Source organism: Pollicipes pollicipes, unplaced genomic scaffold, assembly GCF_011947565.3.
Source record: "Pollicipes pollicipes isolate AB1234 unplaced genomic scaffold, Ppol_2.1 Scaffold_2555;HRSCAF=2994_pilon_pilon_pilon, whole genome shotgun sequence".
NCBI lineage: Eukaryota > Metazoa > Arthropoda > Thecostraca > Pollicipedomorpha > Pollicipedidae > Pollicipes > Pollicipes pollicipes.
The window spans coordinates 26,850,026-26,922,114 of record NW_023596136.1 but is presented as its reverse complement, the minus strand read 5'-3'; the positions used below and the strand labels follow the sequence as shown (position 1 = coordinate 26,922,114).

At 52.6% G+C, this 72,089-nt stretch overlaps 2 protein-coding genes across 2 annotated transcripts; one reads left to right on the top strand and one right to left on the bottom strand.

Annotated features, from left to right (window-relative positions):
- Positions 1-36,680: 36,680 nt before the first annotated feature.
- On the bottom strand, positions 36,681-43,324 carry LOC119099704 (putative glycerol kinase 5). The gene is given in 6 exon segments (XM_037222771.1): positions 36,681-39,031; positions 39,033-39,185; positions 39,946-40,051; positions 41,895-42,025; positions 42,734-42,987; positions 43,207-43,324. Coding segments are annotated over 6 exon segments (1,713 nt in total). The 3' UTR covers positions 36,681-38,080.
- Positions 43,325-52,270: 8,946 nt separating this feature from the next.
- On the top strand, positions 52,271-54,821 carry LOC119103580 (V-type proton ATPase subunit G). The gene is made up of 2 exons (XM_037227170.1): positions 52,271-52,469; positions 54,193-54,821. The coding sequence occupies exons 1-2, from the start codon at positions 52,324-52,326 to the stop codon at positions 54,410-54,412; spliced, it is 366 nt and encodes a 121-aa protein (XP_037083065.1). The 5' UTR covers positions 52,271-52,323; the 3' UTR covers positions 54,413-54,821.
- The last annotated feature ends 17,268 nt before the right edge of the window (positions 54,822-72,089 follow it).

Sequence of the window (72,089 nt, the reverse complement as noted above, 5' to 3'; positions counted from 1 at the left end):
GTCAAGTCCGTGAAGAGAGCATAATGCAATGACAGATCCAGAGGAGGGGAGGGGGCACGGAGTCACCCCCCCCCCTTGGGCCTCGAAGTGGCTCATAGGCTTCGAGGGGGCCCATAGCCGATCGAGCAGACGCAGTTTTTTTTTACACAGAACACAACAAAGTTTCACGTATTTAGGTTTCCGGGCGACCAGTTACAGTCGTAAGCGAATGCGAAGCGCCCACGAGTGGACAAAAATTGTTATTCACTGATTGAGAGGGTAGTGATCGCGAGCCCTAAAGACTGCTTACGCTGTCCAGAGGCCCTACGCTGTTTCAGGGAGCCCTATATGTCTACCTGCGCGGTCACCTGATCGTTTAGGAGCCTGCTACGTTACCCTTGATTTCTTCGCATTTTCTCGGAGGGCCCTACGCTGTTTATGTACCTACTAGCGTGCCGGAGCACTTTTTGTCAATCAAGGGCCTTCCACGGATTTTATCCATCCTCCCGAAACGCTCTATACGCTAGAGCCGGGGGGCCCACGTGTTGACATGCCGGGGTATTCTCGGTTACTCAGAGGCCCTCAAGTTGGTCACCATTAACCTACCGACACAATCACGATATGCTCATGGGCCCTCTACATTGGTCATCTGATAGGGGCTTTTTAATTTTATGTAAATCGCTTAGAACCTTACGCTCCTGTCTGGGGCCAGTCTGCTTACCTACGTCGGCTCACTCAGTACCTCGGGGTACTCAGAATTGGGTCTTGGGTACTGTATTTTTGAATGGAGGGCCCCATATACTTGTCGGGGCCCCTATCTGCTAACCTGCTTGGGTGCACTGGGTTGTTCAGGGGTCCTGCACATTGGGTTTTGGTATTTGGATGTGGGACCCCGCGCTCCTCTTGAGATCATCTGATAGCAGGCTTGGGTACAATCGATCTTTCGGGGGTCTGCACGTTGGATTTTTGGTACTTTTTATTTGAATGGAGGGACCTACGCTACTGTCGGGGCCCCATCTGATAGCCTGCTCGGGTATACTCGCTCGTTCGGGCCTTCTACGTCGTGTCGTGGGGATTTCTTATTTGAGTGGAGGGCCCTACGCTCTTGTCGAGGGCCCCTTTTGTTACCCTGCCCGAGCACACTCCATCGCTCGGAGGCCCTCCACATAAAGTCTTGAGTACTTCCTATTTGAATGGAGGCCCCTACGCACTCGTCAGGGGCCTATCTGTTCACCTCCTCGGGCACACTGGATTGTTCGGGGGCCCGCACATTGGGTCTTGGCATTTGAATTGAGGACCCTACTCGCTTGTCAGGGGCCGTCTGGTGGCCTGCACCGGTACGCTCGATCTTTCGGGGCCTTCCACACTGAGTTTTGGTACTTCCTATTTGAATCGAGGGTCCCAAGTTCTTGCCGGGGGCCTATCTGTTTACCTGTTTGGATGCACTCGATCATTTGGGCCCTCCACATTGTGTTGTGGGTGTTAGTGATTTGAATGGAGCGTCCTAAGCTTTTATCGGTCCTCCCCCTGCCCCATCTGCTAACCTGCTCCGGCACCGTTGATCATTCTTGGGCCCTCCATATCGTGTCTTGGGTACTTCTTATTTGAACGGACGGCCCTATGTTCTTGTCGGGGCTCCATCTCTCAAACTGCTCGGGTCAATGGCGGATCCAGAGGGGGGACACGAAACTGTGCGCCCCCTTATGCTCCGAGGGGACCCATAGGCTCTGAAGGGTCCCATGACCGCTCAAACGGAAGCAGTTTTCGAAAACAAAACACAGCAAAATTGGACGCCTTCGGGCATCCAGATGACCAAGAACATTTACAAGCGAAATTGAAGCCCGTGAGCAGACAAACCCATCGCGCTGTCCGGAGGCGTTACGCTGTTGCCGGGCCCTATATGTCTACTTGCCAGGTCAATCTGATCACTAAGGAGCTTTCCGCGTTGCCCTTGATCTCTGCGCATTTTCTCGCAAAGCCCTACGATGCTGTTGGGGCACTGTCCGCTTACATGCCTGGGCACTCTTGATCGATCGGGGCCCTCCACGTATTCTTACCATTGGCCCGAAACGCTCCATACGCTTTTGCCTGGACCCTATATGCCGGCTTGCGGTCAGTTACTCAGGGGCCTTTCATACTGATCTCGGGTTCTTTCCACTTGCTCGGAAGACCTTGTCACGTTGAGGCAAAAAGGTATGGCGCTGAGCCACTCAATGGTCGGGGGCTCTCTACATTGATCAAGGGCTCTTTTCCTTTGGTCTCGTTCGCGGAGGACCCTTCACTCTCATCGCAGCCCTTTTCGTTAACCTGCCCGGGCACTCTTGATCGCACAGGGGCATTCATTCACGCACACTGGTCTTGGGTGCGCACCGGCTCTTTTGCTCAAAAGGCTCTGCCCGTGGTCCTATATGTCGGCCTGCCGGGACAGTCCTGATCGTTCACGTGCTTATCACGTTGGTCTTGGGGTCTTCTCGCTGTTGTTCTGAGGATCCCATACTTGTTGACGGAAGCCTCTTTTTGGCTTGCCGCGGCACCCATGATTGCTCAGATTTCGTCGCCTCTGGTCTTGGAGCCCTAGCCTTAGCGCAGCAGTCAGGTATGCGCCGGTAAATTTATACGCGCAATTGTCGAACATAATCTTACGTGCCACCGACGTCGTATGCGATATTTCAGTTGGTTATCGAATTCGTGACACCTATCCTACTTGTGCATTACAGTCAGATCCATTTAGTAACACATTTAATGCTAGGATGTGTTGTACTCATTTATATCAAACATAAAAAACTCTGCATTAGCCATCAGCTATCAGATGACCACATTAGCCAGCCTGCTAGCAATAGATATGCTGGAGACCAAGTGCGTGCCTATTTTTAATGGTGTTTAGCAGCCAAATTTAATATATGTTGCCATTTCCCGAAAAACCTAGTCTCAGAATGACAGGATTCACGACGATCTGGAGAAAATAACTAAGCTCTATGTATGTGCATGCGTAGCACGCCTAGTCTTTGGGGATCTGCAAAGCAAGATGGGTTTCCGTACAAAAACAGCATGCTAAGAATATTAAAGTTTGGTGCCTAGACTCCGAGGATTTTTTTGCGGGGAGAAGGCCTAAATTCCATGGGGACCCCACAATGTATGTCCGTGAAGTTAGCGACTTATTCAGCGATTTTTTTCAGCGACGAGTCCGATTTCACTGGAAAATGGTCTCAAGGTCAGATGTGGCATGAGAACACCAAAAAGACCCTTATTTTGCAATATCATGCGACCTTCAAGGTCAAAAGCTGGGTCAAAGGACGGGGAACTCGGTATCACCCAAAAACTACCAACCGATTTGAAACTGTGAGCATCAAAATATTCACAAGCGCAAGAGCCAGCATCCGTTAGAAAGCTACGACTTCTCAAGGTCACCCTTCAAGATCAAATGCAGGCTCAAAGGACGGGAAACTCCATGTCACCTAAAAATTATCGGCCGATTTTAAACTTCTAAATATCAGAGTATTTTTCAAAAAAAGAACTAGTGTCCGTCAAAAAGTCTTGACCTCTCAAGTTCACCTTTTAAGGTAAAATGCGGGTTTAAAAGACAGGGAACTCCATATCGCCCAAAATTTACCGGCCGCTTTTTAACTTACAAAATTTAGAATATTTACCACAGAAAGAGCCAGCGTCCGTCAAAAAGTTCTGGCCTCTCAAGGTTATCCTTCAATGTCAAATGTTTGACCTCGAAAGATGACCTTGAGTTGACGGACGCAAGTTCTCTGTGTGGTGAATATCCTGATGTTTACAAGTTTAAAATCGGCTGCTAAGTATTGAGTGATATTGAGTTCCCTGTCTTTTAAGCTCGCCTTTGACCTTGAAGGGTGACCTTGAAAGGTCTGGACTTTTTGACGGACTGTAGTTCTGTCTATGGTGAATATTTTGATGCTTTTAAGTTAAAAATCGGCCGTTAAATTTGCGTGATATTCTGTTCCTCGTCCTCTGAGCCCGCGTGTGACCTTGAAAGGTGACCTTGAGAGTTCCGAATTTTTTTATAGACGCTTGTAATTTTATGAATGACCGCGCTTGTGAATATTTTGATGCTCACAGTTTTCAAATCGGCCGGTAGTTTTTGAGTGATATCGAGTTCCCAGTCCTTAGACTCAGCTTTTTACCTTGAAGGTCACATGATATTGCAAAAGAAGGGTCATTCTTGTTGTTCTCATGTTACAATTAACCTTGAGACCTTTTTTCAGAGAAATCGGAACTCATCGCTGAAAAACATCGCTGAATAAATCGCTAACTTCACGGACCTCCACAATGTTGCATGCCCCCCCCCCCCTTTTACGAGATCCTGGATCCGCCCCTGGCAATGTATGGCACTGAATGCGGAGCGGCAGCGGGCCGCTGCCAGTGGCCGACGGATGCGATGGGCAATGGGCGTGGCAGCCACGCACTTGAAGGTGATTGGATGGAAGGTGTTGGCGCGTGCAGCACGCGGAAGGGGGCTGGATACGAAAGCTTTGGCTCTTATTTTCTTCAATCTTTTTGTCTTAATCATAGCTATTCACCATAGCAAACAGCGGAACCATTCTCGACATATCCAGTTCAGTCGTATTTTGTTCATATCTGAAGACCCTTAGTGTTGAATATTCTCTTTAATTGGTGACAAGCAATTTGTTCGTGAAGGTGGATGGCTCACCTGTATTGAACTGCACAGTTCCACCATCTTGTAAAAATGACGCAAAAAATAAATGATGCAACATTTCACTGAGAAGTTCAAATTTACCTGATCCGCCCTCAACTTAAATCTTTTGTTCAACCTTTTGTCGCATCTACTTGTTAACTATTTTGACAAAGATGCGGATGGACGGCTGCCAAGGATGACTCTCCTCGTTAAAGCTTCCTCTCCACCCAATCTCTCAGCTCAGTTTCCTCGGGCAACTGAGAACGCTCAATACCGTATCAAGCCCCACTCGACCGCACCAAATGGCCGTCAGCGCTTACGACAGTGCTCGCTGACATCGTTTAATCAGTATATCAATCATGTGCAGGGGCGCTGCGCCTGTTAGGTCGCTGTCCGCTTGTTGATGGCCGGTCGATATGATCACGGTAAGCGCCCTGGGAAGGACACTGAACGTATGAGGTATTGATTCAGGTGGTCTGACTGACGCACAAACGTGCTGATATTTTTCGTCGACAATGAGCGCACCACGCCGAAATGTCAGTATCCGAATTAAGATGTCAAGTGGGACGTTGCATGTCAGTAAGCAGCCTGCGTGACGGAGCCAGTCGTTTCGCACAAGCTAGCCAACGATGCAGTTTCTTATTTAGTTGGGGGGGGGGGATCCCCCCGAATTGAGAAGGATGCGGGTCATATCCGGAAGGAACCTGCTCTTTTGCGTACCTTAAATGTAGGTTTAGGCGCATTTTTCACTGCTCAGTCCCCCAACATGTTTTGTGGAACTGCATACCTGGAGCCAGCAACGCACCGAAACTCTGCATCACGGAAAGCTTCAGCAGCGTCAGATTTTTTTTTTGGGGGGGGGGGAGGTGGGGAGAGGCAAAAGTGACATTTGCCTCGCCCCTCTCTCCACCCACTCTCACCTCCGCCGGTTTCGGTTTAGCTGCGCCTTCTTCATCAAAAGCTGACGTCCTCAGCTGCTGTCACGATCCCACACTTTATGGAACAGGTGACATCAATCTTTACCTTCCTTTTAGAAACGTGAACAAAGTGACCGAATTCTTTTAAATTCCCGTCTGGCGCGAACAAAAGACCCCATCCTTTCCGGAGGCGATTGGCGGATGACGTCGGCCGAACCGGCCATTCTCCCACCAATTTGCTGCGCTTCATCTGCCGCGGCACCGGCGCTGTGGATGATGCATGGTCCGGGCTGGTCCGCCTGCCGCGCGGCGGACACCTCCCGGGAGTCTCGGGATCGATGGCGGCAGAACGGTGCGCAACAGACAGCCGGCCCGCGACGGCATGGGCTGACCTCCCAGTGTCTCCGACGACGGTGAATGGAGAGGCGGCCCAGAACGGGGCGATGGACGGGCCGGGAAGGCAGTCAGCGCTCCTAAGGACAGGGCGCTGCATGGGCCGGGCGCGCGGCCAACCCTCCAAAGGCGAGTGTTCATAAATTGCGGGTGGTCGCCACAACAGGCGACGTGAAACGCTGGGAGGCAAGTGTTCTCGGACGCAAATATTCGCACCGCTTCTGCGTGTCAGCGACGGATGCGTGCGCGCGTGGTCTCAGAGACGGATATATTCGTGCTTAAGGTGTTCGTATGTGATGATGATGACAGACTGCGAAATGTGGCAGCAGGGAAGGGTTCCAGTTTGAGGAGAAAAGCGGCGAGGCAGTGTTAAGACGCCGCGGGAGAGAGAGAGAGAGAGAGAGAGAGAGAGAGAGGAGAGAGAGAGAGGAGAGAGAGAGAGAGAGAGAGAGAGAGAGAGAGAGAGAGAGAGAGAGAGAGAGAGAGAGAGAGAGAGAGAGAGAGAGAGAGAGAGAGAGAGAGAAAGACGTGTTAGGAATTAATGAGGGAGGGAGCGGAAAAATCTGGAGCAGGGTCCTAAAAAATGTCTACGAGGTGGTCGCGAAAATTGGGGAGAATTTAAGAGGATACAAAAAAACCCACTGACTTATGGAACGGATACATGAAACGTTTTCTCCAAACGTACTGAGCATTATTTTACTAAGAGCATGTACCACGAGTTGGATGTTGGTTTGCAATTCGTCTGCGTATCGACTTGACAATGGTGATGAGCTAAAAGCTACGCTTGTCAGGTAATACCAAGCTGTAAATCAAGCTGGTTAAATGATAAAATGGCAGACAGTGTATGATATGCACAGTGATGGGCTGAAAATGGTTGGCTGAAAATAAATTGAAGGAAACGGTAGTGGTGGAAGTTTTTTTAGTTGGGGCAGTTTCTTTTAAGTTGGGTCTTTCTATGCTGCGCAATGCAGTTAATGTTGAATTCTCTTTATTTGGCGGAGCTGCTCACACGGACACCCAACTCATCTATCTTTGACTCAAAATGCATGACTCAGTCGACCGTAATGGTTCGGAAAACGTGCAGGCAGATGTTGGACCACCAGTGCAATTGTACCATCCCACTGTCGGAACGAGCTTCTTGACTTGTCACCTGTCGTACAAGGCTATTAGGTATAAACATTTCCCAAAAAGAAAAGGTAGGCAGACAAAAAAAGTACCGATATCCCTCAACTTTGAATATGCTTGGCAGTGCTGAGAATTTGACCATGATCCGCAGCATCTATGCATGTATATAGCGTGGTTTGGCACCGCAACATTGCAGCATTGTGGACCATATTCCACTCTGAATTTTACGATTTGTAGCACAATATGGTCTACTGGAATATAAGCGGCCGATAGAGGATTTTGAGATGACAAATGTTAAAGCAGCTATACCTGAAGCTTACATCCTATGCGCATGAACAGTGCACGGTCACCTTGCTCCCCGTTATGTAGTTTTGAAACGCATGCTTCTCTAATGCTAACAAACTGCTGGTGTGCCTAAATAATACCCAAAAACGACATTCTCTTATATCCGCTATCAGGTACAAATGTGTGGCACAGAGAGACAACATTGCCACGCCCGTTTCAGCAACGTGCCAACCTCTCACCCCGACAACCAAGATCTGTCACCCTCTTCTGTCGCACTCCCACATCGGGGAGGCGCTCGCGTGTCGGTCGGACCATCCCCTCTTTTTGTGTGCGATTTTACGAGAGACTCTTCGTCGATGACTCCATGACGCGGCCTGTTCGACAGCGGAAGCAACAGGCGCCGACCCGTGGGAAAGTATCGACGGTCGTGAGAACCAGTCAAACGAGTCCCTCACAACAGTCAGCAGCCGGCTCAGCACAGCCGTCGGGCCTCACCATCATCGACCCGCGCCGGACAGACTCGGCATCTCCTCAATACTGCGCGACGACCTCAGAACACAAAAAATGGTTTGCGCTTGTGATCCGGTGTATCGGCCATTTCTTTACGTTTGCATTCGCAATGGCAATCAGGTATCCCCAGGCGGTGGCGGCGTGTCTGCCGCGTGCGTTGCTGTCCAGGTCAGCCGCCACGTCAGCGTTCATGGCGAGGCCGTCTGTCAACGCCGGCGGCGGCAGGCGGTCATCGGGGCCGCCGCGTCGGCTCGCGCCCCGCGCGTGTCGATCGGCGGGAGCCGGCGGCAAACCGCATCGATTCCGACGCACGTCCGGCGGAACGCTGGCCGACGGTGGCGGAACTGTGGCAGGCGTTGTCGGAACTGTAACCGACGTTAACGGAGCTGTGGCTGGCGTGGGCGGAACTGTGGCCGACGGTGGCGGAACCGTGGCAGGCGCTGTCGGAACTGTAACCGACGTTAACGGAACTGTGGCCAGCGTTAACGGAGCTGTGGCCAGCGTTAACGTAACTGCGGCCGACGGGGGCGGAACTGTGGCCGACGGTGACGGAACTGTGACCCACGGTGACGGAACTATAACCGGCGTTGACGGAACTATAACCGGCGTTGACGGAACTGTGACCGGCGTTGACGGAACGGTGACCGACGTTGACGGAACTGTGACCCGCAATGACGGGACGGCGACCAGCGGCGGCGGACCTGCGACCTTGCGAGGCGGGACTGTGGTAAGGCGGGAGACTGTTCACTGTAAAGTGGAACTGTGAGGGGGTGGGCAAGTCGGCTGTGTGGGGAACTCATAGCCCATGCATAGGCATGCGTGTGGGAATCGGTGACAGCTGTGCGGTCTACCGTCTGGTGAGCTGTGGCGGAGTGAGTGAAGCAGAGATGCAAGACTTTCAACATCAAAAACTGGGGCGCCGACACCAGCACCAGCACCAGCCTAGATGCATAAAAACCGACCTAGAACTGGCAGCTGTCAGTGGCATGACCAGTAGGCGTGATATACTGACATTGACACGAGATTTGATAGCATACAAGACAAACACCATCGCCTGATAACGGCAATGTTCTGGTGTTTGCCCGAACACGACCCCAGTGTTCCAGCTGAGGGAACGTTTGCAGTCTGCGGTATGGAGGACGAACGTGTGGTTCAGGTGGCTTGTAAAGTGACCTATATATATATATATATATATATATATATATATATATATATATATATATATATATCTCTCTCTCTCTCTCTCTCTCTCTCTCCCTATATATATATATATATATATATATATATATATATATAAATGTGTGTGTGTGTGTGTGTGTGTGTGTGTGTGTGTGTGTGTGTGTGTGTGTGTGTGTGTGTGTGTGCGTGCGGGCGAGGCGACCCACTACATGCTTGCCGGACTCCCATCAGGTTCATGGTGATGACAAAACCGTAAAAAACATGTTATGGCACAACAATTGAACTATTATTTGGTTTTGTTGTCGCCGTTTCGTTTTGTTTGGTTTCGTTGCAAGCGGCCCTTTGCCCCGCAGATCCCTTGGATCTCTTCAAATAAGGACAGTGGTGGGAGCTTAGGTAATGCTGCAGCCATCCTGCCCTTATCGCAGAGCCAGGGGCTTGCTACGTCCCTCCTCCGCCGCGTTTAAGGTGAGATGCTGCCGGCGGGAGCTCGGGTAGGGCAGGAAGCCGGGAAGGCTCAGGTCCGTTTGAACGCTGGCAATAGCTGTCACGGCGCCTGATCGCCGACGACCGCCCGGAGGACGCCCCGGGGCGTCGGGACGTGTGACGTCACAGGATTGAGTGACGTCACAGGGTTGCGTGACGTCCATGACCCGGGGGGCGGGGATTGCCGTAAGTATTTGACGTTCGCGATGGACGGATGCATTAAAAGCCTGTTAATAATATCGTGATCATTACAGCTGCATTGAAATTTCAATTTATCCCCGCACGAAAGAGTGAAGACCTAAGGAGACCGTTTTCGTTTACTTACCAGACCATATGCGACCAGCGTCGGAGCCGACTACCGAAGCCAACCCCCCTCCCTCCCCTCCCCTCTACGCCCGTCCTGAGGACGCTAGGCGGAGGCAGGACCATCTCGCTAACAAAAAGCCGCGCCCGAGAGCGTTTCGCATTTCGCTGTTGGTATTCTCCGCCCGTCCACCATTCGGAAGCCCTGGGGACCATTAGGGCGGGAGGGGAGGGGGGGGGGGGATGGGAGCTCACGCGCACGCGAGCAGCCACTATCCACCTGCCCGAGGATACCTTCGGGTCGGAAAGCCACCAGCGTCGGTGGTGCCATCTGTCGTGCAAACACCGGCCGTGTTTACCCAACCAATCACGTCGCTCGGTGGGGTGGCCCGTGTCAAGGGTGGCTAAATCGAGCGGGTATGTGGCCACCGAGTGGGAGGGCGCCGGGTCAAGGCTGTTTACAGTCGGAGGTGGTCTTTACGGAGGTCGAGCGCCCTCTGGGGGCGGTGGAGGCTACCGCGCTCACGCTAAAGCGGTCAGCTGCTTTGCGGGATGACTACGCACATTCAGGCGACGTCTGAAAAGTTGTTGGTATTGAATAAAAAGTGATCCCGCTGGAGATTGGCTCTGATTGTTCATGTAGATCTAGAGAGGATAATGTCATCGAAATGTTTACGCTTGAGCTGCGTTATAACTCGAACTTGAGCAATGCAGAGATAAACAAAGCAAACGCATGGAACAGGATATCACTGGGTAAATGTATGTTGACACGCTTGGCGTTGGTGACACGAATCACCTCAACCAACACCAAAAGGCACCATATGGCTCTCCCGAGCCGTCAATGAACTATTCAACTGAACAGGTTAACAGTTATGGCATAAACATAGAAGTGGAGTGCTACTGGAATGAGCGCAATCTAGTAAAATATGTGTAGGATTCACCTTTCGCTATTGTCTTCAGCATCCGGTCCCTATGCGGCTCCTGCTTGTGTCCCAAAGTCTAACGCGATTCACATTCACTGGTGGCAGCGCCACCAGTGTTCACTGGGCAGCCCAAAGCAGCCCAACGAGTTACGATAAGAGTGGGATTCCTTGTCCCCCTGTGAGACTCGTTTCGTTAAGGCTCAAAAGATGCACCTGTCAAAAGCGCTGTGTAGCTCAATCTTCGTCGACTGAGTGGTCCAATGCACCTCATCAGGGCCACATTTGTCACCATAGGTGAATAATTCGGTGCTATTCGAGTGCAACGCGGCGTGGCAGCCCGGTAATAAGGACATACCCAAGGCTGGTATTGAACGGCGGCCGCCCCGGGACGGCTGTTTTTCTCTCTTGGCAGTGTTGACTGGGAATCACCAGCTGTTTTCTGTGATGGTTTCTCAGTCGCGTCTTTGTGAGCCACTTCGGTTGGTGTGCTTCTTAAACAATCTATGTCGGTCCCATCTACAATTGTGTCACACCAGGAGTTACTTGGTGATGGATGGCCTTTATGTCCTGATGCATGAACTTCAGCGCGCCGATGAAATAAATACAGGCGTGAAATCTCGGTCCTTTTCTCAAGATTCCTACCAATCAATAAAAAGCGTAGCTCATTTTTCACTTCAAGCAGCTGTCTATAAGTTGAAATTTGTAGGTCCGAATAAGATAATGTACTCGGATACACCTAACCACATAAGATTATGCTCTTAGTTAGACCTTTCTACTAGGAAGACCAAATCAATATGGAGAATGTGAAGAAAAGCGTGAGTCAATTAATATGAAATCCCATTTTTCAGAAGCCACCAATGATTTGACTGCTTGGATTAGCTGTTCCCTTCCTGGTAGATTCCCACGCGAACATGGTGCACTAAGGTGCACGTTCTGAGGTAAGAGAGACGTATGACTACGAAAGTTCATCAGCATACGCCACCAATCCAACAGCCCGTCGCTCTTTTAGGTCTCTCCTGAGATAAACATAACAGGCACGATTTGATCAGATAGCGACGTCCGGTGAAAATTTCGCTACAAACATACAGAATTTCACGATCCGATGGTGGGATTTCCACTCACTCAATACATACTGCTTAGCGTAAGTACCGATCCCAGAAATCCATACGGTCAAGAAATTTGGACCAACTCCCATAAAAAATGCAAATATATCGTTTCGTACGAACGCACTCCTACCTTCAAACAAAGAGCCTTAACGTGGCATGCTCATCCCCGCCAATGAATCGAGCCAGCCTCGGACGCTGCGCAGTTTTTCACTCTCCGCCACTCTCGCAACAGCCTACTGGCACACCCACCGCAGCGGCACCGTCCGCCGCCCCTCCGAGCGCAGCGGCCGGCCCTGATCGTCGGTCTCGACGGGCCGTCGGTGCCGTCGACGGGGCAGTCATCGGCAGCGACAATTCAATCAGCGCTGCGGGCGTCACCGTGTAATCACTCCCCAATCCATTTCGCGCGCCGGTCCGAGCGGACGGTCGGCGCCTTGCGTAACGCTCGCGCCGGAGCCGCGCCGGGCCGGGGCGGGCGGGGGGCGACGGCGGGCGGCGTGTCGGAGCGGCCGCCGGGGCCGGGAGCCCACCGGAGATGAGGCGGAGATGGCGGTGGGAAGAGCGTCTGCGGGCCGCAGCCGGGAATAACGCTTCTGGATGAGCTCCGGTCCGCTTGATTTAAGGTGGAAGAGAATAGAAAATGCATGTGTAATAAATAAAAATGAAATACCCCTGTTCTCATTTCCTCGAATTTGTTGATATACCTTCGAAAGGTCCGGGCACGGCATGGTTAGGCTTGCGTCTTTTTCAGTGGCGACAGCGATTCCAGCCCCCAAAACTGTCAGATATCTATGTATAGTATGTATATATGATATAGATCAGATATGATCATATATATATATATATATATATATATATATATATATATATATATATATATATATATATATATATCTCGCAGTGTATTGCCCCAGGGGCGGACAAACTCTGTCCTAGCTGCCGGGCAGGTTCGCACTGGACCGTCACATCGAACTGATATCTACCATAAGGATTGCGAGTTGTCCAGGAAACCGTTCAACGAGCACAGCGCAGCGGCTCAAAAAGAAAATTGGCAATCCGTTCGGCTTGTGGCAGGACATCGGCTCGCATCGGTACACGCTAATCGGCAAACGTAAGCTTGCTTATTTGTAGATGTGACTAGGAATCTGTCTAAATGATGAGTAGAATCGGTACATTTGTTCTCCGTGCCTGTTAGCCAAGTACCCCAGAATTCGCATGAGAAAAATTGCCTTTATGTGTGATGGTGCGCGGTACTCAACATGTACGTAAGCGCTGGTGTATGTTGACATTATGTGTGTTTGTCGACAGTTTGGATGTTGTTCAAATGTTTGTGGAAGGTCTATGGGCTAATAGATGGATTTCAGTCGAGCAATGGATTTTTGCATAAGCGTGTTCTGCGTAGCTGTTTGCAGAGTGTTCTGAAATTCTTAACTCTGAACTGTAACGTAAAAATGCCTGGAGTTGTTTTTATCCGTCAGTTACGAGCCAACTTTGTTTCAACTTGAATTGTCAAAAGGAAACCATGTCAGCCTTCTTGACAGCGATGGTGCCTGTACTTCGTGGTGACCTATGCTAAAATATCCTACCTTTAATAATATTCCAGGAGGTGCTGGTTAAACAAAGTCATCAAACATTTATTCAGATAAACAGGTATATATATATATATATATATATATATATATATATATATATATATATGTGTGTGTGTGTGTGTGTGTGTGTGTGTGTGTGTGTGTGTGTGTGCGTGTGTGTGTGTTAGCATGATAATACCGTTTAACCGGAACCTTCTATCATATCAAAGGCCAGCTTTTTTAAACATACGAATTAATGGCAGCTATGAACTGGAAGCTGAGGACATTTATTCTCAGATTACGTACAGCGTAACACGAGATTGTTCCATTTTCTAAGCAATAGCGTAATAATCTGGAATCACCGTCACAGCTGAACCGGGCTCAAGTCAAATGAGGTGTGCTTACCCTTGTGGATTTATAACCACAGACAACTTCGGCAGACAGCAGTATAAATGCCAATGGATCAAACAGAGCGAAAAGGAATCAAATGGGAATTGATAGTCAACGGACTTTGCATTTACATATGATTAAATGAAAGCATAGCCAGGGAATCTTGTATGAGCATTTAAAAATAACTTTGATTTTTGAGCGTAAGACTTTTTGGTCGGTTATTTCACATAGGCGCATTCAGAATCAAGCCAACTCCAGTCGGGTCGCGTCCGGTTCAGCCTCCCTGATCTCTAACGTCAGGTGATGCCGGATCAGCGGCCGGTGGGGATGTTCAGCGTCCTTGATCTCTTTCGTCAGGGGTATCAGACCAGCGGCCGGTGGGATGTTCAGCGTCTCTGATCTCTATCGTCAGGTGATATCAGATCAGCGGCCGGTGGGATGCTCAGCGTCCTTGATCTCTTTCGTCAGGGGATATCAGACCAGCGGCCGGTGGGGATGTTCAGCGTCTCTGATCTCTATCGTCAGGTGATGACGGCTTACCGTCCAGTGAGATGTTCAGCGTCTCTGATCTCTGTCGTCCAGTGACGTCGAATCAGCGTCCGGTGGGATATTCAGCGTCTCTGATCTCTCACGTCAGGGGATGTCGGATCAGCGTCCGGTGAGATGTTTAGATTCTCTGATATCTGCCAAGTGACGTCGGACCAGCGGCCGGTGGGACGTTTAGCTCCTCTGATCTCAGGCGAGAGACGCTGAACATCCCACAGCGTCCCATCGTCAGATGATGGCGGATCAGTGTCCGGTGGGATGCTCGGCGTCTCTGATCTCTGTCGTCAGCTGATGGTGGACCAGCATACAGCGGGATGTTCAGCTTCTCTGATCTCAGTCTTCAGGTGATGACGGATCAAGGTCCCGTAGGGATTCAACGCCCCTCATCCCTTTATCCGTGTCGTGATATGTCGGCACAGCGTGGCAGCATACATAGCTTTAAGAAGATAATTGAATGGTCTTCCATGCTCACAAAACGAGAGTAAACGGGCTGACGAAACCCTGTCTGGAGTATTTACCTACTGGTGCAGGTGCGTACGAAAAGATGGCATACAGTGTCAGGGTCGTCTCATCAACATCGACTCAGTGAACCCGAATGATGCCAGGCCAGCAAACGGACGTTGACAGATGAGGGTGAAAAATATAACCCGCACCTCAGCAAATCCGACCATGCCTGGGCGGGCCTCTGCTGGAGAGCGATGGGGAGGATTCAACCCATTGCGCTGGGCGACGACCCAGCTCACCGATTGGATGGCACAAAGCATGAGCTGAGTTATTTAGTTTAGTTATTCAGTTAATATGTCAGTGATCTGTTGTATGTCTTTTTCATGCATTAGTTTACTTAGATGTTAATGGGTTGTATCATCGGTCTGTGTGCTTTCTCTCCTCTGGTGAGGCTTGCAGCACACGTCCACGATCGAACCATTTACCGGGAAGGTAAATCAAATGATGGCAATGTGCTGTGCATTATTACATGCAACGCATATAGATTCGACGATATCCTGGATGTGCATGATGCGTTGCAGGTAGCCCATATTTATGATATGCGTATGTGGAAATGTGGAAATTGCAGCCTAGTTTCAAAATGAAAGTCTCGACATAAGAACATAAAGGATAGAAATGCTTATGCAGCTCATGTAGGTAAAACAACTGTGAATAGTTCAGTACACTGAATGACAGGCAATCGCTAAGACGTGCAAGTATTTTTACATTGCCACGTCCATAACTTCGAACTCAAGTACGAAGAGATGGTCACGATGCCGCGGCAAAATTCTGGACGAGGCTACCCAGTGTATGAAATAAGCTTGAAAATATTTCCGGGCTGGAAACGTAAGGAACGGTGCATTTATAACCAGTCAGATGAGGCAAATATTAACACATTTCAATGGTACTTTAACAGCAGCGGGAGCCGAAACAAGGTGCCGGAGGGCTGTCCGAGTTCGACACTAATCCGTCAAGGCCCCAGCGGTAGTCGTCGCGCGCACAGCGGCACCACATACTCACAGATGAGCAGGAACCTCCCCGACGCCTCCTCCTCCACCGGTGACGGCGACCGGTGACCGGGCGCCGGTGACCCGCCGTAGGTCAGCGACCTCTGTCCGTGCGGGTCACGGCGCGCAGCGGCGCGTCCAGGCCAGGCGCGGAGGGGGCGCGGGTCAGGCCGGGCCGGGCGCGGCGCCGCCGACCGACCGGACGCCCACAGGTGCACTGGAGCTATTGACCGGCCGGCGTGGTGGGCGCACGCCGACGCCGCCGCCGCCGCCTCCGACGACCCGGCGCCGCCGGCATCGATACCGCCAGGTGCGGCGGCGACCTGTGGCGTCTGGGGCGGCGCCGGCTGGTGGGGCTTCCCGCTGAGAGGGGCAGCGGGCCGCGCTGGCTGACTCGGTAGACTGGGCGGGCCGCAGTCCCCCCGATGATACCCCTGGGAGGGACCGCACGGTTCGACTCGGTCCACCGTACGGTCTGCGGTCCCGTCCACGATCTTGCTGAGGGGCCGACGTACCATGTCGTCCGATTCTGCCGACCCAGCGGTCTGTGGTACCCTCTACGGTCCTGCTGAGGGGACCGCGGAATCATACGGTTCGGCTCGCTAAGCCTCGGAGCCGACTCGAGTTGAGCACGACCGACCTTTCGGCTTCGTTGTTTGTCTCGTGTCTCGAAACCTGTTGGCTACACGCGGCGAACGAGGCCTACAGACTATGTAGACGGCGAGTTTGCAGTGCAACAAAGTAGAAGTCGACAGAATTCAGTTGTCAGAATCAGTATAAAAACACGGCGGCGAAGTGGGCAGTGCGGTTTCATTTGTTTCAACCTGTCGGCACAATTTGTGTGAGATAGTGTTTCCTTGGCATTACTACATATACCGAATGATATTATACATTGACAGCTACATCAGCCTCTCAGCTGAACCTTCTGCTGTGGGCTGGCTGCTGAGTCTTAGCCTTAATTGGAGCTTAAAATTAGCAACGTGCCTGGAGATACCACGGCGAACAGCGACGGATTTTTGAGGAGCTTGGGAAGTCGGGATCATGAAGGGATGTTTGCCCGTGGGTAATTTTGCCTAATCCGCTTCTGCGACTGTGCATCACGTTGAAAATTAGGATTTGGCTTTTTAATAGCACGGCCCTGAGGACCTGGAGTGCCGACCCACGGTCGATGGCGATGGTTATCGGTGCTCGTTTCGAAGTACCAATCATGTGGGCAGTGGGTATCGAACACTGGCCAATTGGTCTAGTCGCAGGCGGAATCTGATATGAGTAAGCTAGTTTAGAGTTCCTGGTTTTTCGGCATTATGAGTTGAGAGCTCGTATTCCGGTAATGATTGACCTACAGTATACCAATATTTGCTGGGTACACGATGTTATCAGGCAAGCATTATTTAACCATTGCTTCCTGGTGTATGAAAGGTCATTCATTGCCGGAACGAGAACTCTTAATCCATAATGTCAAATGAGACATTGTTTCTTGCTACTGCTGGTGTTTCTTTTTTAATGTCTACATCCATCGTAGCAACGTTTCCGATAGCATCGGATCTGGTTTAAATCAGCGTTCGTAATTATACGAAGTAGACCGTATTGAGTAACCTACATTTTGAACTACAACATATTTCCATGCCGAGAAAGCGTGTAAATATTTTATCTCACTCTTCCCCGATGGTTAACACACAGGTATCTCTTATGAGGTCAACAACCGATGACACTAAAAGGTCAATAGCCGACATAACAACGAACATCCCCCGAGAATGCAGTGGCCCTAGCTCGAAACCGTCAGGTTTGACCGGCTTGGAACCGGACGGGCTTGCGCACCTCCCGGCTACCCTTGTGAACATCTTGGCGGGGTCGGGTGGCGACGGGTGGCTTAGAGCTTGCTCTTCATGGTCCTTTGAGGGTTCATTCTCCCCCTTTTCATCCCTGTATTCACTCCATTCCGGGGTGTTTGGATATCCACCAGTTGACGTTTCACCACTGACTTCACATGTTGTTGGCTTGCCATCTTCTACTGACCCACTACCGCTGGTCGCTTGTGACACTTGTCCTGTGGATCGGAACCTTTCCATCCTAGCCGATGGGGATATGTGCCACTGCGTGGCTGACTGTGGCACACATTTGCATTTTGCTTTCTCGTCGGTTCTTTTATTACGTTTTTGCCGTTTTCAGGCCTCGCCACAGGCAGATTTAACTCCGTTTTCTTACCAGTATTTTATTCTCATCAAGCTGGTTTGTGAGACTGGCCAGGAGGAAGCAGCTGTCCTGCATGACGTGACCATATTGTTGCTTGGTAGGAAACAGGTCCAACGCGGCCAATAATGTGTCTTTTCTTTCATTTTGCTCCGCCAGCGTAGTTACGCACGACTGCTGGATCACCAGTCGTGCTGTAGTCCGGAAATCTTTGGCTGGCATTCTCTATCTACTCGCCTTGAGCATTCAGTACATTTTCGGCGAGTCTTGGCTTCAGTAGGCCTAGACTGGTCCTCATGACTCTTCCCACCATGACTTCCGCCGGTGCCACTCCCGTGGTGCTGTGCTGGATATTTCGATATTCATCGAAAACGATGACAGCTTTAGCTCGAGCGGACGGTCGTCTCCACTCATCAGGCACGCTTTTAGGTTCTGCTTGTCCCGAGCTTGATCATGAAATCTTCGGGTTCTTCGGACGTCAGCTGAGCTCCGTTATCCGTCGCTACTTGCACCGGAATTCCGTGAATATCTTTGACAGCTCACCGATTGTCACTTCTGTGGTGATGCTCTTCATTGTGACGATTTCTGACCGCTTGTAATGGCTGTTCACCACTACTAGATAGTAGAAGCCTCTAAAAGGTCCAGCGAAATCCAGATGGATACGCTCCTATTGGCTCTCCGTGTGTTTCCAGGGTGTAAAAACGCAGCCAATTTCTCTTTCTGTCCGGCCTGGCACCCTGGGCAGCTGCTCACCACATTTTGTATGTCTTCATCAATCTTTGGCCACCACACATAGCTGCGTGCTGAATCTTCGCCTTCGTAATACCTGGCTGGCTGTCGTGCAGCTCACTCGGGACTGCTCTCCGCGGGCGCTCGGGTACGAGCATTCTGTTTCCCTGCAGTATACAGTCAAAGGCGAGAGGCAACACGCTTTTCTTTTGTTCAAACAGCTGTAGCTCCGGCGGTCCCGCTCCGGCCAGCCGCTGGGGACATTCTGAGCGACTCTTGATAGCACTTTATCACGGCCGGTGGCTTGTCTTCCATCTTCACAGGTCAGCGGCTCCCTCCCGTCACCCTGCTCCAGCAGGCAAACTGAAGCCTCATCTGGAATGTCAGCCAGATTCTCCTCCCTATGAACTGGGAGACTTGGCAGGAAGTTCGCTATCGGAATTTTTTCTGTCCTTCTGTATTCAACACCGTACGTATAGGCTGCCAGAGTCAACGCCCATCTCCGCATTTGGGATGCCACCAGCCCAGAAGCCTGCGTCTTTGGTCCCAACAGCGCGGTAAGTGGCTTGTTATCAGTCACCAGGGTGACTGAGGCAGATCCTTCCCCAGAGGCAGCATCTGAAATTTGGTTTTGGCTGTTGGGGGAGAGGACAAAGATAATAAAATCACGGTTTGTAGTGAGAGACAAAATAACCCAAGTGAATTTGCATTGCATTCACAGATGGCACTAAAAGACATTCTTTGGCAGCAGATGACAGTGAACACCATGCTCTAGCTGGTCTCAGTGACTGCCAAAGACCATTAGAAATTGGCTGCTTGCAGTTTTTAAACTTTCTAGCTTCCTAAGTAAGTGCTTCCTTCCTAAGTCTATGCTTGCATCTACTGTATTTTGTAAGCTATGGAGCTGATAGAAAGTTGTTGATATTGATCATTCTATTGTAAAGGCGTCAGTCCCAATAAAGGATGATAGAACCAGATCCTTAAAATGCTGTACACATGTTGTGCCATTCCCCATATAGCACATAGTGCTAAGAAATGTCATGCAAGCCACAACATTAATAGGAGCATCTGGGGCATTGAAGCTAGTGCAGTTACATCCTGGCCCAGGCACAATCTTTCTCACCTAGAGAAAAAAAATTGGGGGCAATGTGATACCCGCCTATGCTTTTACTGACCTAGATGTACTTAACTCAGGAACAAGTGTGTAGTTCCCTACTTAGTTGGATAGGATGGCAACCCCCTCCCAACTTTTTCAACAATTTTATTATAAAAATTTTCTCTGCTCAGCCCGCTCCATCAAGTTAGGTACGAAGCTACACCACCTGGGACGCCAGGCTGCTGCGTGATCGGGGCTCGGAGGCCAACGCAGCAGGGGCGGAGGAATTATTTGATCCTCACAGAGCAATCCAGTCGCATTAGGTCAGCATCACTACATCTACGCACCGGCGTTGAGTTTGATACAATACTTTTCTCAGTGTGTGACACTGAGCTAAATTTATATATTGCCTTTATCTACACTACCAGCCAGTCGCGCTATCACCGCTCCTCGTGCGGCTCCTCCAAGACAAGTTCGGTAGGCTGCATAAATGACGCGCACGCAATAGCGGCCTTTAACGACAGAGCCGCTGTATGTTATTTATTGGTTTTGATATTACTTTTCAGGACCGTATTGATTTTGCAATAAATATTGATTGGCAAAGCCCGGCTAAAACAAACGGTAGATCTCAAAAAACATAAATAAACATATAAATACACCAGGAAAAGTTCTCCTCAACAGAGGAAAAGAAACCCTGCTTTAGCTTTATACTCAGATCATGATTCTGTGGCGACGCTCCGTAGATCGATAGATGTAAGTGTGACATCATATACGTTCGTATCAATTTTTCTTGTGTTACTATGATTTCTAAATGCGATCCAGAAGCGTTGAATCGTGCCGTATACGAGATATTCTCTGCGCTTCCCCCTGGTCCGTCAAGAGACGCTGTTGCTATTTTGGGTGTGGGCTCGGGCCCGGTGTATGGGTGCGTTGATGTCGTTGGTGGACGGTAGGTGAGTTAAACATGTGCTGGTGAGCAGCAACAGACCTGGGCACTGAATGCATTGCAAGGAAAGATTATGTGTGATATGGTAGAGAGATTCGGCTGTAGCCCGCAAGCAGTGTCCCTCGTGCAGTCGTGAGTGTGGCGCACGATGCTGTCGAAGCTGCAGGACAGCTTTCCTCCATCTGACGTTCACAGAGGACAATTTTTTACATTCTTTCCAGTATATATTTGTGAAGAACAAAATGTATTGGGGCTGAAAACACCCAGAAACACCCAAGTTTCAGACACTGCCCGGAGATAATGCATGAATGGGGTGGCGCCGAAGGTGACGGCCAGTCCCTCCCGTTCTGTTTGAGCGTAGATTTTCTCAGCTTTAAAGTAAGATTTCTTCAAGCGAATCTCACGGGTCGCTTGGCCCAATTTTGATTCATTAATTGAATAAGAACGGCACCCTGACCATGCGGACTTGCTTCAGCGACCAATCGCACCGACTTTTGTCCGTCATAATGAGCGAACACGGGAGCCTGAGCGAGTCTCTCCTGCAGAGCCTGGAAGCTGCCTTCTTCGGCTGCCGTTCATTGTCATTTTGCCCTTTTTTAGTAATCGATGCAGCGGAGCTGCCACCTTGTACATGTCTGCCATAAATCTGGCATAGAAGGTTGTTGCCCACAGGAAGTTTCTCATCTCGCCGGCGTTCTCAGGTCTTGGCGCCTTTAACACGGGGACCACCTTTTCCTTCACTGGTTTGACACATTCATCGCCCAGCTTTACTACCAGATACTGGACTGACGTTATCAAGAACTCCCACTTCTTCTCCTTTAAGACGAGCTTCCAGTTTTTCAGTCTCTTCGGAGTTTCACTCAGCCGCTCCAGAGTTTCGGCATCGGTTGAGCCTGCTACCAAGACGTCTCTAAGAAGCAGGTTACATCAGAAAGGTCTTTCAGCACCCTCTTCAATCGTGTTCTGGAATATGGTATACGATGCTGAGATACCGTATGGCAAGCGTTTTATTCTTAGAGGTCCTCTCGGGGTATTAAAAACAGTCAGCTGTTGACTGCTCTAATCTGTTCTCATCTGCAGATACGCCATGGTGAGATCCAGTCTGCAAAATGTCTTCATACCGTCCAGTTTCGTCAAAATATCTTCCAAGCTCCACGTGGAATGTTACGGAACTTTAAGCTGGGGGATAACCGTGCATTTATAGTCGCCGCACAGCTTCAATCCTCCACCGGGCTTTGGCACCAACCCCACGGGTGTGCCCCAGTCAGAACGTTTGATCCTTTCAGCGATCACTGAGTTTTCCCACTTCTTCATCTCCCCGCCGACTTTGTCTTGCAGCGCATATGGCACGGGTCTCGCTCTCCTGAACACCGGCTCTGCTATTTCTTTTAATTTCAGGCTAGCCTTGATGTCGGCTGGTCGTCACAGCTTGTCATCAAAAACTTCCTTGTGCTTGTTCAGGACTTGTTCCAGCGACAACTTAGCGGGGTCCTTTTCAGTCACTTGATTTACACGTCCTCCAGTGGTCATCCGAGCAAGTAGCTCTGCCGTTATCCCACCAAGGAGCGATATTTGGCCGTGGGCTGCTATGACCCAACAGCTCTGGACTTCTCGATCGTTGGCTGCAGTCGTTGGCAATAATTGACTGTCCAATTTCAGCGGGGTTTTCGATCCATCCGGTAGCACCACCCGGTTATTCATTCCCGCTTTGATACTGGCCAGTTTTACGAGGTTCGTTCTGGCTATGATCGTCCGTTGATGCTCCAGTGTCGATCAGTACCTCCACAATCTGGCCATTCAATTTTACTGCCGTCAGCGGATCACTGTTTGCAATACCATTGCTAGACGTGAACGCAAAACCTCCGGGTGCGATTTCTTCTCTCGTTGCATTCACTCGTTGTGGTGCGACTAGGCTCGTCCGATTAGTGACTTTTGCACATTTTTGCCAAAGTGATTTGTGCCACCGCTTTCGTTGCACGTTTTCCCTTCTGTGGCCCAGCGCTCACTTGCTGTATGCGGTTGTCTACCGCAACGGTGGCGGGGGCCCTGACTGGGTCCGCTTTTCTGAACACCGAACTTGGGCTGTATCTTCCTTCTCTCGCTTACTCGTTCGCAAAATCAGCCTCCTTTTGCGGTTCCCGTTCTGGGTTCGGGTCGACTTCTTTTGTCAGGTTCATTTCCTGTAGTTTTCTTGCCTGAGCCATGACCCGCAGATATGACTCCCACATCTTAATGGCGTCATCTGCCGTTAGCTTTTAAGTTTCTAGCATTCTCACTTGCAGTGAGGGGTGCGAGCATCTTGATATTGGCATATCCCGGATAAGCTCAGTTTTCTGCTGCCGAGAAAAGTCACACCACTCTGCCCGTCTCTTTAGGTGTCCGACAAAGTCCGGGATATTTTCCTCCTTATCCATCATCGACATGTTGTGGAAAGTGCTTCTTTCATGCAGTCTGTAGACTTGTGTCTTGAGAATATGCCGAAGTTTTTCCTTGGTGCTTCTCTACACATCTGTCTAGGTTGAGCTTCATTCTGTTTCATTTACATAACCCAATTTTCGTTGTATATCTGTCTCCAGCAGATAAGCAGGAGCGCTATCTTCCGAGTCTATCTAAATTTATATAGAAAAATAATATATATATATATATACATATATATATATATATATATATATAGATAGATAGATAGATAGTATATAAATAATATATATAGAGAAATAAAAACAGTTATCTAAAACAATAACACACCGTGCCTAAGGCACATAAGAACACTTCAAATTTATCCAGCCATGTCTCGAAGTCTTCACCTTCACTGAACTTCTCTGGTGTGCTGAAACTGAGCGCCATACTACTGTGGTCTGAATACCGGGTCCACAGGCTCACAAAACAACTACGTTACTCGAAATAATGAGCGTCAAATCCCTGTGGCCTTTACCGCGTCCAAAGCCCACAAATCACGAATACAATTACGCTATTTAAGGTCTGAGTGTGATATCACTGCGTCCTATACTGGGTCTACACACTCACAAACACGTTGCCCTAAAATCGTGAAATGTTACTTCTCACGTTAATCATATATTATATCACTTTAATTGCAAACATCCTATCATCATCGTCATAATATCATAAATCAGGGCTCGCGGATATTCAGATTTGATCGTGCTCAAGTAACTGAAATTTTCGACTGCAGCATCTTTCTCTGCCGAGAACGCGTACAAATATTTCATATTGTTCTCAGTACGATGGTTGATACACGGGTACCCCTCATGAGATCAATAACCAATAACACTAAAAGATCAATGACGGACATCGCAGGAACGCTGGTTGGCTTCCACGAGAAAGAGCCCTTGAGTGAAAACTGACATTTGTTAACAAGACCTGGATGGTGACCTGGTGACCAAGACCTGGATCTGGATGTTTATGAAGTTGATTGGACATTTGGCGTGTCATCAACAGGTGGCACATCACCGATCATGTAAAGAACACACCTTCATTTTACCGCAGGGCTTAGCAAGGAAGGAGGCAAGATAGTTGAGAACATTGATTCTCGACCTTAGGAAGTCTAAAAACTCCGTTTCAATTCACATCTACCTTTTCATGTGCGAACAACTGGGGTTAAGTCCAACAGAGACAAGCGATTCGTAATACCTGGGATTCGAAATACAGTAAAAGGGAGTTGAAAGTTATCAAGAATCTCCTCGGTTTACACTTCTCGCCCACCTTGTTTTACTATTTAGCTCTTACCGACTGATAGATCTAGTGACATCGCTTGCTTTATCTGATAAGCTCTTAAAAGACAACTGCTCAGATTATTTATATTTTGTAAGCATCTTAGCACAATGGAATCGCACTCCTGCTTTTCTTATGCGTTGCTCATAACAACACGATCGTAACCATTGGTGCAGGTGAAGAACTTGATCATTAAACCCAACAAAAGAGAAAACAATAAGGCCAACTTGAGTGTGATCGGCAATGATTATATGTTCCAAGGTAAAAACGCACGGTTGAAATGAAGCCATTGTCATCTGGTTAAACGCGCCAGCGAATGAGTTTCCGTAATAACTATCGCTCTATAGACGTGTTTTACATTTTCATGCCGTCCCATTCAATTGTGCTATATAATGCGTTATACGATGCAGAATGGTTATAATATTTCAATGTCGATATGGTGGTCCGTTTGCTTAACCACGGGTCCAAGTCGAACAAAACTTGAGTGGGATCTTTCTCTCTGCGGCGTCAGCACACAAGTTTGGTCCCCCACAAGCCGTCAGGCCTTGACAAGGCGGTTTACTCAGCATATGATCTTAACTTACAATGCCATCAGAACATAAAACAATCAAACAAAGAAACACCCCAGGAGCTTGCGATGGTGAATGCAAGGAACGCACAGCTGAATCTCTACCGAACTTTAGCGTTCCCGCCTCTGCCACAGTGAAATGCGCATAAGATATCTTTGCGTCCTGGAAACCGTCGGTGGCGTTCCCCAGCATTCTTGCAACGCCGGCCGAGGCTCCCGGATATGATATCACCGAATGACGCCAGTCCCAATTAGCCAAAAGCAGCATCAGCCTGTGGTGTTGTAGCCCTCAGTTAAGCACACTCAGTCAGCCTGCTGCTCCAAAATTTGCGAACCCATCTGGTCCCGCGCCGTAATTAAACCCAGCTCGGCGGCAGTCAACAGCGAGATGACGTTAGCTGGCGTGCTGAGAGGCGCGCCGAGGTCAGGTCGGGGTCAGGGGGCGGTAGGGGTGACGTCAGATCAGGGTGCCGCTGCCGCGTGCCTCTGACACAACGCTGACGGCACGCGACCCCCGCACACGGCACGCAGACGCGGCAGAGGTTCCGCCACGGAGTCGAGACCGCCACCGGCTCCGTGCGCGCGGCTTTGGCTTTGGGTTGAGTTACGGATATTCGTCGGCACTGGGTGGACGGCCGGCATGGGGAGGCGTCGGCATGTCTCTGGTTGGTTATTATTTTTAAAGAAAAGTATCGCAAATTAGTCCTGCATATTGAATAATAGCAAAAACCGGGTTGCATCGCTCTCATTGCTGAGTGCAGGGTTATATCCTGCGGGATAATATACCGCGTCCAATACGATACGGTTGTACACTGAAGGATGATAGTGTTATAGTAAAATTCTGCCAATGCGATACTATTTCTTAAGCATTTTTATTGCGATATTTGGAAGAAAACGACAAACTTAACATAGCTATTTTTGTCAAATAATTGTGGTTCAAGTATTGCACCGCAATTGATCACAGCAAACACATTTCTTGACGTGCGAAGCTGGTAACGCTAAAATACCACCAATACAGCTTAAAAAAGGCGTGATGGGCGCTAGTTTTTGTAGTTTATCAGTGGGCGCGATGGCCATAGTATTGTTCAGTTAACGTGATAGTCTGATACTCTACAGCATCCTATAGTTTGAGAAGATTCCAGCAATGCACGTGCCGCTTAAAATAAAGATTTCCTGCTTATCCCTCACATCCTGCACTTGCAGGAAACGTTTTGTCGATGGACGCTATCCTAATATCAAAAGCAGCATCGCCTTCGACGATTCATTGAAAACAATTGCTTTAGAACCACGGCCGACCGCCGCACGTTAAGGAAATTCTCAGATCTGACCAAATTAAATAATCAAGTTCAATTAAGGCCTAATTAAGCTTGCCTTACTCGGCCCTCTGGCCGTGCATTCGCACAAACTGCTCTGTCAATGGCCTGCCATTCTAGCCTCAGCAGCGTCATGACTTCCCTCCCTCCTTTAGCCACCCATTACAACAAATGCTCTAGACTCGCGGCCGCCCACCGCATCTCAGGGCTATATCCATCCCTGCACTGCCAGATTCCTCGCACAGCGCCCACTGATCGGACCGAGAAGGATGTTCTCGAGCCGGGCGGACCGGCGAGGGTGGGTGACACGACCCAGCCCGTCTGATGAGCTTGCTCGCTGGGGCTGGACGGCACTGCAGGCACGCGCCGCCCGGCCCGGCCGACCACTCCAGAGTCTAGTCACGGCGCACGAGTGGCGGTGTTAACGAGATGCCGGCGGCTCGCCGGATTCCCGGAAAGGAGCGATAATTGCGTTGATTAGACATTGAGCTTGTTCTCTCGGCAGCGCCCCGGCTGAGGAAAGTCGGTGGGCACATTTTCAGGGTCGCTTGGAGAGCTCGTGTTCAGAGATGAAAGCAAGTTGAGGACTAAAGGGCGTATAGGCTAAGCCATTGCATAGCTTTCTTTCAAACGCGTGGACGCAGTCATGCAATCTTTCACTTGGCTTTTTACTCTCGCTAACGGTCTTTTGCCCGAGGCTTGTTGTGGGGTTATCTGAGATTCCGTCGTGCAGTTTCCAGATGTGTTTTTTATCTGAATATTAACCTGCCTCCACTTAGAAGCGATGCCCTCCATTGCACTGCAGCGCGATCTAACAAGTTAGGGGTGCTTCCAGATGAGACTTTCAACTCCTGGGGTAAACGACTGGATCAACATAGTCCGCGTACAAGGACGAGGACTGGAAGCATTAACGAAGGCTTATATGGGATATGTGACGTGTGGTTAAGACCACACAAAGAAGACTTACCATTTCTCGTAGCGCAAACCTGTATTGCTTCTCTGGTGGCCATCGACTGGTCAGTCAACTGGCTTCATGGCTCGTCAACATTGTGGACATAGTTGTGTTGTTCCATTAACTGCTGTAAAAACCGTGTAAAAGCTCAAGTCCATGTGCAAACTTCTGATATAACCTATACATCCCACGGCGCATGATTTCGATGGAATGCTTGTAAGGTTTACCATAATATGCAACCTGGAGAAGTGAGTAAGGAACTTCGAACCCTTAGATTGACACTTTCTACCGCTGCAAGCAAAACTCGCTGCGTCTGTCAGGCCGCGTTTCCGCGAATGCGCGGGTTCGGTGTGTGTCTGGATGGGCCTGGCACGCTTTGTTTGGGACAACCATGCGCTGCGCATGTTATTACAATCATTCTAAGATGATAGCAGTTTTGTTGGTCTTTTTAATGTGTGTGTGTGCATGTGTCAAAAAGATTCGATGATGATGAAGTTAGTGCCCAATTCTGGAAGAAGTTCTCAAGACTAGCACCCGCCTCCCGTTTGACATTTTAAAGGCCCTTAGCAATGAACGAGTCATGGGGGGGGCGTTCAAAAACTGACGGCGCTGCACATACGGGGTTTGCAGCAGGTCCACTATGCTTGGGTAAAACGTGTATTGGACGACTCGGCTCCATTTGGAACAACAATGCAAACTGTAGACACCACACACTGGAGCCAGAATCAAGCCACAAACATGTACATGTAACCATCATATCATCAACCAAATCGCGCACAACCGATCAAAAATCAGGTGTAAAGTACTGGACATCGTATGGAGTGGATTCAAGTCATCAAACAGAGTAAAGCCGACAACAGTATACAATACTGCATGTTTTAAATAGCATTGCCTATGGTTGATGTAAACACAGGAGTATGTTCGGCGCGTAGCCATAGGGCCCCTCCCTTCGGCCACCTATGAGGTTTCAGGACCCCGAAGAAGCCCCAAAATCTCGTCGTCAAGGCGCACAAATATACTTATTTAGGGCCGCATAACCTTAACTTCAGAGTCCTTAGCCTTTGCATTTGGGGATATGGCAGTTACAAGGATAACTGAAAATGGGCGGCCGAAATTGGATGGCTCTTTTGGGTGGGCGGGAGGTAATATGTTTTAAAAGGCACCACAATGCTGCATGTTTCTCAAAGTTCATAAAGGAGATTTCGCCATCTCTTATTTTCTAATCTCCCAGTTTCCACTGCGACCTCTCCAACCCTGAGTTGCCCCTCTCCCCAATCTCAGAGACTTGGCCGCACCCATGCCCCTCTTTGACGAAACCCTGGATCCGCCCCCGTGTAAGCATTGCGTAAGCATGCTGCACTGCGCTCCGGACGTATCTGGATTGTGACTTGGCGAATGGCCCATTTTTGCAGGAAACAACGAGTCAGAATCACCTGCAAAACGCCGAACATGTCCTGCGCATCGACAGGGCTGGCCCGCGGCGCACCTCACTGGCACCGCCGCCCCCGAGAACATTACCGTCGGAATGCAAACCACAAACCTCACATCAAAGCCGCACTGGCCCTTCCATCTTACAACACAGCTGCAATCCCAGGAGAGTGCGGGCGTGGCCTGCGACCCGCGCCAAAGCATACCCAAATCAGGCGCGCCTCGCCGTCGGAAGCGGTGCCAGCGCCGGATAGTTCACGCCCCACCCCTCAGCGGAGGGGGCGAGCTCAGCGGAATCAGCCCTCAGCGGGCGGCTCCACTCCCATCCTCCCCGCCTGCCGCTCGGCCGCGGTGCGGCAGAGCGCCGGGTCGGAAGCCGGGCGCGGCGCCCAGACCCAGACCGGCGATCGATTGAGTAACGCCAGACCGCTCGTTGGACGCAGGTCAACACCGCAGGCGGGATTGCCAATGCTGTGTGCAACGCCGCTCGGTGCTCAGGCCGGCTGCAGTGCACACAGGTGCGGCGCGGGGCTGCGCTGGTGCTCCGGCTCGCGGGGCGCTGTCCCGGAAGGGCTCACCGCCGCGTGGAGCCGCCGACGTCGGCGCGTTGGAGGACCCGGCCGCCAGCGCCATCAGATGGCGGGCGGCCTGCGCTGCGTCGCAGGAGGACGGGCCGACGAGGGCGGACAGCGCTATCAGATGGACAACGGCTTCTGACGTATCTCAAGCTCGCCGTCTGCAGGGTGAGGTAATGGGAACGGGTGTGGCGTGGTCTCGCTCCAGGCATCTGGTCCACCGCCGTCGTCAGCCCACGCCGGTGACGTCACAGTCGATCGCCACGTGCCGGCTCTCACCCGGCCACCGGCTGGCCGGGAGCCGAGAGCGGTGTTTTGGGGCGGCCGGTGCCATCCCCGAGCGCTGGTCAGCCTTGGCGCGGTGTTAGCCTCCGGTGACTCAGCCCAGCTGAGCGCGCGGCCGCCGGCGCGACCGCAGAGCGGGGGCGAGCCGTCCCACGTGCTGTGTCACGTCGGGACGGGACAGCACCGTCACGGCACGGACGGAGCGGCGTGGAGACCAAACCACGAGCAGAGCTCTGTCGGGACAGCGGCGGGATAGGATAAAGGAGGCATGGTGATGCGTTGGCGACCCCCGCACTCTCACTCATCCACCGTACCCTGTCGACTCCTTCGCTGTCTCATTTCTACACTGCACCGGCATCACCTGGTCTCAGAGCGCAAACTGCGCACCATGTGGCCGGAGCCGTCCGGGGTCAAGACAAGCCCCCGCCGCCGGGGCCGGGACCTACACCTCCTCCCCCGCCACCTCCCGAATGGGCAGCCGGATACCGCCGAAGTCAAGCAGCTTGTCATCGTCCAGTACGAGCTGGGTCACGCACACCGAGGCCGGCGGCGCCTGCAGCAGCGGCACCAGCTTGCCGCCGTCCTGTTGCAGCGCCAGCGGGTACCCGTCGTCGCCTCCGCCAGCCGCCACCACGGCGTCCACCTCCTCCACGCGCGCCGCCACCGCCTGGTCGTCGGGGAAGCCGGCATTGCCCAGCGCCAGCACCAGCGGCACGCCGTTCCCACGCAGCCTGCGCGCCTCGGTGCGCACCGCCTCCTCCGGCGCCGACACGCGCACGTGCTGCGCGGCCGCCGCCGGACGCCGCTGCAGCGCGGCCGACACGAAGCCGACGATGCCGACGCGCAAGCCGTCGCGCGTCGTCAGCACGGTGGAACGCCGGACGTGCGCGCGGCCCGGGACGCGCACGTTCGCCGCCACCAGCGGGTCCGGGACGGGCGCGACGATGTCGTCGGCCATCTGGCCGCTGACGATGTCCTCCAGGTTGGGCGCCGACGCGTCGTGCTGGATCCAGAGCCGCTTGCCGAGGCGGCCGGTCGGGTTCAACAGCAGCGCGTCCGGGAAGGCGTCTAGCGCCAGCTGCAGCGCGCTCATCAGGCCGGCCATGTCGGCGGCGCTGCCGTTGGCGTGGGCGAGGTCGTAGTGGACCAGCGTGATTGTGGTGGTGTTGGCAGCCACGGACGAGGCGAGGGCGGCAGCGGCGAGCAGCGCCAGCAGCGGCGACAACTGAGACATGACGACGGCGACTCGCAGCTGGCGAAAGCTCGTGTTGCAGATGTCGGGTTGATGTATTTCTAGCTGGCACAGGTGGGCTTGTGGCAACACGGAGATACTTCAGTGTGACACAGGAAGCTTCGTAGCTAAAACGCAGGATATAAAACAGCGAACGCAGACGTCCGAAATCCTCTAGTAGGCTTGGGAACAGCTTCGTCGAACCGCAGACCACCACGGGAAACCCTCGTCTTGCCGAGGCTCGCGAAGACCACAACCTGTCGCAAAGCCGCCCTGGTCGCAACTGACACCTCTGGCCTGTAACTGGCCTCTTCACGCCTCTTTCCTGCTTCTTCTCCCGATGCGGCCGGCGGCGCCCCGCGTGACCCCCGCGTGACCCTGCGCAGCGGCGCGGCGCCCTCTGACCCGGGCCAGCCCGTCCGCTGACGCTGCGGCGAAAGCGGCTCACGCCCGCGCCCCGACCGGCTCCGCAGACGGCACTGAGCGGCCCGACTGGTGGGCCGCACAGCCGCCCGCCGCACGCGACGCTGAGGGACGGCTGAAAGGGGGCGGGCTGACTGGCGGCGGCTCAAGGTGGGACGGTACGGGCGCGCGGATGTGTGCCGGACAGCGCAGCCTGCGTCGTGATGCTGGCGAGCAAAGACGCAAAAATGCGTGCAGATTTATCTGGCACGCCGAAATGAAAAATGCTGCGAACGTTGGTGAGAGCGGAATACGCTGCAGTTGATAACAAAGATCAGTATTTTTTGGTCGCTGCACCGGTATGAGTTCACCGTCTGTCCCATGACGTTGTGTTAGTCAGGACAGTACATGGTCACAAAGGGCGTGCTCAGAATACCGGATCTGCACAAGAAATACAAGTTGCAGTTGATGCAGGCAAGGAGGACCTTGAGCTCCTGTTTTTCGGCATCATGGGTCAAGAAATTATGCAAATGGTAAGTGATCTTAAACGTACACTCGTTATCATCAGCACAGCTTGAAACGTCGAGTTTTGACAATCAAACCGTTATCTTCTCAATAACGTTGCTTAGCCGGTATCTTATGGCATATTGAAGGTAAATGTTTGTCAGAATAGAAACTCTTTGCTGATTTTGGCTGAGAGTTCTTGTGCTGAAATCAATATGCCAAAATTAATGAACCTTCAGTGTGCCAGGAGGTACTGGTCAAACGGCGTTTGTCAAGCAAACGTTGGTTATATTTTGAAATCTCGACATTTCGAAGCGCCGTGTCATGGCCACCTGTGTCACAGTCACAACTATCTCACGCTCATAAGCATAGCTTTGAAACGTCGCGTGTTCTCGGTGTAACAAGTTCTTGCTTGATAACGTCATTTAACCATTGGCTCCTGACACACTGAAGTCGGATCATTTTCTGTATTTTCACCCCTTCCCAGAGCTCAAGAATGCAATGATGCTTTCATAAATGTCGCGATCTGAATGCAAATAATGAAATTTGGTTGTCAAGTAGCCCCAAAACTCGCGATCTGACGTCATTTACGGCCTCAGTCAACGACCATATGGGGTGGTCGAGTATCCACTGTCTGTCTCGTTATCCCGCAGCAGCCAGCGAGGGTAAGCCGCTGCTGACCGATGAGAATGCTGAGGATGCCGACGGGCCAGAGAAGAGCCCACTGCAGCTCTGCAAATCTCGTGCTCTGTCAAAAGAATATATGGGTGATAATAGAGAGCGTTGCATGCTTGGTTGTAACGGGCGAGCACCATGGCGCAAGCTCCTCCACGACGACTCAGATGCCCACGTGCCTGGACGACCTTGGTTAGCCCGGCTCCAGCGCCACTTATTTGATTATCCCAGACGCGGAGATGACGGCCTTAATGTGACGGGCGACGGGCATTAGTAAGATACTGAAGTTGTCAGGCAACTATAGCCATATGGAGCCCGATATAAGCCGGCCTAAGCTGCAAAGCGATGCAGGGTGGGCGCCGCGGAATGCGCTTGCTTTCGGTGCGCACCCTATGTCAATGCCTTTGATAACTGCGCAATGTATATTTCGGGGTTCAGGTTACTGGGTCAACAGCGCATAACACACACACGGCCAAATCTCGAATGGTGCGCAGAAGCTGAAGCACCAGCGCAGAGGTGCAATTAGCTTAACACCCGGTGCTTAGCAGCAGAGATAATGATATTGCTCGCAATCCTGGCAAGCTGATTGCATCAGCTGCGCAGCAACGGCTTGTGCGGACGGCCACACGACGAGCGATATAACCTCGTCGGAAATAGATATGGGCAAGGCATCCCAACGAGTGATATTAACTTCCGTGGCAGGGTCGTGCTTGATGTCCTGCTGGAATCTGCACCTACGCCGACTTATGGTGCATTGGGTTGATTCCGACTCCGATTCCGGGCAGCACCACGCAATTCCGAGTGGCCCCCGATTTCGGTTCAAGATGTCATTCAGTTCCGCTGTAACCTACTTCAGTAACAAGAGTAGAGGACGAACCATTCAATTGACTGAGTTAATTATGTTTGATTATATCATATGTGATGCCTGCATAGGGCATATTTGAATGGCACAGCGATGCATCTAAACCGTGTCCTATTTGCTGCACACATAAACGCTATCTGAGTAAGAATACGCCTTGTTACGTCTTACTTGTTACCAGCCCTACTTTTGTCGACTGATCGATGATTGCGATCAACTGAGTCGACTCAACCCAATAATGACTCATGTAATTGGTTTAATGAGTTTGCCCCTCCTTTCGACTCCCCAAATAAAAATCTCCCCAATTCTGAAGTGGCGCCCGACTTCTAGCATAGCTGAAGGGAGTGCCCCGTCTTTGGGGCATATTGCAAAAAAACATACTCTGGTGAAGCCGCAGGACCATTAAGTCTAGTAGTAACACTGGGAAGTACCACTGTACCGCAGTCAGGATACGATAAGAATATAAATCTTGATTATTTTCAAGTCCAAATTATGCTGTGAACACTTTGTAACAACTCTACACTTCTTCTTTTCTGGGCAGCCCTAGAGTGTATCCCAAATCCGTGACAACTGCACGTGCTGTGACCGCCGTCGTCATGACAACGGCGGAATCCACTGAGAGTCGTTGTCAGGTGTTACGGACTGGAGATGTCACTTTTGAGCTGCTTTAACTCGCACATAGCGGGCCCGCGGGCTTCAAATGGCACGTCTTCTGACAAAAAGTGTCAGCACAAAGGCACGTTTGTGATTGGAACAGTGAGCGGCAAGGGCTAGTTACCGAGAAGCGCATTGAATCAGAGGCGGATCCGGCCTGGAGTTGTTGTTTTTTTTTGGGGGGGGGGGGCAAACCGTTCGTCGCCAGCTGGCTGGTGTGGGATCCGAAGTTCAGTGCATGGTGCCTCTCGCGAGTACCTAGCAGAGACACCATTCAAAACAGAAAAAAACGAAGTGCTTTTGAATCTTAAACAGAAGTTAAAACAAAACAGTTGAAGTTCAAACAGACGGTAAGTAGACGGAACTTTTATGAAGTTCTGGGAATGTTTTGTGGGGGCAAAACATACTCTCAGAGGTTTTCGGGGGGGGGGGGGGAGCATGGCCCCGTGCCCTCCCCCCAGGATCCGCCTATGCGTTGAATGAAGTTGAAACCAGTGCATTACTGTAGACCATGTCATACTGCGTCTCCCAAAAACAAACTGCGCTTCGGAAAGAGCCACCGCGGTAAACGCCATAGGGTAGAAATCACCTGTGTGCTCTGTGTACGCCACAGTATAACGTTTCGTTGAATTCCCGGGATGATAGCCCCATGTTTGCGTACATTTTTCTCTTGTTAGAAAGTTTCAAGCTTTTGTAGCACTCATTAGACAAACGTTTTGACGACCAAAGTGTTGCAAACATTGCAGAGCACATACGTTCGAAAAGCCAGAAATATTAAATGTATCGCCGTCATAGCAATTAGCAGGAAAGTCAATGAATTTTCTCCCGCAGGAACGGTTACTACAAACCAAAATTCTGAGCTAGTTGATGGGTTTCAAGAGATCTGGCATTACCGACTAAATCGAACGCGTCTTATCTATTAATAGATGAAAAATACAAAAAGGTAGCATGCTCCCCTAACGCACGGGACCGATCCAGAGCATCACAAATCGGGATCTCAGCTCTGCCGTTCTGAGACGATCCGCTGAAGATGTGTGACCGAGCAAAATTCAAAAACCCTTATGCAGATGTGGCTGATGATGGTGTCTTGATGAAACCATCGCAGTATTTCTAACTAATAAAAGCTGCCTCGGTCGGTCAGCAAAATGGTCGGCAAAACAAAAACGGGTCATGCATGATATGAATCACTATCTCTCTATAGGTACAAACGTGAGAACAGTGAATACGCAGGATTCCAAGCATAATCCGTAAAGCTTCGAACACCCACGAATAGACACAGGGATCCGGTTTCTCGGCCATTATTTCTGAAGCCATTGAGCATGTGATTGCTTTGCTATCCAAACGACCCACAAACAACGCTGGAAATGTCCCGTTTGAAATCGAGTGACAACAAATCAAACGAAGCACATCTCTGTTACGTGTTGTGATTGCTGGTGGCCTTCCACCCCGCCAGCAGCCGGCGGGCTTCACTGAGAACGCGACTCGTCAGCGCAGGATTAGCCGCGGTCACCTTAAGCCGGGACGCGTCAGTGCACGGGCCGCCAACAACATCCTGTTCTGTCGCAAAACACTGCCCGGCCGCGCCAGAATTACCACCGGCGCGTAGATGGCGCTGGTGGCGGGGTCGGCTCGTTTTCCTCCGGCGAAGCTCTGCTCAACGACAGCTGGGCCTCGGGTGTTTTCCCGGCCGGGGTGGGAGGCCGACTCCCCGAGAACCGGGTGTTAGCGAACTGCAAAAACTAAGCAGATTGCACTGCCGACGTCAGGGCCGGCCCTGAGCCCCGATTAGCTGACCCCGTGACCTTGTCAGGGGCGTGGTGACTCGCCCCGGTCGCCGGTACGGACCGGCCGCTGAGCTCTTGCGAGCCCGTCCGAGCGGTCAGAGTTTGCCGCGCAGCCTTCTGCGTTCCCAGCGAGTTGCGATATTATCGCGCGCGCGACCGAAACACAACATCGCGGCTGATGACGCAATAGCAGTAATCAGCGAACGGACTCATCAGAGGATGTAAACAAAGCCTGGAAACAAGACGGTAGACAACGGCAACCAGCAGCGATCCCAAGGAGGTAAAGAGGTGACCTTAGGTCTTGCGCCCCGCCCTGAGTACCTCAAAGCATTACCCTATCCTTCCCGCCACTGTCAGCTGTGCTGGCACCGTAAGTCCAAGGAAGGGCGGCATTAACAGCAAGCAGAACGGCCCCCAAATCCATGCGAAATGGGGCCTTAATTCGAGGCCCACGTAAGAAGCAGAATGCGCGGTTTCAGACGGGACTTTGAATGACACCCCTGAAAATCCATGGTATCTCACTCCCAGATTTGGGACCCTCTGCTCACGATGCCATTGGTTGGGCAAGTAACACAGCAGGTTGACGGCAGGGTAGTCTCAACACAACCTGCACCAGTCAGACCTCGGAAGCAACCGCTCCACTGAGAAAACAAGGCCACATTGATTTCATGCTGAGTATATTATGCCAATAGTGGGCGGATAGCCATGAGCAAGTACTGCAAAAGCGTACGCATTTGGTCTGACCCCATGCACCGGGCCCATTTCTGACAAGCGCAAATAGCATCACGATTCATGGGCTGCCAAGTCACAATTCATGCATACGAACGATACCATTAACACTGATAAAACGCGCAGGTTCTGCTGTTCAGGGAGAATGGTAGGTCGCCACATAGTGACGAGCACATCAATATGGAGCAACATGGAAGACGAGTAGGCCGATGTGGGTCAGTATGGGACGCCGAGTTCGTCCCCTGCGGCATCATCATGGACGACGGATTACAGTTGTACTGCCACAGTACATGCAACGATTACTTCCTTGTTGTCCCTTTATCTAGCGGAAGCCACCACGCTGTATAAAGACAATGCACGATGCTATAAAAATATCAGGTTAGGCTAGACCCTCATTTCAGCACAATCTTCGATACGAGAGCACAACTGTCGGCTCAACAGTCATTTGGATCACACACTACGCCACCGGTAACGAATCGAATCGTGGCCAATCCGGAAAGGCAAAACACTCCTCATCACGCGACGCCCCTAGCATTGACACAAATGTGCAGATTGCAGTGTAACTTGACGCTTTATGTGCTGCCATCTCAGCTGCAAGAGTACGAACTAGCGGACTATGGTGCAATGCGCGTCATGGTTTGTTCCGTATTTTGATGCGCATTTGTTTGCACTTCTATTTGTTTAAAACAATTTTGCACTTCTTGATCAATATGCTGCAGTTCTGCGATTAGCAATGGCGCAGCCCGTATCAATATGCATACATGCTAAAAAATATTCACCCTAACCCTTCTCACACAAAATCTATCGAAAACAATGGACCAGCACCCGTCATGACAGGAAAACATCACCCCATTCTCCCATGCATGGCCGAACACATGCTAAAGACCAATTGTTTTCAATGCATTAACACTACCCCATCACCACGTGGCAAGAATCAAGTCAAGCACAGCCCGCCGAGCCGTGGGCAATCACCGTGCGGTACCGCCATCTATCGGGAGCAAAAACAGTGGAAGTCTGCCTGGCTGCAACGCGAGGGTGCCACACGCAAAGGTTCGGACGCGTGGCGCACACGGGAACTGTTGGAGAGGCGTTGTAGAACACTGGCCGGGTTGGGACTTGTACATACCTTGAAACATGAGCCTCAGTGATTTGTTCAGACGCGTCCGGGAAACGCCTTGATAACAGATAACACGGGGCTTCGTGGGCGGCGTAATTCCATGAGCTTCATTTGCACTCTGCTTACCATTTCTACCAGACCCCGTTCTTACCATTAGCGGGCTTGCCAGCAGCCTCGCGTAAGAACGCAACGGAAATAACTCCTGTGTCCTCGCGTCAGTTGCTAATCTCAAATAATCTTCCCATCCTTTGCCACTTTTCCGTCTCCGAACCATCGCCGGAATATGCCGCAATGAGCACTCAACAGCGCTCAGTCACGGCTGAAGAAAGCCCTTCTTGCCATCGCCGTGGATACACAGACTTCCCAACCGATGTCTGATCCCATCATCTCGTCCACGACATCGATACCGGGGCAGAAGCTCCTCTCGCGCCGTCCACCGCCCGCCGTCTGCCGCTCACTTGACATCGTCGGCGTACCATTGGCCGAAGCGCTGGACAGCGCGCCCCCACTCGACCATCTCGGCGCGCAGCCTGTCTCCGGACGCCTTGTCGGGCGTGAACACGCGGCCCACGCGCCGGAGCGCGTCCACCTCGGCCTCGTCGCGCCACACGCCGGCGGCCAGGCCGGCCAGCGCCGCCGCGCCGCGCACCGACGTCTCCACGTCGGCCGGCCGCTCCAGGCGCACGTCGAGCACGTCCGCCGCCAGCTGACACACCAGGTCATTGTTGGCCACGCCGCCCGACACGCGCACGTGGTGCAGCGGGAACGCCGCCTCGGCGCGCATGCTGTCGTACAGCTGACGCAGCCGGAACGCTATCGCCTGCAGGATGGCGCGCGTCAGGTGCGCACGCGTCGTCGCTGCCGTCACGCCAATGAAGCCGGCCGCCGCCTTGAAGTCGTTGACGGGCGCCGCGAGGCCGGAGAAGGCCGGCACGAACAGTACGCCGCCGGCGTCAGGCACCGACGCGGCCAGCGCCGCCGTCTCCTCCACGGCGTCGTACAAGCCCACCTGGCGTCCCCAGAGCACGCTAACGGCCGTGTCGCCGGCCGAGCCCTCAGCCATGAAGACCACCTCGTCGCCTCGCTGCCAGGCGACGGCCGGGTACAGGCCCCGCACCGACGTGTGCGGACTCGCGCCCGTGTTCACGTCCATGAACGAGCCGGTGCCGAGCGTAACGGCCACGTCGCCGCGGCGCGCGTAGCCGGCGCCGAACAGCGACGCGCCCTGGTCGCCGATGACGCAGCCGAGGGGCACAGCGGCGCCGAGCAGGTCGGCTCGCGTGGCGCCGAAGTCGTGCGTGGTGGACACGACGCGGGGCAGCATACTGGGCGGCGCCACGCCGAACATGAAGCGTGCATAGCCGGACCAGCACATGAGGTACGGGTCGTAGAAGCCGGTGACGGAGGCTTGTGGTGCGGTCGGACACGTGCAGTCCTTCCGCCGGTGAGCCGGTACAGACAGGTACGGTCTCGACCGTGCCGAAGAGCGCCTTCTCGCGCGCGATGTCCGCCTTCAGCGAGGCTACGTTTTGCATGCACCAAAGCAGGCGCATCGTCACCTGGGAATAGACGGGAGAGTGAGGGGCGGTCTGTGGTAGGGAGGGAGTGGCGGTCTGTGTTAGGGAGTGAGGGCCGATCTGCGGTAGCGTGAGGGGAAGTTGCGGTAGAGAGCGAGGGGTAGTCCGTGGAAGAGAGTGAGGGGCGGGCCGGGGTACGGAGTGAGGGATGGGTTGTGGTAGAGAGTGGGGGACGGTACGTGGCGGAGAGTGAGGGGCGGTCGGTGGTAGTGTGGGGGCGGCCCAAGGGTGGAATTCATTGGTACGAGACAACTATAGCGGATTCCTGCATATGTGTATAGTAGCCTCACAAGCAACAGCTCGTCATCTTAACCTGACCCGGAAGGTCTTCTTGTCGAGCGGGAATGTTTACACGAGGTAGGAAAGGTCAACAGACTGTACACCCTCAGGGTTTCACCCCATTAGGTGCCGAACATATCTAGAGACGAGACCCATCCTGATTGGCCATTCATTCGCAACTTTCATAGCAAAGGTAAAAATTCCACACATCAAAACACAGCTTCAAGAACAGAAATGTTGTCTGGGCTCGGCAGCGAAGTAGTCGATGCCTGAGAACCCTCCCCACGACATCAACTTCAGGTAGACCGTGGCATAGAATCCAGGCTCCCTTTCGCCGGGCGGCAATCCCACAGGCACCACTGCATTCCTCCCAGACCGCTCTCACGCGACAGGCCATCGGGCCGCACCACGTCGGCGCGGACGGGGCAGTCAGCTGACCAGCCCAGTGACGTCACCGTCCCACCTGCTGGTTCATCAGGCGCAGCACGCTGACAGCCTGGAGGCGCGGGTTGCCCGTCACCTTGTGCAGCAGCCAGGCGGCGTGTGCCGGCAGCCGGAACATCAGTGAGCTGCAACCGGAGACGCCACGTCAGAGGCGGCGGTCAGAGGCGGCGGTCAGAGGCGGAGGTCAGAGGCGGCGGTCAGAGGCGGAGGTTAGAGGCGGCGGTCAGAGGCGGCGGTCAGAGGCGGGGTCAGAGGCGGCGGTCAGAGGCGGCGGTCAGAGGCGGCGGTCAGAGGCGGCGGTCAGAGGCGGCGTCAGAGGCGGAGGTCAGAGCGGAGGTCAGAGGCGGAGTCAAGGCGGAGGTCAGAGGCGGCGGTCAGAGGCGGCGGTCAGAGGCGGAGGTCAGAGGCGGGTCAGAGGCGGCGTCAGGGCGGCGGTCAGAGGCGCGGTCAGAGGCGGGCGGTCAGAGGCGGCGGTCAGAGCGCGGTCAGGGGCGCGGTCGAGGCGGCGGTCAGAGGCGGCGGTCAGAGGCGGCGGTCAGAGGCGGCGGTCAGAGGCGGCGGCGTCAGAGGCGGCGTCAGAGGCGGCGGTCAGAGGCGGCGGTCAGAGCGCGGTCAGGCGGTCAAAGAGGCGGTCAGAGGCGGGCGGCGTCAGAGCGCGCCAGCGGCGGTCAGAGGCGACGGTCAGGGCGGCGGTCAGAGGCGGCGGTCAGAGGCGGTCAGAGGCGGCGGTCAGAGGCGGCGGTCAGAGGCGGCGGCCAGAGGCGGCGGCCAGAGCGGAGGTCAGGCGGTGTCAGAGGCGGGTCAGGGCGTGGTCAGGAGCGACGGTTAGGCGGCGGCCAGAGCGGTGGTCAGAGGCGGCAGTCAGAGGCGGCGGTCAGAGGCGGCGGTCAGAGGCGGAGGTCAGGGCAGCGGTCGGAGGCGGCGGTCAGAGGCGGTGGTCAGGAGCGACGGTCAGGAGCTGCGGTCGGAGGCTGCGGTCAGAGGCGGCGGTCAGAGGCGGCGGTCAGAGACAGCGGCAAGAGGCGGCGGTCATAGGCGGAGGTCAGAGGCGGCGGTAAGAGGTGGAGATCAGAGGCGGCGGTCGGAGGCGGCGGTCAGAGGCGGCGGTCAGAGACAGCGGTAAGAGGCGGCGGTCATAGGCGGAGGTCAGAGGCGGCGGTCAGAGGCGGCGGTCAGCGGCGGCGGTCAGCGGCGGCGGTCAGCGGCGGCGGTCAGAGGCGGTGGTCAGAGGCGGCGGTCAGAGGCGGAGATCAGAGGCGGCGGCATCAGTGGAGGCAATCAGACGCGGCGACGACTCGGGCTCCACCAACACCGGCTCGGCGGGCGGCCGGTGGGCCAGCGCGTCGGAGCTCCACCCCGAGCTCCGACTCTCTGGTATGAGTCAGCTACGACTCCGGGTCAGGGGAGGGCGCTGGGGCACGACGCTGGTAGCGGGAACTCAGGTGCGAGGTGTCGGTAAGAAGCTCATCAGGTGTCAGTGGCGTTGAGTGCCAGCAACCCAGAAACACAACGCCACCTGGTGTTGAGGTGCTGGCGCGTTGAAGAACCAGTGGGGAAGCGTAGCAGCACTGGAGAGGCCGTTTTAGCGCGGCGCCAGCGCGGTGGCGTGCTAGGTGGCAGCATCGGGCGCGGCGGCAGCAGGTCAGGGGGGCGTTGGTGGATGGGGCAGCGATGGCGTCTGGCGCCAGGTTGGTGCTGCAGGAGGGACAGGACGATTCGTTTGAACCGAACCGAGCTCAGATTATACCACATAGCATGGTTGGTGGCAGGAAAGCGAAGCAATGGAAGCCGTCAGCATGCGTAGCCGCAAGCTCTGGTCCTACAGCTTTACAATGCGACAGCATTCTTGGACAGCACTCACGTTTCGATCATACGTCATCATGGGCTTCCCAGAATCATAAACAGACGGCTCTTAGCCACGAAACGATGTAAATTGACTGCCTGCTGCTTCAGGGACTTTTTACTGACGCGTTCCAAGATTGGACCAGATCGCTGGCCCTTCTGTCGTTCCAGCAGACGATGTTGTGGTAGTGTTTGCCGGTTTCCCGACTCCAGGTGGTGAAAGAAGCACGCTGAGTGCTGATCCCCAGGGTCGCAATCTGGCGGAAACACGGCAAAATTGGTCGAGCGACAAATAAGAGGCAAACACGTTACGAGCGAGCGACACCGAGGGCTCAGTGTGCGACACAGCGAGCTCGACAGTCAGCACAGCGACCCAGCATGCGACAAAGGAACTCAGCAGGTCACACAGGCGCTCAACAGGCGAAATATGGATTCAAAGGCTGACAAAGCGGACTCAACAGGCCATGCAAATTGTCAGATTACACGAGGGATTAGTAGACCTTACAAGAGCTCAATACGCGATACAGGGACCCCGACACGTCACACATGCCACACACAGGCGACCCACCGGGCAACACAGGTGACCCAGCCGGCAACACAGGTGACCCAGCCGCAACACAGGTGGCCCAGCCGGCGATACAGGAGGCTGCGCTAGCGACACAGGTGACCCAGCTGGTAACACAGGGGGTTGCGCTAGCGACACAGGTGACCCAGCTAGCGACACGGGTGTCCCAGCTAGCAACACAGGGGGCTGCGCCAGCGACACAGGTGACCCAGCTGGCGATACAGGTGACCCAGCTGGCAACACAGGTGACCCAGCTAGCGACACAGGTGGCTGCGCCGGTGCCACAGGGGCTGCGCCGGCGACACAGGGGGTAGCGTCGGCGCCGCGGCGGGCTCAGAAGACAGCCCATGAGAGAGGAAGTGGCCCCGCGGGCAGCAGAGGCCGCTCCGGCCGCACCCACCTGGTCGGCGGTGAGTCCGGCGTCGCTGATAGCGCCGCGAATCACCTCACACACGGCCTCGAACAGCTGGTCCGGGTCGATCTCGACATGCTCCGGCTGCGGGTAGAGCAGGCGCACGGGCCGCCGGCAGAGGCCGCGCCGCTCCATGCGCCGGTCCAGCACCACGCAGCGCACCGACGTCGTGCCCACGTCCAGGGCGGCGACGAACGGGCCGCCGGGTGGCGCGGCGCGGCTCGCGGCGGCGCGCTCGTCGCCTTCGGAGGCACCGCCGACGTCGCCACCGCCGGCGGACTGACCGCCTGTCGCTGAGCCAGTGTTGGAGTCCGGCCTGCCGTCGGGGCTCTCTACCGGCCTCGGGCTGTCAGTGAGCGGACCTTGGTCTTTGCTTAACTTCCTGAGGAGACTCGCGAGGTTAGCTGTCAGCTCCGGATTTACTTCCGACGGGGAGGCTTCGCGACGTGTCGCGGCGGCACTTGAGACCTCTGAGGCAGTTGCCTGAGAGGGGTACGCCTGTCGGCTCTTAGCGTTGCCATCCCAGGCCTCCGGGGTCTCTTCCACGGCCGCGGAGAAGTCGCCCCCGCCGGACGACATCGCTTCTGACTGCAGACCGCGGTCTGAGCTCCCCGGCGGCTCCTCAGCTCCGGCCGATCAGCTCAGAGGCCGCGCGACTTCCGCGAGCACCTCCCCCGCCAGACGCTCCGCAGGCTCGGCCGGCTCGGCACGATCGCACACTGCCGCTCTGCCGGCCACTAACTGAGCCGCCGCCCCGAGTGCTTCTCCGCAGTCGCCGGCGGCTGGACAGGCTCTCGCGGGCCCTCCGCGCGGCAGCCGGGGGCGAGGTCGCTCGCGGCGATGCGCCCGTCGGGGCTCCAGTGACTGAGTCTCCCCGTCGGCGGTCCTCGCCGCGTGTCGTCACCTGCAGCAGGCACAACGGTGCACTGGGCGGTGACGGACTGATAGGACGGACCCGCCGGCTCACCCCGCCGACGGCCGGCTGAGCCGGCGCGTCGGCCTACTGACCCGGCGGCCAACGGTTGCGAACCGGGTCCGAACTACTGGCCCGGACCCGTAGCTGGCAATAGCATTTGGTTTTTCAGCGTGACACCAACGGAGTATGACCACATCAAGAGGCAGATAAAATAGCTGGCGATAGTATTTAGTTTTTCAGCTTGACACCAATGGAGTATGACGACATCAAGAGGCAGATAAAATAGCTGGCGATAGTATTTAGTTTTTCAGCTTGACACCAATGGAGCATGACCACATCAAGAGGCAGATAAAATAGCTGGCGATGGTATTTAATTTTTCAGCTTGACACCACCGGAGTATGACGACATCAAGAGGCAGAGTCGCCCGCCGAGCATAACGCATGTCGGCAACACAGCTTAAGTTGAGTGTGCGGTGAAGGCTGAAGGAACATCGCAGAAACATGAAATGCGAATTAATTTTATTCATATGAAACTCACTGATTGATTGCATGTCCCGGCAGACTAAAACTAATAATCTAATCAACCAGCTATAGTGCATTTATGATTTAAGTGTTTCCTTGCTTCAGTACCCTGATTCCAGGCGGGAAATGCAGAAACATGCCTACACAGCCACCGACCCCAACTATACGTCGCTCAGAAACGCGAAATCTTGCTGCTCTCGCCCTAAAACCATAACGGGAAACCACGCCGAGCTGAAACCAAAGATGACACTGGTGTCGGACGCCCGGCGTTTGTGACAGAAGGAGGCAAGGCAACAGAAGACGGAGGGGAGACGGAAGAGGTGGTTGACCCCCACACAACTGTCGCGTTCCACAGCAGGCAAAAACGGTGCCGCCCGGTCAGACGGACACGATATGACACGGCCGCTGTCAGAAGAACTGTTATGTCTGTTGTGTCAGTCGCTGCCCGCTGGCAAAAGAGCTGGAGTATGTTTACAGCTGGCCAGTGTGCCTGCTCAGCTGAAGTATGTCTGTGAGCGTTTGGGACTGGCTGCGGCGGAGAATTCGCATCCAAACCTCTCCGAAGCAGAAGCGCATTGAAAGGCGACAACATTTTTAATAAGCTGTAAAAGGGACGACTGTGTTATAACTTTGGCAAAACGCACAGTTTCCGCAAGGCAAACCGCAGCGAAAAGCCAGTGGCAAAAAAGCAGATGAGTATCCACCGTCCAGGAACAGGGGCACATTTGACTAAGTTGGGGCAAGTGAGTGTAGCAATGAGATAGTTTACGCGTATCTCAATGGCCTTACACAGGACACTCAAATTTGAATATCTCGTCAAGAGCATCAGCACACATCCGATCTTATGACGAAATAACAAATACTTAAAATAGGCGCCCACGAACGCGGCGGCACCTGGTGTCAGCATCGCAAATCACCCACCTGCGGGCTTCCGACGCGGCGGCGACGACGGTGGCGGTCAGTGAGCGTACCACCAGTCCCATACGCCAGCGGACGGACTGGGCGTGCCGCAGGACGGGGCGTGCCGCCGCGCACTACACATGTCGGCTATCTCAACACGTGGCGGCGCAGGGGCGCGTTCAGCAGCGCCGGCGGGGCGGCACGCGGCGGCCGGCGGCCGTTCCTGCGGCGCAGCGGCGGAGTCAGGGGCGGCGCGACGAGGGCCCGGAGAGGCGTCCACGGTCTGAACGCGGTCGCGTCTCATGGGGTGAGGCAAGCAGAGGGCAGAGTCGAGACAAAGATGACGGAGCAAAACCGGCGCCGCGTGATATGGCCCGAGGCCCGCAGACTAAATCAACATCGGAGTCGGAAGCCTACGCGATTCGCCATGCAGAACTGAAGAACACCCAGGTCGCCGAGCTATCCGAAACTCGGCGACAGCCAAATCGTGGGTCAGGGCACGACCACGTATCTCGAGACTCGAGAAGAGGTGTCAATGGACCCGTCAAAGCCCTGGCCTCCTGTCTCATTCGAATAGCGGCACTGCGCGCGACAGCTACAAAGCATCAGCGGGGAGATGACGGACTGCGACGAAAACACGTGCCGTGCCGTGGAACCTCCCGCCTCGAAAGTCCCTACGACACAGCAACTACGCAGCACGGACGAAACAGCGCATCGGTCAATTTCCCTTTCTTGAATTTCTTCAAACGTCTGACAGACGTAACACCATTTTCCTGCTATTTTCCAATGGATCCATTCGGACATCTAACAGTGACGCTCAAGCGGGCCGTCGCCTGTGACGCAACGATATCCGATGAGATCCACTGCGATATGAGTGACTGCGAAAGTTCACATGGCTAACTTCCAGCTACATCTACATGTACGCGATCACAAACAATCCACTGCTCTCCGAGTCCTCTTCCACGGTCGGTCTCGTGCTAACACCCTCGGCACGGGGTCAATGGTCTCACGACCCTTGGAGCCCGGTGGCGGGAGGGAAGGTATAGATAAGGCACGGTGTGTCGAAGACTTGGCGGCTAGGTTACGCCAATCTGTACCCATATGGCATGCGCAACGGGCTGGTTAGGTACAGGTGTCGGGAAAAGTAGTAGAGGTGTGGGTCCAGATATCGGTAAAACGTGTACAAGATGTGAGCTAGATGCTTCAAGACACACCGCACAACATTCCTGCTTGCGTTTTTTAGTAGTCATGAGCAGCTTTATTCACACTTCTTTGCAACTATCCACGCAAAGGAGCCAGAGACTTGCACGCCATTTTTGTATAATCACTTCCAAATGCTGGTACCGTGAAAGCGGGTGCGTAACTGGTGAGTGGAATTGAATGTGAGTGGGTAGCAGTTGGATATGGGCACAGCTTCATGGGCAGCAGGTGGATGGGGTAAAATGATCTCTCGTGAAGACCTCTCACAGTCTGGCTGCGAGGCTGGCCCCGGCCGCTGAAGACGGAGAGGGGAACAAGAACAAGTCCCTCGCGCGGCCCTGGGCCCGTCGCAGTGCACCCGGTGATGTCCTAAAATCGATCCTAAAATCGGTAAAATGCCCTAAAAATAAAAATGGTGTGCGGCTTACCCCGAGACGTAAAAACGGCACGTTTTTCATAAACAGAGCGGCAAATTGTCGCACTAGAGCGCGACATCACGCTCAGGCGGCACCGAAACTAAATCTAATTCGAACGGTTTAACAGCCAAGAGTAAATGTTACATGCAAGACAGCACACACAAACAAGAGTATCTATCAATGCATATTCAGACAACAGCGTATCAGTTAACACAGTCAACAATGAATCGCCAAGAAAATAGATCTGAGGCCGGCGTGTATCATTCATATGATTTACAAGCTTAAAGTTAATCAAGTGAAGGAAATGTAATGGGACATGTGGTGCACAAAGCGCGAGATAAGCCTCCAGTCATATCATTCTTGCAACACCCGCGTCGTTTTGATGGGGAGCGTATGATACAGCTAGCACGAATGCTGCGAACGCCCGCTGAAATATTTCTCCAACGGCTCCAGTGGCCTTATTCCGCGACCAAAGCACATCAAATAAGCGATCGACGCAGCCAACATCACCGCGCACGCAAGATGCCGGTGTGCCATAGCCTTTCCTGACGTACATTCATGTGCGCTTACCAACGGACTTATCTGGCATTACCGCGCTCCCGACACAAGTGCCCCGGGATCGTGGAACAACTGCTTCCCGGAAAAACCTGTTCGGATCATTCGTTCCCGGAACAAACTGAATGGATAGGGATAGCTTCCAGGGATGTCAGTTGAAAGAAGGATGCAAAATTATCCTACAGTGAGAAACCTCTCCCTCCAGGCTACTCAGAACAGCACACCTGCACGAACCGATCAACGGTCCCATCAGAAACGTGTTACTGGAACCAGGCATGCCGTGGTCGAGGGCGGAAAGACATATATCTCGGCCGACGACCATAACAACGGTCTAGGACTAGGCTATGCATCAAATCATGCCATTCTGAAGATCGTAAACGTCGCCACACTTCAATGGGAACAGTTGGTTTGAATGCACTGAATGGCGTCAGCGGGCTTTCCTACACGGCAGGAAGTGAGTGCCAGACATTTCCGTCTTCCCACGACCCTCACAACCACCTGTCGACCCAAGCCTCTCTGTTCCAGTGATAACATTGAGAGCACTTAAGACTTCATATGACGCAAGCCAGCACGCTAAGGCGTTATTATACTTCGGCGTTAATGACGGCACAGGAGTCAGTCCATTTGCGAGGCTAAAAATGTATCGCCACCGATAACACTGGTCATCGTTGACGAAAGGTGCCTACCGCCAAGGCGAGACGCCATACGCTTTGTCCATCAAAACCGCTGCAACATGGTAACAGGGCCTACCAAACGTCAAGCCTACTAGGAGCCCAGCAGTTACCACGGTCCTCGCTGACCACGTGATGTTCAGGATACATCCAAGGGCACAAGTCAACCTTGTTCACGGGCATAGGTGCTGGCGAACGATGCTTTGTTCGTAAGCGTGCACTGCAGGCCTTTTGCACGAGCGTGATCGGATCACTAGTGATCAGTGGTCAGGCGATCGACCCAAAATCCCGAAACATCGGTTCGGTTGAATCTGGCTATTTTCATCTCGACGAGTGCCCGTAGCAATATTTTGCACGGCTTGTTGTTAATAGCTGCACAGCGGACTTTCCATATCGCTGGAAGTGATTCGCACCAGTTCAACCGTCCCCCGTGCCGAGAATCCGTTCAGACACGTTCGTGTAGTGCCTCAGGATGCAGAACTTGGTTTGGACCAGAAACCGGACGTTTTCGTCTGGCGGAACGCTCGTCACAAGCAGGGAAGGGGTCATCCTGCTTATTTGGTTACATGGTAGCAACGCTCAGTCAATGCATCGGCTGAGCCTGGAACATTGACAATCCTATCTGCCATCAGCCATCACACGGTCGGAGGCAGGAAGTTCACTTGGCTCATGATCAAGCAACATAGTTTTCGCCTAGGCCTCTGTTACAATACATATTGTGGTTGTTATAAGATAGGCATCAGCAAGCTTATTTCATTTCCATGCGGAGGCATGCTGACAGTGGAACCCGCACGTCGGCTGCATCTGACCGCAAGCCAGCAGTAAATAAATGCTTCCTTATCTCTGACTCCCTCCTTACCAAGCCGGCAATGCCCCATATTTGCATAGAATGCTGATGCTGCAAGGCCGTATAACAAGGTTTCCGTGGCCTCCGTAGCGACAGGTCCTCCAATATAAATTATTCCGTGTCGTGGAAGACTGTCAACAGCCGCTGTGAGCCCACAGCACTGCTCAGTTGGCGCCCTAACTCAATAACAAACCAGCCCGACATGTGAATACCTCTGCAGCACCGCCCCGTCGGCGCCTATGTTCACTAATGAACCAGCCCGACATGTGAATGTCCCGCACCCTGGCACGCCGACAATACACGCGTGGACGCCTGTGATTAACCAGATGTATGACTGAGACAACCCAAACAACTGCAGGCCGCTAAACCTCAAGACGTGCGCCCTGATCGAACGCGCGCCACCAGCTGATACCATCTGCACGGAAGCGCCGCCCCGCGGTCAAGTGGCGCCGCGCGGCGGCGGTTCGCGGAAGCAGGCGCGGCGCGGCCTTCGCATGGGATAATCTTGTTCCGATAAGCGGCTCGGTGACGGCTGCCGCGCTGCACCTGAGACGGCCGCGACACGCGATCCCACTCACGACGCCAAATCCGGGTGTCACTCTTTGCCGGCCGCGAACACGCGCGCCCGCCGAGCGGTTCGCCGCGTCGTGTTCGGCGCCGGCTCGCGGTGCGCACGGGCGCGGACGCCTGGCGACGGCGCGGCGCGCCTGGGTTTCAGGCCTCCGCTCGCGATCCGCTCACTCCGACGGTGCGGAAGTATGCACGGCGGTGGCAGCGCCGTGCCCGGCACGGGCTCCGCTGAGCCCCCCACCCGACTCTGGCCGGGTCGGGGAAGCGCCCTGAGCCGCAGCGAAACGCGTCAGCACACGCCAGGATGAGTCGTGGCCCTTTTCTCTTCCATGGGGATCCAATCATGATAGGGCGCTCATGAGATCTTACCCCTCCTTACGGAAATCACGTGTGCGGAGGGGGGAGGGGCGGTGGTGGTGCTCAGGAAGACCAGGCAAGACCGTTTTGGAGGCAGTGCAACCACAACATACAAATTTGAGACAAGGGATGTGGGACATATGTGCCTAATTACACGAGTTCTTCGAAAGAACCGTCATGCCTTCCATAGTCACTAAAGCCCACCACGTTAAACCCTACACAATACCAAACTGGAAATTCAGACCCGACTCGTATCTGCGGACATCCAGCTTTCCATATTATGCTCTTGTGGACTACGAGAAGAGAGCACGCAAGGTCAAGCCGGCTCCTAAACAGCAACACTGGCGCTCTTCAACAGCCAATCGTCAGCAGGCCTGCGGTCGAGCCGATCTCAAGGCTGATCACAGAAGGGGAGTTATCCCGCTGACCCTTATGATTAAAATCTGGATAATAATGCTGGTGGCGGCGCCACGATTTGACACCCAGCGGTGTCAGGGGGCGGGGGGGGGGGGGGGGGGGAGCCAATCCTCGAGGAGGGAAAGTGGAGCTCAGGAAGACCAGGCAAAACCCTTTTCGTAGGTTTTGCAACGAATTACAATCAATTACAATACAATCATTTCTTGTCCGAGAGAACAAAACATTCCACTGGGAGGTAGCTTTCCAGACTCCTCCCATTCGCGCCGCCCATAGCGCACCCTGGAATTCAGCCCCCCACGGCGCCTTTCGTGGAAACGAATGTTTTTACAGAAAGTTCAGGCAAGCAAACCCCCATACGTGACTGGTCTGAGCTTGAATATGTGGCGGAAGGGGCGCGAGCGAAGAAAACCGGCAGCAGCCTCCCTGATAAAGATCGAGCGTCCACAATACCGGCTGCATTTCCGCCGGTGACGTCATCCCACCTGTCACAAGCAGGAACCGCGGCCCGGTACTTGCCTTCGACAAAAATCCAAGCGCAAGTCCGCCTGAGCTTCCTGCTTACCTAGGGAGCGCTCCCTCCATTTCACGTTTTACCTGGTGGCAACAGCGGGGCAGCGCGCAGCTCTCGCCAGCACACGCCACGCCGGCGTAACGGATGTTATCGCGGCGGGGAAGGTGGGGTCGTTTCGCAATCTTTCCAGTGTGGGGCACGCAGTTTTGGCAACCCGCAATCAGTCTGCCGAGCGTCGCGTGCCCGCCGCCTCATAAGTACCACAGGCTGTCTGGCCAAAGCAGGTTTAAAAAACAAGTTTCGGTAGAGAATGAGCAAACCGAAGCAGCGCGTTAACACAGGCTTTTTGGATGAGCCAGAGGAGAGGTGACTAAACGTTCTTGTCGTGTTGTTCAAAGATGGAGCTCTCCCCAAAGGCTTTGCTCGAGATGACACTTGTTCACGCATGCAATCCATGATCTCGCGGCGGGCACGCAAGGCAATGAGGCAAATAAAGCTGCGTTAAAGAAAGCAACAATGTTGCACTACCTTAATTACATTATACGCATTAGCCACTTTTTCAACAAAAAAAATCCGGATCCTACCTGCTGGCAAATGCATGCAATACATACGGGTGAAAGCGCCATCCCGACGAACGGTAAGACTTCACTCGTGTTAGAGACCTGCCCACGGCGCTCCTCCACCCAGTCACGCGCGTTCTGGAGTCACACAAATCGCCGCGCGGGTACTTTGTGCCTGCCTTTCCCCCGGCAGGCTTCCAGTCTTTGGCCCGACTTCCCGCGCAGGCCATTTCAACCGTCGACTTCCTTCCGGCCTATCGTGTGATACGTACAACCACGTGTTACTCGTCATCGTACCCTGCAGTCTTCACATCTTTATACTGTATACACCAGCGCCGCACGCACCTTTTCTGTCTCCCTCTAGCGTCCCCTGTTTCCCAGCCTGCGGGTTGGGAGTGCCAGCCCCTTCCGTACCTCAACCCTGGTCTGTCGCGCCATACGCACGGCGGGATTCCCGAGATCTCTTCCCTACTCCCCGGGAGCGGGAGTAGGAGTTCCACGATCCCTGACCTCCTCCCCATCTGGTGCGATTAAGGCCTCGGGGTCCTTCCTCTGCTCTCCTTCCGGCGTGTTGCGAGTCCCGTACCTCCTCCTCTTCTCCCCCCGAACCTCCACGGAGTAAACTCGCTGTTCCATCCTTACTGGCTCAGCCTGCGGGTGTTAGCCTGTTCGGAAGTCGCATGATTATTCTTCAATTTCCCCCGACGGTACGTCGGGGGGGGGGGGGGGCACATGACTTCCCTCTTCGCCTCAAGTCCACGCAATGGGCGGAGTACCGCGGTTCCTCCTCACAGACTTTCGCGTATGCGGGAGTCCTGTGATGCTTCCTCTCATCCATCAGCTACCATGGACCGTTTCTCCCGGCCTGTACAGACCGAGTCCCGCGATCCCACCGCCCCTCTCCCGCCTGCACGGACTGAGTCCCGTGATCCCGCTGCTCCTCTCCCGGCCTGTGCGGACTGAGTCCCGTGATCCCACCGCTCCTCTCTCAGCAGTCCAGCCACTCATTCGCCCGATAGCGTCTATCGTCGGCCGATAAGGCGGCCGCGGCGGCGAGCGGTCAGCGAGACCGGCCAGTGCCGCCCGCCGCCGCCGTCCGCCGCACCTCCTTCCGCCGACATCAGGCCACCGCCACCATGACGCGCACCAGCGAGGGCATCACGGCGCTGCTGGCCGCCGAGAAGAAGGCCACAGAGAAGATCGAGGAGTCAAAGCGACGCAAGGTGCGCACCCTCAAGGCGGCGAAGGAGGAGGCCGACAAGGAGGTGGAGCTGCTGCAGAGGTGAGCACCGCCTGGGGCGATGTATAGAGCCGCCACGGCTGGGCTCCCGTGTGGCGTGAACTGGCTGGTGCGTTCTAACGGTTGCATTTTTTCAAGGTGGTGGGTAGCCAACCTGCGTACTTCTGCCCTCGTCATTGACGTGAAATTCTTGCAGAGTGTAGCATAGATGCATAAAATATTTGTTATAGTACAACATGCAAGTTAAGCGTGTTTCAGCGTAATGACTGGCGTAATAACTGCATTGTTAGGAGAAAAACGAAGGTGCGTCACCACTTATCAGCTGACTCACGTGATGTTGTAGCGAGCGCCACCTATGTCACATGGCCATCAAATTGAACGGCAATCACGAGACCTGTGCATTATTCAACACCTACCGTGCACAGGTTTTCAAAATGAGCAGTACTTTTATTAAAACACCTACGATTAGACGGAAATAAACAGATTCTAGCTCGCTGGTGTCTGGTGAATTGTTCCATTCCAACAATTATTGTTATTGAAGACTTCGGCATTTTACATACCGTATATTGTATTGACCATACAACGTATAGCCGAGGGTCGAGCGCATGGCAGTTACTTTTTTCCCATGTTTTTTTTTCTTCTTCTCATAAACCGACTTAATGGATGGTGACATGACGACACGATGGATGGATGGCAAAGAACGATGGTGACAACCTTACACCAGACCAAGCTGACTTATCCCGAAACACTGAACCCCACCGCATTATCCGAATGCTCGAGAATACGGAATACAGTTCTTGGGGCTCGAACCATGGGTGCAGGCACTGAGGGGCTGGAGGTAAATACCCTCCAATTTTCCCAAGGCAGATTTTGGGCGCTTTAAGTCGACCCACGGAATGCACGTCTTTACGGTTTTGTCCCCTCAAAATGTCAGTTTCAGGTCAGGTTGTCTACCTTCACCTGATTTCAGTTAGATCCCTATAACGGTGATATGACCCTCCCAACATCGGAGGCGCGGTTACACCCACGGCTCTAATGTTACTCATATCTGGAAATAGTCTGACGAATATGGATGGAAACAATGATATATATATATATATATATATATATATATATATATATATATATATATATATATATATGTACCATAAGGGTGTAAATAATACGCGCCAGATCATGGAAGAATTGGGCAAGTAGCGTTGCATTCGTCAGTAAACTGTAAACGCACCGGCAACATACAGTTGGCCCAGACTGGACCAAAACCTACGCAGACGTCTTGAAGTCAGGGAGGCCCAAGCCTGGCTGAGAGAACAAAGCGAGCTGGGTTTCTCTAGCAAACGGGGCACGTGACCAGATTGGGTGTGCAGCTTCGTAATGGCCGTTCCTCCACGCGGGCGAACGATGCACTCGTCCGTCACCGCCCGCAGATGCTCCTCGAGCTTTCTGTGCTTGGACTGCTGGTTCTGTTCGTTTTTCACAAACAAAATGCAAGCGGCACGTTTGGAAACCTCGTCAGAGCCAGCGTAACATTTGGCAGCATCACTGGCGCCGAAAGTGCTTTATGCATGAACATATGATCCAACCACAGCCAAAATCACAGGAACACTTCGGATAGTAGCCCCACTATACAGCCCACTAGAATATAATAGAATAAATATAATTCCTGGTGCAAAGCTGAATCAACAGCCGCCAAGCAACGCAACTTAGCCAAGCACGTGGCGTGTTCTGTCCGCACTTCGTATTCTGACGGTTCCTCGTGTTGCAGGGAGCACGAGAGACAATTCAAGAATTCCGAGACGGCCAACACTGACAGCAAGGACGCCATGGTCACCCGGGTCGACGCGGAGACGGCGCAGCGCCTGAAGGCCATGCAGGCCGAGGTGGTGGAGCACAAGGAAAAGATCATCGCCCGTATTCTGGAGAAGGTGTACGAGATCACGCCCCAGATGCACGAGAACGTGCGGTTCGACCAGGAGGAGGACTGAATGCTAGGCGAATGGGGATAGAGGAGAAGACGGGCTGCGTTCACTTATTCTTTACGTAACAGAAAGTCTCGCATGGAGGACGTCGATATGGAGGGACAGTGCCGAACACTGGCGCATGGGCAGGGGCAGGGGTGGCGGTGACCCCTCTCCGAAACCACGCTCCGTCTGCTATGATATTGATGAGATTGAATGTTCTTCAGGGTGCTCATGAGCATTTGTTGGCAAACATGACTTGTTTCAAGCTATGGTTGGTGCGATAATTAACTAAAAATTGTGGTGTCCAACAACCAAGTCCAATATTTGAAATCACATAGTAAGGTCTCTTGATGCATGTTTGTTCTGTGCCTCGTTTTGTTTCAGTGGCATATTGAAAACCAATATATGGAGGCAATGCTGTGCCAAGGCAACATCTCTATAAAAGTGGAAATAGTGAATAAGGATGCAGCAGAATCGGGATACTGATCGCATGCACGCACGCGTGCGAGTGCGCGCGCGCACACACACACACACACACACACACACGCACGCACGCACGCACGCACGCACGCACGCACGCACGCACGCACGCACGCACGCACGCACGCACGCACGTACGCACGCACGCACGCACACACACACATATATATATATATATATATATATATATATATATATATATATATATATATGATTTGCAATGCTGTATCTGATCTAGGTCACTGCAGCTGAGGTAAGCAACAATTTCTCACTCCAGCTCAATCTGTCCACTTTTGGTGTCTATACTATGACACATGAATAACACAATGAAGTTGCCACGCCTTCAGGTCCACTCCCAGAGGACATGCAACAGCTCAAAAGAACAACACATTCATGCTTGTTCAACTTATTTGTCAAATGACATGTCCACGGCCTGCAGATAGCAAAAAATCATTTGAAAGGCGGGTCCACGGGAAGAACACACTGACGATCTCCAGCATCGAGGATTCTCCAAGAGCATGCACTCAATAATATTGAATTATCATGGAGCCGTAGGCTGGCATTGCATCTATCGCGCGTTTGCCTTGCGACAGTGCCTGTTCATCAGTTGATCATGGCCTCAAACTGGTTTATTCTATGTTATTGGTTTCTTCTGATAAGCTTGCAAGATGGCAACCAGCAGCTGAATCAAGCTTGTCAAGAAACCATCTCTCCAACTGTGTGGTCAATGATTGCAACAGCCCATGGTACGTGAAACCCACTGCTTGGCTCACTGCTCGTAACACAAGCAACTTGAGCAGTTCAAAACGTGAGAATTGACAAGCCATGTCATTCTGAGCATTTCTTTATTATGGGTTCTGAACACAGCCAGTGCGGACTTGCTGCAGGTAACAGATTTTATTGGACCAGGTTACCAAGGGCCAGGTTAAGAGGATTAATTACTTGCCTTCACCATCCGGAATTACATTCTGATCAGCCAAGTGCATCAAGGGCATCAAATATCACAGAATTCGTCCAATACCCCAATGTATGTTCAGTTGTAAAGGGTCTTTGCCATACCGGTACCCCTAAACATTGCAATGATACTGAATGAGATCAACAGGATATAAATAAGTGCATTTTACGCATTGGAATAAATGAAACCGAAGGATGTGCTGCCGGTCTTGAGCCATCTGCAGGCCGCAAGCATCGCCCCTTCCTCCACACAAATCTTAAAATGCACTTGAAGTCTCCCACGCAAACTCGTTCTCGCTTCAGCGTCATCAGTTGCCCTCACTGGGGGAAGACACATGCAGATCAAATATCATCCAAAAGTTCATTATAAAACGCCCCACACTAAAGACTGGAGTCATTCCATATGAAGAGTACAGTGTGGCCAAGACCATAAATTACAACCAAGTACAGATCCATAGACACTGCATGTTTAAGCTGCAGTGGTGACAAAACTGCCTGCAGACTTTTCACATTGCATGAAACCAAAGACCAGGAGCTTGGCATTATGTTTAGGGTTGACTTCAAATTTCAAACATGGGTTAATTCATTAATTTTTGTCCAGGCCCATCTATCATTGCATTAGAGGCATGTCTTCCATTTGTGTACTTCAGCACAGGACATTCTGCACCTGAAATATGGCTGGCCACCATGGGACACTGTCAGTGTTGTAGTTCACATGCAGTTTAACAAATAAGGTTAATGAAAAGCTATCATACAGGTAACCCCTGCAAAAATGGAGAGTCACTATGCACTGGGCAGGCACATTCTAAAAAAAAGAAACATGATGGTAGACACACAGTAGGTTTTCACATCCCCATATATTGGGCTAGCTATGCACCATGCTTATGTACCATCCAAAAATCTTGGATGGTGGCAAAAGACCCAACCTTAGCATCCTTGGAGGATGGCAAAGGACCCTACCTTAGCATCCTCAGAGGGTGGCAAAGGACTCAACCTAAATGCTCTTGGAGAGTGGCAAAGGACTCAACCTAAGCACCAATGGAGGATGGAAGAGGACTCAACATGAGCAACCATGGAGGGTGGCAAAAGGACTCAACATGAGCAACCATGGAGAGGGGCAAAAGACTCAACCTAAGCACCTTTGGAGGGTGGCAAAGGAATCAACCTATGCACACTTTAAGGGTGGCAAAGGAAATGGCCTAGGCACCCTTGAAGGGTGACAAACACCTCAACCTATGCACCCTTGGAGGGTGGCAAAGGACTCAACCTAAGCACCCATGGATGGTGGCAAAGAACTCAACCTAAGTACCCTAGGAGGGTGGCAAAGAACTCAACCTAAGCACCTTTGGAGGATGGGAAAGAAATCAACTAAGCATCCTTGGAGGGTGGCAAAGGACTTGACCATGGCACCCTTGGAGGCATCACCTGTGATCCTTGAATGCCCTGATCAAGCACACACACAAATCACTAGAGCTCTTAGCCTGCTCAAAAGAATCTGGTTACACAGCTTAGGAAGGAAAGAGGGCACTAGTAGGTGTCACACAAAGGAACATGGGTGAAGAGAGTCATCACCATATTCTGGTCTACAAGAACATGTGGCTGGAGCCCCTCAGCTGGCAAATGCTGAGAAGTCCTGTTCCCTTGCTTCAGGCTAGTTTGCCACTGTGACTGGACTGGGCTGGTGGACATCACACACCAGGGCAAAGTGGTGCACTGGGGATATCTGCAGGGGAACAATAAATGGTAGCAAAGACATGTAGTTATTAAGCATGTTTGGTGTTGTAGCAGTGTGTCTGAAGAATTCAGCATGCATACCCAGTTTGATGCAAATCTGAGTGCTCAGAGTTTGACATGACATTGCAATTTCAATAGCCAATATTCATAGACTATACCATTGTGTAGGTAATTGTGAAAAGAAATCCCTCATTAACAATCTCCATGTGAAACACGTTGCAAAATTATTTGCCATTTGCCCCTGGCAGAGTTTGGTGGTGCCAAGCACAATGTAAAGCAAACAAGGTTGGTGTGGGTAGGTGGGTGTTCAGAGCATCAAATGGATATTTTCAGGCTGGGGCAGTGGCATGGCTGAGAGGCAGGGGCAAGGGATCATTATTGGTTTTCAGAAGTCAACATTGTTTCTCTTCTGTGGTACAATATGGTCAATGGACATTGAACAATCAATCCACTCTGTGCAAGCTTTTCTCCCACTCCGAAACAGCCTTCAAATATCGTACTAATCTGCGAGTGTAGTTGAGAACCTCAATAATCCCAAAAAATCTGGATAATTGTGTCAGCATTTAACATGAACTAGCGCTACATGATTTTGGTGATGCTTGTCGCTGACGCATCGCGAGGAATAAGCTGAGAATAACATCCTTGATAATCTCTAGTGTGGACTGCTGGAGAAGGGTAAAAACACCATGGACTCCAAACCAGCAAAAAATACCCAAATGCCATCGCCATTCCCATCCCATGGTGCGCTCCGGCGCCACCCGCCCCTCACCTGCACGACTCCATGCAAGCTTACAATGCATCGGTTATAACCTTGCAAGCGAACGTCTCACCGGCGCTGCATTCGCAAACAATGATAAATGCAACATTTTAAGAAATGACGTACCTGAATGGATATTGCATCTGCAACTTTCCACCATGTTCACTTCTTGGTGATAATCAGATATAAGACAGTTTCAACAATACATATCGCCTTGGATTCTACTTTTAATGCTTAGCGTAGAAAAAAATACGCGAACACACTGGCAAGGAAGTACAAGTGTTTTTTGTTGTTGTTGCAAGACACCTGTTTTAAACAGCCTGCTACGAGCTGTTTCCAATGGTCTATTGACAATTCGAAGGGGAACTTTTTACCAACCTACCAACTTTTTTGCGAGCTTTTTTAAGTTCAGGTCTATTTTGCTTAAAGCTGTTTAACTTCGATACAACAGGGGGTACTGTTCAAGTTAATTTATCAAGTAAGCATTACAAACACCACTCAACGTTTCGAGATGAGCTGATAATCACAGGTTTTGACCAGTGTCTGGCTAATGTCGTTTAATTAGAACCTCCCGGTATAATGAAGGTCGCTAACCGTCAGCATAAGACCTCTGAGCTTCTACTGTGTCGAAAAACCAGTAGTTTAAGTCCATTTCTGCCTATATTAGATTCAATCGACCTACCAGCCGTTGCGTCATCGCGGGAGCATGACAGCAATTGGTAGGTTGCTTCGAAGAAGTCCAGCGTTCTGTTGTGATTCATTTGTGCTGTGCAGAAGTCATACGATTGTGACGCGAACCACTGCGTCGTTTACGCCATTGTTTTCTTTGCAGTCGCAGTTCGTTGATGTTGGCGTGAGAGGGGGAAGGCGGTGCGCGTGGGAAGCGAGTGGCTTCGTATCATGTCACTGTTCTGAAGCTGGGGAAGTGTGTTCGCTGTGATGTTAGTGATGCTGTAAGTGCATATTGTATTTACCATCTGTGATCTTGAGCACATCAAAGGCTGGGAGTGATAAACCCGAGGCGAGAATTTGTCACTTGCGTGCCACCCATCAGTCGTGCCCGGTCCAGAAAGGTCGGAAATCAGTTGAGACGTCTTGATTCATCGCATCCTGACATACGACGTGACCAACTATGGATGTTATGCACTAGTTTAGGTAAGTGGAGTACCAGCTGTCATTGGTTCCCCTACTATCATTTTTCACATGGATGTATTTGACCATATTCCCAAGAGTGCATGGAAGCGTATGCATTTATTTCACCACATTCAAAAAAGATAACTAAAGAGCAAGAGTAATGGATAGGTTGAGGTCATTGCCACTTGCTCCTTAAGTTGTGATTCTCAGGAACATTTTTTGTCTGCATGCTGATGACTAATGCTGATTGCTGTGTGTGGTACACCCACATATGATACACAGATCTTTGTCTGAATCTTGTACCTCAGGCCTCAGGCCAGAGTAAATGGTTTGGCTAGGACTTAGATAGCTGTATGCAGCTTGTTGTGATAAATGGGAAACCCATTTCAAGGGTTTCACAGGGAAACTTGATAATAATTCCTATTAATTAGGCTGAAAATATTGTAAATCATTGGAATATGTATTTTTCATGCAGTTGTATTATATTTTAGCATATTCTTTATCATTAGTCAAGTTATCATGTAAGTGTCATGTGTATTACATGGCCAAAGCTCAGATAGTCTCATTATGCATATACACAGTTTATGTCTACCCAAACTACTATTGTTAAGTGCCCAGTAGTATTTCATTATTTGCACTGAACCAAAATACTAAGCAGCGAAATATGGCCCCAAGCTGAAGAAGCTAATCATGTCAAAGCATATTGAGCTATGAGCCCATGGATGTTCTGTATTCTGACAAAGAAGCTTAGAAGGTTGCATGGAAAACCCTTATTACCACACCCTGCTATTATTTGTTTTCTTTTCAGCCTTAAGGCAGAAAGGTCTGCAGTGTCCCCTCAGAGCTTGTATACATAGCTGTAGATAGAGCCAATATGACAGCTCTTACTTACCCTGGCATAGTCAAAACCTCTGTGCATGCTTATATGCTGAGTACACCAACCTCTCAGCAACCAGGGCTTGTGCCCACCAATATGTCAGCAACCAAAGCTGTGGAAGGTTTGAGCTTCATCCCATCAATTTGCTCATATGCAGCAACAGGTTCTGCTTCCCTTTGGGATGCAACATAGTGGATTACTAGAGCATATGTTGATAAGTTCTGTGTGGTCACTGGAATGAGCTGAAGTGGATTAAATGGCAAGGCAGTTAGTGGCCAGTACTTCTGCGGAAGCCATCAGGAATCTGCAAAGTTCCTTAAGGCATCCTTAAGGCAAAATATTACCATTGGTATAATGTTTTTGGTACAGCTCAGTGCATCTGATTCACATGCCAATAAGTGTGAAATAACAGATTGTATTTTAGAGTGTTGTGTAAGGAGTTTAGCTTGAAGATGAGTATTGTCGACATTTTGGAACATGCCAGTGAGGCTAGACAAGCAGCTTACTTCATATCCTTGTTAACTGGAAAGGCTTTGAGTCCTGATTTTCAGCATGATTACCTATTATGCCTGCAATAGCCAACCCTCAGTATCTAGGAGGTGTGTGCTCAATGATTATTATAAGGAATGGTTCAGGTCTACCTGACATGCTTTATATCTTATTTCTTAGATTGTGAAGTGATATTGCTTTCTCCTCTTCACCTTTGAGTAGAAGATGACACACCAAAAGCATGCCTAATGGGGGAGACTTCAAGACAATGTTGCTGTGATTACAGTGCAAGTGAAATGCCCAGTCACATTCACAAATGTGCTGATATTATGACAAGCTAGAGGAATATTACTTTTGTACCAGATGGCATACACTTGTTTTGGTACTGTTAAAAATCTCAATTGGGAGTGGTAATTACACGAGTGAGCATGGCCTGACACTGATCAATACCTGTTACTGTTTAACTCCTTGTTATGTCATCTTGTGGCATAAGCATAAAAGCTTGAAGCAGTCTCAAATGTGAAGTGTCAATACAGAGGACCTTGCTGTAGCCCTTGAACAAGCATGACCAAAACCGGACAATAAGCAACGATTTTTTAGATGGCAGTCTTGCATAACAATGTTACGTAATGCTACGTCACAGCAAGGCACTCATGATGCCGGTCGCTTGAGCACGTCACAGACTGACTAAGCCGGTTTAGGGCTCCACTGGTCTTGGTGAAGGGCGGGAAAAGGCTCGACACCAGACTTGCCAAGCCAAGAATGTCGTGCAATTGAAGCGGATTGTGGTATTTTGAGGAGCACGTGTTTAACGTCCGATTTTGATCGCACTTTCTGCAAAAACTGTGTTGCGGCGTCTTGTGATGAGCTGTTTAAATTCGGTGCGGTCGGCTCAAAACGTTCAAAGATCGCGAAAACGTGTTTCGTCCGTAGTGGACTGACGCACTCTGGGGATACGACCCGACTCGATCCGACCCGGCTTGACCCGACCCGGTCCGACCCGACCCGACCCGGTCCGACCCGACCCGACCTGACCCGACCTGACCTGACCAAATCGAGTCCCAATCCGGTGGCGCATGCTGCTCGGGGGCGCGCCCTCTGGCGGGAGTCTTCAACGGTTTGTGATGCTGCGCAGCGCGGGTCAGCTCCATGTACATTGTGCACGGTCGCTTTGAAGGCAACCTGTACGGAAGATCCGGGCGACCAGGCCAGGGAATACTCTCAGTAGGTCATTGCGTCCTCTGAGAACTGAACCAGGAAGTGGCAGCTGCAGTTTGGCCCGGTCTGCTGCGTGGGAGCGTGGAACTCTCCTGACGCGCGGACTGTCGTGCCCTGCGCCTACCTCTGACGCCATCCCGAGCGGCGCTCTGCCCTCCCTGTGACAGACCGTTTCACTCGTCCGCTTTTGACATCACCGCACGCCCGGCGCCCGCGTGCGGCGTCATGTCGCGCCGGGCTGCCCTCCCGCTGAATCGACTGTTACGTCCGGTGCTGGCTGCTGGTGTCACGCGTGGCCGAACCATGCCCTGCCGACGGCCCGACTCCAGCCCCTCCTGCTCTCCGCCTGGCACGCTCGCCCCGCTGTCTGTGGCGGCGCCGGCTCCGACCCAGAGCCGGGCCTGGCAACCTGTTTGCTGGCCGGCCGGCGCGCCCGCTGAGATCCTGCAGCGGATCCGGAATTCGGGGAACGTGGCCTGCAGGGGACGGCGTGGAGTGCCGCGACCGGTCGGGAACCGCCGGCACCGCCGCTCCCCCGGCGGGGCTGGAACGTGTAGCATTTGTCTGTTGCTATGCATGTCAATTTACGTTCCGGGCGAAATGTTGGCCGGGTGTATATTCATTGCATTGATACGGCGCCTGTCGTGCATGGGATAATGGTAGCAAAGAAACCGTTACGAAGTGGCAAGTTTGTGTCATCTAAAACAATCGCAATCGTGCTTTCACTTGCAGCCAGACCTGTTTGATTCAAGATGAATCGATTGATGACTCATGAATCACATATTCTGATGAGTTACGCGGGAATCGACTAGTTTATTTTACATGAAATGTGAATGATGAATTGAATCATTGACTATCCTAACATAGTTTACCTGAACCGAGCAAAGTTAATGTGAAGACCAAATACATTGTTTCAAGATTTTACTTTGCATGGGACGTGAGTAATGTATTGATTAAAGCACATTAAAAGCATCATCCAAACATTGAATGTTTGATTAATCCATGTTGTATCGATTCACACACGGATGATGATTTGCATCAAAACTGAACCATCAAACTGGGATGTAAGTCGACAAAGAATCGATTAACAACAGACAGAGCCCTTAGTCGAATCATATCTGAATCGCTCAACAAGGATCACAACTCAGTGATGAAGCAGTTCTCGAAAATTTGTATCGAGCACAGGTCTGCTCGCAGCAAACGATACCTAACCTCGCAAAACCACACGTCCCTGCCACGTCCAGGCCCTAACTCGGGGACCGTGGCGTGAGAATCTAGCCCATCAACAGGGATTCCCCAGGCGGCTTCAAGTGCATGTGGACCCGAGCAGACACCCAGCTGCACGAACGGCTGACAGCTTGGTGGGGTGCCCCGTCTTGTGCTGTTGCCGATCCTGCCGCGCCATGCTGTGGTCGTAGGGTTGCTCGACGTATCGGCGGCCGGGTGCTGTCTTGAGAGGTGCAAAGGTGTTCCGGAAGTCCCCTGCTCGACTGGTGGTCCTGAACCCGCCCGTTCCAAAGCTGGCAGTTCCATCCCACGGCATACTGGAATTATGTTTGTCTTATGTTGGGGCTTGATGTAGATTATGTTTAACCTTGAGCACTTCAGCAAACTACCGTCGAGTTGAAATTTGTATAATTGCTGGCCATGCTGTGTTAATTGGGGTGCTTTATGTTGTTTCCCGCGTCAACAATAAGTTGATTAATTAAGGATCAGCGTTTGTACTTGTTCAGCGATGCAGCTGCTGTATAACTGTACGAAGGCTAAACGTGATCATGTAATTTGTTTGAGTTTTGCGCGTTTCAAGGCGCATTTGCGCTCAGGCGCTGCTGTTCTGTCGTAAAGTTCAGACTCTTTACCAGCATGCCCAAGCTTTCGTTGGAAATGACGGCTCCACAGACCTCCCCGGGAAAACCCAAACCTTACCTGACACAACAGGATCGACAGCCGGGGCCGCTCATACTACCAGTGGGCCAGGGCCCACCTGGCGCCGGTGGGTTTACCGGCCCGCGGTGATCCACGAGCTGCGGCCGCGTGTGGCCGTGCCGATCATGTGGCGGCGCACCGCGCTGACGGCCGGCTGTCCGTGGGTGGGGGTGGGGGTGGGGGTGGGCCTGTGTTAGACCCTGGGTGTTGATGACTGGCTGACTGACGGACAGGACAGGTTGGTGGGATCGTCGCGGGTCTCACTTCGGCTCGGTCGGTGGTGCCATCTAGGGGAGACGTGTTTAACCATAACCCCGGCCGCCGTGATGGCTCCGGACGCGATGAACTGCACCAAGGCTTTGGCATATGGGCTTAACAATGTGGGGTTTCAATAAGCCGATTTAGATACTAATCTCCGCTTACGTTGTTGCCTTTCTTGAATGTGCAAAAAAGTGAGCCGTGGAAGTAGAATTTGAACCCAATGAACTTCTCTAAAGCTTTTCTTTAAACTGTGGGGAAACGGTCTCCCAGTGTGCCGTCTTCCCGGTAGTTGCTGCTTGCGAAGGACCGGATGGTCGGCCCCATTAAAAATGTGCTTCGCACGCGCCCGGGTGGCGGTTTGAATGTCACGCGCTGGGTTGAGGGGGCAAGTTGATCTCCATGAGGTGCCAAAAACTAAGAGAGCTGGAGATAACTAAATGCACGCGATAGGAAGGACTCCAAGCGAACTCACTTATATCAGATTTTTTAGTTTAGGTCGTGACCTTCGGGTGAAGTCAGGTCCAACTAAATGAAATGAGAGATCGGTGCCTGAAGGACCCCAGACCTGCTCACGCAACCAGCTTTAACTAGACACTTTACACAAACAGGATGTCGTTTTAAGGTCATATCATGTCAGTGACGTCATCTGACTTTTTAAGATCAGCTGCGAAGAATCTTCGATATCATTGTGACATCTCATTTAGAATAATCGTCAATGAGTACCCTAGGCATCATGTTCTCAAAACAAGCTTGGTCGAAGGTTTTTGGAGTCACTGCCCTCCCGTGATCTTCATTAGGCAAAATAAGAAGTCTGTTGACGACCTTATGATCAAGAAATTAAAAATGAGCGTTAAAATATGGTAATGCCCATCAAGCTTCATACCTGACCCAATTAGAGTAAGGTGTATCCTAATTTTACTTGTCTTATTGGTTGAGAAACCGTCTCAAAGCTGTATATGGCATCGTCTAACACTCCGCTATTCTATCAGCTTGAAGATTCCCGAGGACGTGTCTAACAACTTAACTCAACAACCATGCCCCGCCTAACAACCATGGACCGAGTCTGACCCAACACAGTTCAGTGATCTTGAGATATTTATCAAATTTGTACGTCAGAGCTACTTCATTTCTACAGTTATGCGAATTTCGGCGTTTCCCACCGCTTGGGATTGGGGAGTTATTCAGAAAAGCTCAGTGGTCGTCACATTAGCCCCCATTCCACGCACCCGAGGGCACCCGTAGCGGACATACATAATTGCTCGCCCAAGCGACGTAATTTTCCGTTCGACCATTCGGCCAGATAAAACCCGTTCATAGCGGGATCCCTGCGATCGGAAAGTGAACCGGTGCCCGGTGAGACATCCAGCGTCACCACTGACCTTGCCAGTTTTCCTGCAAGCGCGGCGGAGCGGTGGCTACCGGCCGGCCCTCGACGGACACCCAGGGACCGGTGACCGAGTGACGCTTGTTCGCCCGGACAGAGGCCGGTGACCGAACGACAGGGACCGGTGACCGAGCGATGCTTCTTCACCCGGATAGGGACCGGTGACCGAGCGACGCTTGTTTGCCCGCACAGGGACCGGTGACCGAGTGGCGCTTATTCGCCCGCAGGATGAGGCGGACAGGCTGACCGCGGAGGTTCGGAGCCGGCGGTCACAAACGTGAGATCGCCATGGACCTGCCGCCCTTCTACGGTACGTGACTGCGCTCGTCCGGGCCTGGCGCGGAGCGGGCAGGCCTCGGGTCGGAGGTCCGGCCCGCATCAGACGCTTCATTGTGTGTGGACGCGATCAGGGATGCTGGGCATGCTTTGAAAAGTTGAAATGTGCGACGGGCATGCATTTGTGGCGTGCAAGTGTGTGGCGTGCGTGCAGTGCGTGCATTGCACGCGCTTGCAGCTCCTGTGGCCTTTGTTCCGTTTGGAGAGAGGTGACTTTGTCTTCTTTGTGTGCTGTGTTTGGTCGTTCGGGCTTTCTCGGGAATTCTGCGGTCACTCGGTTCAGTGTCGATTGGGAAGCAGCCCTTGGGACGCATGTGTTATACCGAAGTACGGTGCGATGCCCATGTGCGGCATTGTGGGCGATGTGTCCGCGCCATGCACTGCACATCGCGCCGCTGGTCATGGCCGCGTCCCGGCCGCCGGCGCTGCCGCCTAGTCTAAGTCACATGACCTCCGGCCCCGTGACTTGACTAGCCCGCGGCCGCGGTCGTGGTGTGGCCGGGTCGAGGTCAAGCACGGGGCGCGGACGAGTGGTCAGTCGGGTCCTAGCTCCCGACTGACAAAGTAAGCGTTCTGTATGTCCTCACCCTCCCTTTGAGCCGCTGCCGACGGATAAAGGATGCGTGCCCTGCCTTACTTTCGGTCGACGTCTCGGGGCACTCCCCGAGGCCGCAATCCTGTCCTTCTACCAAGCCCTTCTGGAGGCCCAGTGGCAACGGGCTCCGCTGCTGCCCCGGGAGATGTGTACATATAATCATACTGTGCATGCAATATAGCAGTATGATTGGAGCGAGTGAGTTGGAACGGTGTCTGGCATAACATTGGCGTCAAAAGTTTGGGATGTGTGTGCTCTCTTAGTATTGTTATTGTCCACCGCTGAGCACTTGCTGTTTTGGGAACGCCATGCGGTGTGCATTTTTTCTTCGTTGGTCGTTGCGCGACGGCAGAGAGGCAGGGAGAGGCAAGTGACCGGTAGTCAAGCTGCCACACCAAGGCGGGTGGACCCACACCAGGAGGATCCAGGTACGGCGGCTCCGGAAGCCACGCATTGCGGTGTGCCTGTCCTGTTGGGAGACATGGCGGATCTGAATAAGGCCGTGCAGGACCGGCCGGATACGTTCATCGCAAAATTGGAGGTCATGCAGGAGGATATGCTGGTTTGGATGAAAGACATTCAGGATAAGTTGTCAACTGCAACTGATTCATCGGTTGTTACCAATACAGAGTTTCCCACGGAAGCTGTCGGCATTCCTGCTGTGCAGCAAGCCTCAGTCGGGCCGCAGGCGGAGCAGACGGTGATCGCGAAGCCTCAGGAATTCTATGGCACGGTGTCGTGGCTCGCTCAGTGGGCGCAATTTCAGATGGTTGCGTCAAGCAACTAGCGGAGAGATGCTGAAACAGTGCGCATCTGTCTGCAAATCTGAAGGGGCAAGCCCTCGAGCTTTTGAGTCATTTGCCAGTCGACAGCCAGAGAAGTTACCAGGCACTCGCAGGGACTTTGGAGCAGCGCTTTGGATCCAAACACCAAGATCAGCTGTTTCGAGCTGAGGTTAGAGCCAGGATCCGAAGAACAGGCGAACCTCTACCGATTCTGGCACGGGAGATCGAGCGACTTACCCATTACGCTTATCCCAAGGCGGAGGCAGCTTTCAGAGCAACCATTGCACGCGATCATTTGATCGACGCTTTGCAGGACGTTAATATGCAGATGGCTGCGAGTCGAGCGGGGCCCCTTGATGTTCACAGGCGCTTGCCGCTCTCTTAGAATATGAATCCACCAGGCGCGCAGCGAACCAGGCGAGTTGTGGTACGTTCTCGGAACACGCCTACCGCAGTCGGCAGAGCCAGTTGGAGGAGCATGACATTCAGGATAAGGGGCGTCTCCAAGATATCTTTCGCCCATTGGAACAACTGGAAGTATCTTCGCGCGCGGAGCCAAGGCCTGGCACACCACCAGGATCAAGAAGAACAACTTCAGCACCCTCGGGCTTTGGACCCTGCTTGAACTGCGACCAAATGGGCCACATAAAAAAGACTGCCACAAACCCAAGATGATGACCGCGTCTTGGAAGCCGAGGAACGCGGGAAACTGGGAAGGACCGACCGGAGGGAGCGACGATCGGCCACGCCTTCGTCTCCCAACATGTTTTGCATGCGGTGCCGCAACGGCATGGACCGCATTCAGGTAAGCAGCAGCATCGGCGAGAACCGGTGGCAATTCATTGATTCAGGCTCCAATCAAACCACGCTCCGCAGGGACGTGCTCGGTAAACAGGATTTGTCTGCAGCCATGGGGGAACTAGCGATGTCACTGGAAAGTGTTCAGCTTCATGGGGTCCGGTGCATGGTGAGCTAAAAATCGACGATCTTGCATCAACACATCAAGGCTATGTATCAAACAGTCGCAGAGCCGTGCATCCTTAGGCTGGACTATCTCCAGTCAACACAGGTGCGTATAGGACATGATAAATATGATCTTAGAGATCCTGTCTGTGACCGTTGGCATACCGGAGAGGGACGGAGTGAGGGCGTTTAGGATCAGCGTCAGGAAGTCAGTCACGATGCTCCCACGCTCCGAAGCTTTGGTCACCTGCAGGCCGGTGGAAGCAGCGTTCGACGCCACTGGAATGGTTGAGGCCGGAGATGGGTCGAGACCGGGAGCGATGGTCGCTCCCACGCCTGGTGGACACCAGAAAACCGTCGTTTCCAGTTTTGATGGTCATCTCACGGAGAAGCCAATCCGTATCAAAGCCTAAGCGGACGTGGGAAGCTGCGAGCCAGTGACAGATCTCCGGCAGCTACACGGGACAGAAGGTGGAGGCAGAGCACGAGCCGATGCCGCCTCACTTAGAGACATCATCGATAAAAGCTTTGCGGAGATGTCTCATCGAGGTAACGCGACCGCACAACACAGGTAGTCTTGGATTATTCCGATGCTTTTTTTCAGCGGAGACCATGACCTAGGGAATGCACACCTGACAGAACATCGGATCAACACCGGACAACATCAACCCGTTAAAGCACCTCCTTGGCGTTTACCTATGCCGAAGCGTGTCGAAGCTGAAAGAATGATCGAGGGTATGACAGAGCAAGGTCTAATGAGAGAAGCCCTAACTCCGGGTTACCTGTCCTAGTACTGGTCAAGACGAAGGACGGATCTCACGGCTGCTGCTTCGATTACAGAGCCCTGGACACTGTGACTACCAAGGATTTCTACCCTCTGCCACGAGTAGGTTATATGATTGAGGCTTTGACAGGAGCAAGGTGGTTTTTTACCCAAGACCTGAAATCCGGGTAACACCAGGTCGGCATGGCTGAGGAAGATAAGCCCAAACGGCGTTTTCATGTTGGAGCGGACAGGTAGTTGTGGTCATGTCATTTGGCGTCTACAATGCCAGCAACGTCTGAAAGGCTGATGGAAGCAGTTCTGGGCGGCCTGCACTGGAATTCTCTTTTAGTTTACCTGGACGACATAATTATTGTTGACGAGATATTCGATGAAGAACTGCTCCATTTGCAAGAGGTGTTTGAACGATTCAAGAGCGCTAATTTGAAGTTCAACGCCAAAAAGTGTGAGCTGTTCAAGAGACAAGCACTGTACTTTGGACGTCAGGTATCCGAGGGCGATGTGTAAACCGACCCTGACAAGTGCGCTGCCGTTCGTGACTGGCCAGTTCCAGCTGACAAAGCCCAGCTGCGAAGTTTCTTGGGACTGTGCACGTATTACCGCAGATTCGTCAAGGATTTTGAGATTATCGCTGCCCCACTACACAGCCTGACAAAGGAGGGCCAAAAGTTATGTGTGTCCAGAGTTGCCAGTGGGCATTCAGAACATTGAAAGGGTGCCGGTGGTGTAGTGGTTAACGCATCTGCGTTAACCACTGCGCGTCTGGGAAACCAGAGGTGCGGGTTCGATTCCCAACGGTGCCCGCCCTTCCTGCCAGGGTGAGAGGCAGGCGACGCCATATAGCCTCAACCGCTGAGTGCGTCGTAAAGTCCCAATGACACACACGGAACATTGAAGACAGCACAAGGTACGTCTTCACTCCTGGCTTGCTCGAACTCTAGGAAAACGTACATCCTCGTCACCGACGCCAGCAACTGTGGTACCGGCGGCGTTTTGTCACAGGAAGTAGACGGAACAGAGTATGTTGTCGCATTCTGCAGCAGATCGTTAAGCCATCTTGAGCGAAATTATTGCGTGACAAGGCGAGATCTGACTATCGTCGATGCTGTATGGCATTTCCATCACTATCTTCACGGAGCTAAGTTCCTGAAAAGGACCGACCATGCCTATCTCAGGTGGCTCAGATATCTGGAAGATCCTGAGGGACAGCTAGCCCGCTGGTTGGCAAGACTGGACCAATGCCACTTCGAAGTCAAGTACCGGCCAGGATCATCACACGTCAGCGCCGACAGTGTGAGTAGGCGTCCATGCCACAAGGACTGTGGTCATTATGGCAAGCAAACCACGGCAGCAGCAGACGAGCGCTGCGTGATCGCCTATACGCAGGTCGCCAACTGCACCAGCCACGGAACGCCAGATTACGGAGATGTATCAGAACCAGACACTGACATTTCGGAAGATGGGTCATGGCGGCTGTCCAAAGTGTCGATAAAGATGTCCAAACTAGCATCGCCGCTTTGAAAAGTGGAAATGAGAGGCCCACCTGGGACGAAATCTCTGATGTCGCTAGAGATACGAAGCACTATTGGTCGCTGTGGGACCTCCTCAGGTTGAATGAGGTAGTCCTTCAGCGACGATGGGAGTCAGTCGATGAACGTTACCAGCGCTGGTTAACCATCGTACCCCGGAATCTTCTGCCTTTGGTGCTGAAGCAGGGCCATGATGTCATTACAAGTGGACATTTTGGCACGAAGAAAACGCTACAGCGGCTCAAGGAGCGATTCTGCGGGACTGGTATGCGGCAAGACGTAGAGGAGTGGTATAGAGCCCGTGAGTAAGATATAGAGGAGTGGTGCAGAGCTTGTGAAGTCTGATATGCAAAGAAGAGACCCAAAAAGCTGCAACATGCACCACTGCAGACATTCAGAGCTGGCGCACCCGTGGAAATGGTGGCCATCGACGTCGCAGGCCCTCTGCCTATGATGTAGTCCGGAAACAGGTGCATCCTGGTCGCCATGGACCATTTGACTAAATGACCGGGGGTCTATGCCATTCCGAGCCAAGAAGCAAAAATTGTTGCCAAGGTACTAGTAACTTAATTCTTTACGCGGTTTGGCATGCCGAATGAGCTTCACTCAGACCAGGGACAAAACTTTGAACGTGCAGTTTTTCAGGAGTGCTGCAGCCTGTCGGGTATACGGAAAACCAAGACAACACCAATGCCCCCAGAGTCCGACGGCAGTATAGTAAAGAAGTTTATCTGGACACTGGGGCAGCAACCAGCAAAGTTCTGCGGAGACGACCACGACCTCTGACACGACGAACGCCCCAAGCTGATCATGTCATACAGGTGGGCCGAACTTGAGTCTGGTGGATACACGGCGGCCAAGCTTATGACCGGCCAGGAACTGCGCCTGCCAATGCACCTGGCGACTGGCATGCCTCCTGAAGACGACCAAAGCAAAGCAGTGCCGGAATACGCGCGGTCCTCAAAACGTCGCCTTGTCAAGGTGTACCACCGTGTGCGGGACAACCTTGGGATCGCCTCCGGAGCAATAAAGCTTGGATGTGATACAGAATCCTCCCGAGCTGTCCTGAGCCTGGGTGGCAAAGTATGGCTCTGTAACCTGCGGAGAAAAACAGACCATCGCTCGAAGCTCTCTTCAAACTGGGAGGATACGTATTCTGTGGTTGGCCGGATATCGGACGTGACGTACCGCATGCAAAAGGAAGGAAGTTTGGCGCACAAGGTCGTCCACTTCAACCGACTGTGGAAGATGTGGGACCCACCGAGGTTTAGCTAGGCGACGACTGGTTCCGCTGGAGGGCCAGACGTACATGAAGGTCAGGGGACCACGGCTCCGACCACTACCCTGCCGGCAGCGACCTCAGTGGAAGGGTCTTCGGGTCGTCTGATGCCGCCACGTGCGCGGAGGAGACCGACATGTTTTGAAGGTTCTGTATTACAGTTATATTCCATGTCAAGATGTTCAGGGCATCACCATGCATATTTGTGCATTGTGT

Excerpts from the sequence above, each read along its gene's own strand:
- LOC119103580 (XM_037227170.1), top strand. The coding sequence starts at position 52,324 with ATGACGCGCACCAGCGAGGGCATCACGGCGCTGCTGGCCGCCGAGAAG. Across the intron at positions 52,470-54,192 it reads GAGGTGGAGCTGCTGCAGAG|GGAGCACGAGAGACAATTCA; the intron begins GTGAGCACCGCC and ends CTCGTGTTGCAG.